Raw genomic sequence first — 72,089 nt, 5'->3', positions numbered from 1 at the left:
GATTGGAGTGCATGGGGAAGGGCCTACAGTTCAGGACACAGGAGGTTTTATTAATTTCTAAGGAGGAGGATACTCATGCTACTATGTCGAGTATAGAATTGAGTAGATGTCTAACGGAGTCAGTTTCCATTTGTCCATCACGGGTTGTTTTCATGGGCAAGGGGTCGTGTGAGATCCAGTTATTTAGAGCAGAAGCAGAAGCTTCAGAGTATCGGAGAATAATAGTGAATCCTATGCCACATTTTGAGCAAGCTTGGAGGCATTGGTTGTATTCAGTATTCGCTACTGAGAGGATATCTGCCAAGTGTTATGACAATGGGAAATGGACAGCAACCACGAAGATGGAATTGTGGGACAGTGGTTTAATACTCAATGGGACAAATTGTGAAATAGTAGGGGCTCGTTTCAGCATACCAGCAACAGTCACAGGAGCCACCAAGGTTACAGGTACTCATCTGACGTTGTAATGGTCAGATGCATCATTCAGCATCGCTTCAGGAGAAAATTTGATGTATATTAAATACACCTTCAATGCTACACTATTGCAAATCATAGCTAAACTAGTAGATTCATAGAACGGCAAATTTCAATGCAGCAATTATTAAAGCATGTGGAGGAGTACGATACCAGGGGGAAATGTAGCATAGTGACCATTGGTATTTCAACCAGTACTATTACTGTGTTGATTGTATTTAGCGGTGTGGTATATGTCTTATTAAAACGGAGGGTTCAGTATGTTAATGCAATACCACTCCATGAGATTCCTGTAGAATGGATTACCAGTAGGGCATGAGTCAGGGCAACCTGGATGTATATCGGGAAGTAGTAGAATATAGGATAGAACTAGAGTTAACGAATAGGGTAAATTCGGGGACGAATTTAATTTTTAGGAGGAGGCAGCGTTGCGGCCAAATGTAGTAAGCATTGCTTCACACAGTGGAGAATGACAAAACAGAGGAACGGCAGCGACCGAGGCATTGCGAAGTAGGCAGGCACAGGTAGCCTTGCTGACAGCAGCAGTCTACCAACAGTCTGATACAAGGACGCACACAGACCGAGAGCCGAGCGAAGCCTGGAGAGTGATCAGTATAGGGAAGTGAGGCCATCACTCTAATTTACGCTGCAATATACCACCAAGGGGAAAAAACGTCCTCCTGCCGGATATAAACAGTGGAAAGCAGGCAGCAACAGACATAAGGCATTAAGAAGCAGTTCGGATCTGAGGACTGACGTGGTCCATGTCCGAATGTTCAAATTTCGTAGGTGACGATTCCGGAAGTCTGTTCCAGGTCGCAGGAATCTTCCGTTCGCCGCCAGATGTCAACTTCAGCTCTGGAGGTCGGCCCGAGTTCGGTCGGCACCATGGCTGACTAACTACAGTGAGAACTTCCAGCCGGACCGGCCACAGCGCCGTCTCGGTCACAGGCGCCGCCAGGGACTGACGCCCAGACTTCACGGCAACCCAGCCCCATGGCACATGGTCCGTCCATGGCGGGGCCTTGCGGACATCGCGACTAAAGCCTTCCCAGCCGCCGCTGCAGCAAGCATCGGCAGCTGACCTCACTCGCCTCACGCGACGCGGCTCTCTGGGCGTGCGCATACTGGGGTGCCGAGCAGCGACGATTTCATCTCAACCACAGGGCATCCTGGTTTCAGCGGAGCACTGGTGGCCTAAAGCCGTCAGCACACGGACCGTGCTGTCGAACGTTAACGTTGAGCATGCCAAGTTCAACGTGCTGCTCAACGCTCAGGAACGATGCGACTTTTGCATACGGTACGTGGGACCACTGTGGTATACGCGATCGCAGCGCACTCCAGCGGCAGTTGAGGGATGTTTCTAGTTCGTAAATCACAGTATTTACTCAACAAGCGCACGTAAAATTCCCACGTTACCTCTATTTAATATGCACATTTCCTCCATCATCCATGAAAAGGAATGTACCATGTCCAATCAATAAGGACACAGACTTACAAAAAGTTCCATTACAAACAGTGCAGTACAAATTTGGAATACTTCTCCGCATAAGACAAACATTATTTCATCATTCCCACATTTTAGTAAAACCCCAAGGTCAGTCTTACTTGATCACCGTTCCTACCCAGTAGCAGATTCTTTGCAACATGTAAATTATGAAGCGTAAAAGAAAAAGGAGCAAAATATTTATATATAAGTAGCGCAAGCTGTCCTGTAGATCAAGCCAATCTAACAAAGTCATTCCTCAAAAAAAGGTGAACTTTTATTTACATAACATCAACTATTATAGTATTTACTTATATTAAACTAATAATAAAGTATCAGTACCTAACAAAAATGCTAATGTTAGGAAAAAAGATTTAGAAGTATCAAGACGCGAACCACCGCCCAACAAATATTTTGCTAAAGGTTAGTGACGCTACTCATTACGCTTTTTTTTAATTCATTTTGTTCGATATTGTTCATTGCGTTTGGTCTGGGCGGACGTCACAAGACATCCGTTCAAGTTCATCGTTGATTAAGTTCATCGTTGATTCTTTGACTCGGTTTTTTTTATTTACAGAGAGCACGCAGCCCTCTGACCGAAAACGCTGAGCTACCGTGTCGGCATAATAATTATATCTGAAACTTCCTGGCAGATTAAAACTGTGTGCCGGACCGAGACTCGAACTCGGGGCACGTGCTCTACAACTGAGCTACCCAAGCACTAAATTAACAGCACGACACTAAAACTTATTCATATTGGGTTATGTCTTTCTGAAAACCTTAATCGTAGACATGTTACCAATTGAAATTTAATTACAATAAATTGTACCAAGAATAATGCGTTTTGGGTGGATTTTCAGTGTGTCGCTGACTTCAAATAGCCTACTCTCTTCATACGCAAGTTACAATAATTCTTTTGTCACGAATAAGATATTTCTCATTATTTTATTGGAACGAATCGCACAGTTAACAACGGGTTTTCCAGTGATTCTCCATTTTCTGGTGCTTAGAAACGGCATATATACATACAGGCTTGAAATGAATGCCAATACGGCGCCTCACAACTCTGTACTGAAGAGAGACGGCGTGCGTGTGACGTAGATGGCGTTGTGCCATCTCATTGGTCAACGCTCAGACGCACGCTCAGAATATGTGACATGCCAGATGCCAGATATTGCTCTGCACGTTCGGAAAGACTCCCGAACGTGCTGTTCCACGCTACGACGTAAGAAACTCGGTACGCTCAACTCTCAGCGTTCGGATGCACGGTCCGTGTGCCGACGGCTTAAGGCTCCTGAGTGCGATCAGCGGCGCGCATTGTCGGAGAATCCACACAGCAGCAGCCAGGTGGAGGGATCTGCAGGGCTGGGCAGCGACGACGAGGGGGAAATTGTAAAGAAAATTCAATAAATAATTGTAAAACTCCACGCTGTCTCAGCCTTTGGCGCAGCCACTGTTTCCGCTGCTAAGAAGTGGTGCTGATGTCGTAACAGTATTAATATTCTGGAAGAGTGAGATGGTACTATGATAAAACTTTGGACTTGTCCTTAAGAATAACGACTTTCGTTTACCAAATATAATGTTGTATAACTGTTAATATTCTCCATGTGAAATAATAAACGTTTGAACGAGAGAAATTCTAGTTGTTTGTACTACCCTTTTCGCGTTTCGAAGTTCTTAATCTCACCTTACACGACGGAAGTTCAAACGAACGACGTTGTATGTAACACTAGGCTAGCAAGCTAGGCAGTGAGACTGGTGAGTACGCATGAGAAGTGTTCAAATTGTCTGAGCCCTAATAGCCATATTTCTTACCAATTTCTGCTGTTGTAGTCTTCAGTCCAAAGACTGATTTAAACAAGATTGCACATTAGTCTGTCCTGTGCAAATCTCTTCATCTCTCCATAACCACACCGTTTTTGATTTGCTTTACTATTTCATTTCAGCATTTCGACATTCTTAATTTCACCTTACATGACGAACGGTCGAACTAACGACACTGTAAATACTGGAGTGAAGACTTGTTCGCTCTCGAATTTATACCCCAAACACTTACCCTCACTGTCAAATCCGACATAAATTTCTTTTTTGCTCTCTTCGATTCTGTGACTCGCAATTAGCCATACGATGTATCTATCCAATAACCAGCATTCTTCTTTAGCGGCACATTTTAAAAGCCTCTATTACCATTTTCTCAGGAACCCTTATCTTTTATGCTTCACTTTTATATAAAACGGTATTACGTACAGTCATGCTCAAAAGTATCCGAACGACCTGAACAGCATTTCGCCTGATTCTCATGCAACCCACATAACGCAGCTGTCTAGCAGGTACTCTAATCGCTCCTTGGTACAGTCGTTTGACTATTGAAAATGGTTCCAACAAGTCACCACTAGAAAACACTGCTTTGTATCGCAATAACTCAAGATGTAAAGTAATACTAGGATACTACAAATATCAGGGAACACCTTATCACGGGTAAGACTGTTTTTAAGGCTTGTAAGCTCACATTTATTACTATAAATGACATACTTGAAATGTTACCACTCTCATTATTACGTCAGATAGGTAATGCACGTAGTAAGTTCATCGTATTCATGATTTACTCTTCAAACTAACATACTGTACATATTATTTAACACAAAACGACATTAAAAATTAAAGTTATTCACGAGAAGATAGTTGAGAATATGTATGAACTTCAAATGACACGACGAACTGTCCCGTTCTGCATATGGATTCAAAACCAGATCATGCAGACTAAGCAAGGATTTCGTGACTGACGGAAACTAACAGTCATTCCAGATTAGGCATGCATAGAGTAATATACCTCGATTTTAGACAGTATCAAGTAGCAAATACCAACTTTAAATTACATAACGCAAACATTTTAAACGGACGCGAATTCCTACCCAGAACCACTTGTCCCTGTTAACGAACTACGAGAGATGTCAAATATTGCTTCTTAACAAGAAACTTACTTTAAATGCCGTGAGGTAAATCTTTCTGTTGGACAGGGATTCGAACCCGGAACCTAATCCGATAGATGTCGAAGCACAATCAACTGTGACATATCGGATTTTCTCGGAAGTAGCTAGATGTCTTAACTGAAATTACGAGACGAAACATTAATTTTTTCCTTCCCACGACTCCAACCCGGAACCTATCGCTGTTCTATTCTAGAGAAAACGAACGTTAAATATGGGTTGGTTGCACCAGCAGCGACAAAATGGTTCAAATGGCTCTGAGCACTACGGGACTCAACTGCTGTGGTCATCAGTCCCCTAGAACTTAGAACTACTTAAACCTAACTAACCTAAGGACACAAAATTGTTAAGGCTTTCGTGGCCACTTGTTGACAAACTGCCTATTGGCTTCTGTCTCGGGTTCTTCGGCCGACGTTCATCTAATGATTTTTCTGACGTTTCGCCAGCACGAGTGGCTGGCATTGTCAAAGCTTCACCCTCCATTGCCGGTGGAGGCAATGGAGGGTGAAGCTTTGACAATGCCAGCCACTCGTGCTGGCGAAACGTCAGAAAAATCATTAGATGAACGTCGGCCGAAGAACCCGAGACAGAAGCCAATAGGCAGTTTGTAACCTAAGGACATCACACACATCCATGCCCGAGGCAAGATTCGAACCTGCGACCGTAGCAGTTGCACGGTTCCGGACTGCGCGCCTAGAACCACGAGACCACCGCGGCCGGCCAGCAGCGACATGTGAGCATGTTTGAACTAGAAATAATATGACGAAGAGTTCAGTGCTGACTGGGAATCTAACCCAACACACAAAGAGACGTCAGCTACCGAATTTTTCTCCACCAGCAGCTCGGAATAACATCTTGACCTTACAGCGATCTCGCAAATAGTGCTGTGTCTCACTGGGAGTAAAAACCGTCAAACATCGCTAGTGTTGACAACGAACGATGTTGAGGAATCTGCTGTTTTGAACAAACAACAAATTGTGGCCGAGCTGTATCGTCACAAAGGGATCAAATTCCGCGTTAAGGGTGGTCTGAGTTGCATTCCCAGTTCAGAACTAATTTTATCAACATACAGAAGATCAGATAAAAGAGGGAATAGGTGTCCTGTGAGCCTACACAGCGTTTGTTTCGTCACTAGAAATAAATAACTAGTATAAGAAAGGTTACTGGTGATAGAGTTTCTACATGTCGCCACTCCAGACTTTATTGTGGTTCAACCTAACGTCTACTTGGTAGAGAAGGAATATCACTTTTAATGTAAATTTCAGATCACAATGCCATTATATCTTCTTCACTAGGTGTAGCCAGAAGAGAATGGAATCTGTCTCTCCCTACCTAGAATTATTGACCGAAGCTGGAATCGAACACTGACCATAGACATATGAACCTATCTTCATCCCAACAGACCACCAAATCCTCTTCTCAGGGCCTCTTAGAATTCTGACACACAGGCCCCCTGTATCAATCTGCAGCATGTTCAGTAAATTCATTTACTTGATTGACCGAATCACCATGAACTAGCTGCCTCGGCCACCCAGTGCATACATTCGACTCTATTTTGTAAGCACCGAAATGAAATTACGTAACTGCCACCAACACAGAACTGCACAACAGTGTAGGATGCAGAAATTTAAATAGGAAGTGTTTCTTTCCACTTGCGCTACTCCATTGCGCTATCTGTTTGTTGAAAACATCGTGCAGTGCAAAAGAAAAGGTGTAACTGTTTGTCTCTCATAGTTCTAGACCCGGCCACATGCATTATCTCACAGCGCTGTGGAATACAGAAGTTCTGTAGGAATTGTTCTTGACTTCTGGAAGTGTTGCACCTACGTGTCAGCTAGTAGCGTAATGGTAAGTGTCGCGCAGGGTAGATAAGATGTCGCGAGTTCGAGTACATTCACTGCTATATTTTTTAAAATATAGTTATCAATCAAATAATGTTATCAATCTAATGGAACTTGTAACATAATTCCCTTCACTTCTCAACCCAAAATAGTCCCATGTGGGGAAAGGGCTAACTTCTGCGACATTTTGTACATTTCAGGTTTAATAGTCAGCCAGAGAGTAGATGGATCTCGAAACTTTTGTATTATGTATGGGTAGAGCGCATCGTGCCAAATTACATCGGAAAAGTATTTTCTACATTAGCTGTTGTCTGGTTGTTGCATTTTATTCTTCTTCAAACCTTCTTTGACAGCTTCAACTCAGAACAAGTTTTCTACATGAATGTAATCAATAGACCGCATGTGCATTTTTCAGACTGTTATAGATAACACCAGTTAATTCGCATATGTCGTTGATGATTTGTTTCACTCTCATGTTTACTATTGCTTTAACAACACTAAAGGAAACCTTACGAAAATTGTGAGCTGTATTATAAGAAATGTAATAAAACTACCCACAATAACCTTACGATGAAATTCCGTTGTAATGAAACTGAGTGTCTGTACACAAGGGTGTCTCTATCGACACGAATTGGTAAAATACTACTCACTTGGATTTTGATTGGGTCTGTGTTTAATTGGTATCCTGTGTCATACTCAAGAGGTATGCAAATGTGGCATTTCACAAATAAAGTTATGTATTCCTAGAAATCCAAAATTTGCTTGTCAGCAGCGGAACGAGGCGTTACCTGTTGTGCAGCATAGTAAGTTTTTCGCCATTGCACTATGAGCCGAAAGTATTTTCTTGCGATTTCCTTATCGATGTTTTATCTGACTGTTTGTAGCTCTATCACAGAAGGGATAAAATCACTACACTCAGTGTGACTGGAACTGCGAACAATAACAGACGTTTTTTCAGAGGTCAGCACGTTACCACAGAGCTAGCGAAGAAGTATGTGTCTTAGCTTCCTCTTACAAGACCAATAGTGTCTAGAACTCGTAAACCACTATTTGAAGGACAAGATTAGTTACGATTTCAACGTGCAACGACTTTCCTGGGTTGAAAACCGTAAATTTGCATTCTTTTGTTACACCTCAAGCGATAATAACTCAGATTACTAATTGGAAATGACAGGTAAAATCAAGTGAACTTTGAGGCTTAATTCCGTGCACACCAGGAAGTAACTCGTCGATCAAAGAGTTGCCAAACATACATTGCCTTGTTGCCAAATCTCAGTTACAATACCAGCAGGAAGAAGACGAACCGATGTGATCCTACAGCAGGCTGGAAAGTGACCATAGCTGGTGTCTCCAAGTCGCGGCTGCTACGGCCTGGAATACGTAATGCGTCTTATTTGCATTTCTGTAACTAGGTTTAGAGACTGGAGCGTAGTTACTAATAATACTCAGAACTGACTGATAACTAAGCATCATAAATCAGTAACTCTCATAGTTGTTTTTTTACTTCTTTCGTAAGTGTACTCAAAGCTCATTCACAGACGTTTTCGTGCCTCACCGGTAGTCGAATGTGTGTGTGTGTGTGTGTGTGTGTGTGTGTGTGTGTGTGTGTGTGTGTGTGTGTGTGTGACAGAGAGAGAGAGAGAGAGAGAGAGAGAAAGAGAAATCAAAAAGAAAGAGAGTAAAAATTTGTAAAGAAATTGAATCATGGTATGTAAAGACATCTTTCATTAAAATGACACGTTCCACATCGTTACGAAATATTGTGTTCATGATCTATGAAACAAGAATTAATCTAATGTAATCTAATCTAATCATATCATATTGATGACTAGCCATGAAGAGTCATGAATTACCGAAATTTTTGCCAATACCAGTAACCAAATCTAAACTTGAAAATAAAAGACGACAGTTGTTGTAATAAACCGGGACTTCTGTCAAGACCCTTTCGTCCCTGTTAACTAACCACGAAAGATGTCTGATATACCTCTATTCTGAAGTAACAAAGTGTGCATGCATTTAAAGATGAAGTGCATGATGTGAAGTTCTGTGACGGAATACGAACCCAACACGGTTCTTTCCCTGACTACGGTATCCTTTTCATGTTAATATCAAACATCAGCAATGCCTCGTAGATTACATTAAAACTAATGTAACTGATGAAGATGTTAGTTGATAACAAAAACGCGCTGCCTTTCTTCATTTTCGTGCCCCTAGAAATGGCTATCGAGTACTGCCAAAGCAAAAGGCAAAAGATCTTACTGCCTTCCGATACACGTCGCTTTCAGTTCTTCCATATGATTTGGTCGACATGACCTGTTTCAAGTTGTGTATGACAGACATTGTTTTAGAAAATCGATTGTTTTCCTTTGCAATAAACAGAAAGATTTTCATTCTAAGCTATCCAAGTACAAAATTTTCGCAATATTAGATCAAATTTAATATTCGCTTCTATACTGTAGGAAAGTATTTCACAGTTGCAAAACTCGCATCCGACATATTGACCTTACACTCACTCGCTGACCATAAATTCTAGCTCAGAGTAACACCAGATTAAGTAACCTAATGTAACGAAGACTGTTTGCCAGTGCTCTTTCTCACGCAATTCACTCATTGGGCTCCATAAGTACACTGTAACAGCTATTTCTGTGTGTATGCAATGCATACGGATTAGAATTTAGTGGTGCTCTCTCTCCCACTTCTGTATACAATATGCCTGACCTAAACGGGCCCTTTGTCATTACAGGCCCTGGGTAGTGCAACATCATACTGACAACAGTGACGTGCTTATACTGGCAACCTGAATGTTCGTTTTACTTGATTTTCTAATCATTTAAATAAAACATCATGACCTTCCAGTGGGAGACATTTCGTCCCTCTTTTCCTTCTGTGAAATTTGTCAGTAAGCTTTTTGCCTTCCAGCCAGCGAAATGCAGCAGTGTGTCGCCGGTAAACGATTCACAAACCACGATTTAGTGCCGTTAAGACGATTTCTTTAAACATTGTCGTAGCTGAAGGAATTTAGTTTCGTCTTAAATCGTCCCAAGCAGCAACGTTCATAGACATCTCAAATAGGAAAAACCTCGTTATCCAGGTACGAAGGTTGTAAAACAAACTTCCCACAGTTTGTGTCAGGTTCATCTTTTCGTCTGATAGCACTGCGTAAGTATTTTGACTATGAGGTTTCACAAGTAGTGTTCCTGTAGCTGTGGGAATCATTGGTTGAAAACGAGTTTAATACCAATGGGTACAGTACTGCTAAATATTCAAAATGATTATCATCGTAAGTCTGAGTTCAACCGCAAACTGAGGCGAATTTGTAATATTTAAGCTAGACTGTGTATCCTTGTCTTCCTTGAGTGGGCATTGGAAGGCGTTTACACACACGTAAACAATACTATGAATACTTCGAACGCTATAGTTAACGTTGCTGTCAGAAACTACTTTTGTTTTTTTTTTAATTCTTTTGGGTCTTCAGCGTGCAATATGTGTTGTAGATACAGCATAAAGTTGACCGCCGAGTCGTTCACGTAAGGTGGGCAATACAGTCGTGCTCCCCTCAGAATTCTATGTCCGGCAATATGCTCGATCTGGCAACATTATAGACTGCGGCACTTCCCAGAGGAAGTCTTGACTTCAGGCTTAGTAGATTATTCTTGACTTCGACCGTAGTCTTGAGGTAAAACGCGTGACTAGCTAATACGACGTCTAGTAACTAAAAGCACACTTCGACAAAGTTTTTTTCGCCTCTTTCCTCTCGGTTCTGAAGCCATGAGAATAATTCAAGCGAATCTACAATAGATTTCGCTTTCTGTCACACTGGTATTAATACTTTGGTCCAACAATGTTAAAGCGAAAGATTTCTTTGCCGACCATCTGCCTCTGAACACCGCATGCGTCTGAGTTCTCTGGGACCCGCTTACTGCCGAAAACGTCTGCTCCACTCCGCACTCTCGACCATGTAAAATGCTTTAATGTTGTTGAGTTGTGACCCATAAAATCTGTCTACGATTTGTGTTTCACTCTTGAAAGCAAAGGAGGCACAAAACCGTATTTATTTGATGATTATTTTATTACACTAGAATGCAATACATCAATGTGGCACAGAATTAATTTCATTGTTTCTCATCCAGTGCACTGCAATTAAAGTGTCACATTCTGTTCTTTTTCCTATCACAGGAGGTTCTTCAAATAATTTATTAATGTCATGGATTCATATGTGTTAGCCAAGCTACAGAGAGTAAATGCAATGTAATGTGTTTGGTTTCTTTCTTTGATTCTCTATGGTAAATGGATGTAAAAGATTGTGTCAATACCTATCAGAACCTGCTCTATAGCTACTCAGTCAAATTGCTTGTTTTGAGTTCTATACCTTAATTAATGGAGAAGTGAACACTGTTCACAAGTGATATTTAAAATATTCAATTGGATCTAAGGCGACAAAATTGCCCATATTTGAAGCTACCCAGAGAAAAAGTAAGTTGCTAGAGCCGCTGATAGCAAATGTCTGCAGGGAGTTCCTAATTGCTACTGTGGAAATTTAGCATAGAGGCCCTATAGTAATCAAGAAGTTCATTTCCTTCATACTTATCACCCTGGTATGTGAGTATTAAGTGAAGAACAATATTGAAATTCGTATCGATGATAGTCGATTCGAATTTCTTTAGAGACGCTGGTTTTGCGAAGCAGCTTGGCAGTCAGAAAGCCAAGATCTATGACCATTAACACAACTTACTGAGTCGAGCTACCAAGAGGATTTGATGTGTAAAGGTTTTCTTCGGATTTCGATATAGAATTTTTTCTGGAAATTCGCCGCTCCATAAAATATATAAGAAAAAAGAGCTCGCACACGCTGGCCCCTACCACAGTTAGAACTGACGACCGATTGAGCCGCTCTGGCACGAGACACGGGCAGTACCACCGGGCTACGGACACACTGCTGCCAGTACGCCACTCTCATCATGGTATTGGTCGCTCAGCCTCATAACGCATCGTGAAAGATAATAAAAGTTGTCACTTATGTGAAGAATAGCATTTTTTAGGCAAAAAACTGAATTTTCTGTCTCAGTGTCTTAGTTTACATGAGCATTATATAGCACGAGTCATTCAAATGGAAAGGGAGTATCAAGTGAATTTAGCGACTCAATTCAGTACCATACCCGGAAGTGATTGCACTGTCACAGTGTTGCCTAATGTTTGTGACGATGTTGCCAATTATTAGCTGTGCTAGGAACAACTCTGTAGCGGTATGCGAGGAGAATCCCGTGCTCGTGTCACACGAGGATACGGAGGGGAGGCGCGGGTTTGGTTAATATGGAGCGTTTTCTCCTACCAGTTGTGTCAAACACTCAGGTGCATAATCTTCCATCACGATTACGGTTTCCTACAAAATATATACAAGTAAAACAGTTCCCTTGTTACTTTGTGACAAAAGATTATTTCAGTACAATAAAAAGTCTTTGGAAATCACTTATGCCCATTTGTCACAAAAGTAAGATAACAAACACTTTGCACCTCGAAATCGATTGCACCCATGTGCAGTCTTGTGACGTTTAAATAAATCGTCTTAACGGCACTAAATCGTGGTTTGTGAATCATTTACCGGCCGTACTCTACCGCATTTCACTGGTTGGAAGGCAAAAAGCTTACTGACAGATTTCACAGAAGGAAAAGAGGGACGAAATGACTCCCACTGGAAGGTCATATTGTTTTATTTAAATGATCACAGAATCAGGTGAAACGAACGCTCAGGTTGTCGGTATAAGCACATAACTGTTGTCAGTATGATGTTGCACTACCCAGGGCCTGTAATGAAAAAGGGCCCGTTTAGGTCAGGCATATTGTATACAGAAGTGGAAGAGAGAGCACCACTAAATTCTAATCCATATGCATTGCATACACACAGAAATAGCTGTTACAGTGTACTTATGGAGCCCAATGAGTGAATTGCGTGAGAAAGAGCACTGGCAAACAGTCTTCGTTACATTAGGTTACTTAATCTGGTGTTACTCTGAGCTAGAATTTATGGTCAGCGAGTGAGTGTAAGGTCAATATGTCGGATGCGAGCTTTGCAACTGTGAAATACTTTCCTACATTATAGAATCGAATATAAAATCTGAACTAATATTGCGAAAATTTTGTACTTGGATAGCTTAGAATGAAAATCTTTCTGTTTATTGCAAAGGAAAAATAATTGATTCTCTAAAACAATGTCTGTCATACACAACTTGAAACAGGTCATGTCGACCAAATCATATGGAAGAACTGAAAGCGACGTATATCGGAAGGCAGTAAGATCTCTTGCCTTCTGCTTTGTCAGTACTCGATAGCCTTATCTAGGCGCAAGTACAGGGTGTTTCAAAAATGACCGGTATATTTGAAACGGCAATAAAAACTAAACGAGCAGCGATAGAAATACACCGTTTGTTGCAATATGCTTGGGACAACAGTACATTTTCAGGCAGACAGACTTTCGAAATTACAGTAGTTACAATTTTCAACAACAGATGGCGCTGCAAGTGATGTGAAAGATATAGAAGACAACGCAGTCTGTGGGTGCGCCATTCTGTACGTCGTCTTTCTGCTGTAAGCGTGTGCTGTTCACAACGTGCAAGTGTGCTTTAGACAACATGGTTTATTCCTTAGAACAGAGGATTTTTCTGGTGTTGGAATTCCACCGCCTAGAACACAGTGTTGTTGCAACAAGACGAAGTTTTCAACGGAGGTTTAATGTAACCAAAGGACCGAAAAGCGATAGAATAAAGGATCTGTTTGAAAAATTTCAACGGACTGGGAATGTGACGGATGAACGTGCTGGAAAGGTAGGGCGACCGCGTGCAGCAACCACAGAGGGCAACGCGCAGCTAGTGCAGCAGGTGATCCAACAGCGGCCTCGGGTTTCCGTTCGCCTCGTTGCAGCTGCGGTCCAAATGACGCCAACGTCCACGTATCGTCTCATGCGCCAGAGTTTACACCTCTATCCATACAAAATTCAAACGCAGCAACCCCTCAGCGCCGCTACCATTGCTGCACGAGAGACATTCGCTAACGATATAATGCACAGGATTGATGACGGCGATATGCATGTGGGCAGCATTTGGTTTGCTGACGAAGCTTATTTTTACCTGGACGGCTTCGTCAATAAACAGAACTGGCGCATATGGGGAACCGAAAAGCCCCATGTTGCAGTCCCATCGTCCCTGCATCCTCAAAAAGTACTGGTCTGGGCCGCCATTTCTTCCAAAGGAATCATTGGCCCATTTTTCAGATCCGAAACGATTACTGCATCACGCTATTTGAACATTCTTCGTGAATTTGTGGCGGTACAGACTGCCTTAGACGACACTGCGAACACCTCGTGGTTTATGCAAGATGGTGTCCGGCCACATCGCACGACCGACGTCTTTAATTTCCTGAATCAATATTTCGATGATCGTGTGATTGCTTTGGGCTATCCGAAACATACAGGAGGCGGCGTGGATTGGCCTCCCTATTCGCCAGACATGAACCCCTGTGACTTCTTTCTGTGAGGTCACTTTAAAGACCAGGTGTACCGCCAGAATCCAGAAACAAATGAACAGCTGAAGCAGTACATCTCATCTGCATGTGAAGCCATTCCGCCAGACACGTTGTCAAAGGTTTCGGGTAATTTCATTAAGAGACTACGCCACATTATTGCTACGCATGGTGGATATGTGGAAAATATCGTACTATAGAGTTTCCCAGACCGCAGCGCCATCTGTTGTTGAAAATTGTAACTACTGTAATTTCGAAAGTTTGTCTGCCTGAAATTGTGCTGTTGTCCCAAGCATATTGCAACAAATGGTGTATTTCTACCGCTGCTCGTTTAGTTTTTATTGCCGTTTCAAATATACCGGTCATTTTTGAAACACCCTGTAAATGAAGAAAGGCAACGCGTTTTTACTATCAAGTAACGTATTCATCAATTGCTTTAGTTTTAATGTAATCTACGAGTAATTACTGATGTTTGATATTAACATGAAAAGGATATCGTAGACAGGGAAAGAACCTGTTCCTGGGAATCTACTTCTATAGTGACCAAAAGGCATCAAATGATCTTCCAGTACCGTGTTCCAGCAGCGGTATGAAGAAAATGATAGTAATAACGACGGCAATAATCGAATTATCCGGTAACTTCACACTTCCCAGTGGATTTTCTCGAACTAAGAAATTTGCTGAATTTGTGAAAATTTCAAACTGGCTTCACGTCGAGGCTATGATGGCTAGAAGAGTCTTTACATGCTGCTGACATGAGAATAGCATAATCTCCGCTTCAGAAGCTTGCTTTTACTTAACCATTAAATAGAATCACGTTTTTTTCCACCGTGACTAATTTTGTAAGGTAAGCACATCATCTGTTACAGCACACTCCTGGGGCTGGGAATTGTGACCACAATGGTCTGGCGGAACGAACTGTCACAGGTGCAATGCTTGGGTTCAGGCATTTACTTTTAAGAGGCACAAACAGATTTACTTTACCACTGGTAACATTAAGAGAAAGACGTTATAGTCCAGAATCCGCATTAAGCATCACGTTCCTTGATTACCAACTGGGAAGAGCCGGTTTACGTTGGGAAATGACGTAGCGCAAGTCATGGTAAACAGAAATACAGTTGCCAGTAAACTTACTTACATTAGAAAATTTTATTTTATTTGATTAACCGATAGCTATATAAAGGAACAGGGCTCTTACTTTACTTGTACTTGATTGAACCAGAGACGTTGGAAAATTTGGTGCTGGACTGTGATTCGAATTCGTATCTCCCCTTTCGAGGATCTGAATCTCTCGGAATATTATAGTTCAATCATTTCGTCCCTTTTCTTAAGACTGCTATCTTATCTAGGTCTCCTCCAAAGGTAGGTATGTGGCTTCAAATCCTAATACAGTAAAAATATATTAATAATTTCATTTCAAGCCCTATCACGTGCACACTGGCCTGTTAGTGAAAATTAACATGCAATTTTAATTTCTGTTCATGTGTTGCCAACAATCACAATAGATGCCGTTATTTCTGGTCAAACACGCACACATCTTACTATTGGTGAGTAAACAACTGATACTTAAGCTATATTCGTGGATGCATGGTAGGTGTGCAATTCGATTGTCGCTTAGGCACAAAAGCTTGTATCCTTATTTTAGATTCAAACACCTAGCAGCAGGTAAGAAAAACCGATAGATAACATTTGATTTTACTGAGTTAACAATCCGATTACGTGCTGGGTTCCTATCTCCGTCAGAGAACTTCACATCATGCACTTCATCTTTAAATGCATGCACACTTTGTTACTTCAGAATAGAGGTATATCCGACATCTCTCGTGGTTAGTTAACAGGGACGAAAAGGTCTTGACAGAAATCCCGTTTTATTACAAAAACTGTAGTCTTTTATTTTCAAGTTTAGGTTTGGTTACTGGTATTGGCAAAAATTTCGGTAATTCATGACTCTTCATGGCTAGTCATCAATATCATACGATTAGATTAGATTACATTAGATTAATTCTGGATTTCAGTGATCATGAGTGCAATATTTCGTATTGATGCTGAACGTGTCATTTTAATGAAAGATTTCTTTACATACCATGATTCAATTTCAAATGGCTCTGAGCACTATGGGACTTCACTCCTTAGGTCATCAGTCCCCTAGAACTTAGAACTACTTAAACCTAACTAACCTAAGGACATCACACACATCCATGGCCGAGGCAGGATTCGAACCTGCGACCGTAACAGTCGCGCGGTTCCAGACTGTAGCGCCTAGAACCGCTCGGCCACTTCGGACGGCGGATTCAATTTCTTTACAATTTTTTTACTCTCTCTCTCTCTCTCTCTCTCTCTCTCTCTCTCTCTCTCTCTCTGTCTCTCTCTCTGTCACACACACACACACACACACACACACACACACAAACATATTCGACTACCAGTGAGGCACGAAAACGTCTGTGAATGAGTTTTGAGTACACTTACGAAAGAAGTATAGAAACAACTATGAGAGTTACTGATTTATGATGCTTAGTTTGCAGTCAGTTCTGAGTATTATTAGTAACTACTCACCAGTCCCCAAACCTAGTTACAGAAATGCGAATCAGACGCATTACTTATTCCAGGCCGTAGCACCCGCGACGTAGAGACACCAGCTATGGTCACTTTCCAGCCTGCTGTAGGATCACATCGGTTCGTCTTCTTCCTATTGGTATTGTAACTGAGATTTGGCAACAAGGCAATGTATGTTTGGCAACTCTGTGATCGACGAGTTACTTCCTGGTGTGCACGGAATTAAGCCTCAAAGTTCACTTGATTTAACCTGTCATTTCCAATTAATAATCTGAATTAATCTCGCTTGAGGTGTAACAAAAGAATATAAATTTACTGTTTTCAGCCAAGGAAAGTCATTGCAAGTGGTAGTCGTAACTAATCTCGTCCTTCAAATAGCGGTTTACGAGTTCTAGCCACTATTGGTCTTGTAAGAGGAAGCTAAGACACATACTTCTTCGCCAGCTCTATGGTAACGTGCTGACCTCTGAAAAAGCGTCTGTTATTGTTCGCAGTTTCAGTTTTACTGAGTGTAGCCATTTTATCCCTTCTGTGAAAGACCTATAAACAGTCAGATAAAACATCGATAAGGAAATCGCAAGAAAATACTTTCGGCTCATAGTGCAATGGTGAAAAACTTACTATGCTGCACAACAGGTAACACCTCGTTCCGCTGCTGACAAGCAAATTTTGGGTTTCTAGGAATACATAACTTTATTTATGAAATGCCACATTTGCATACCTCTTGAGTATGACACAGTATACCAATTAAACACAGACCCAATCAAAATCTAAGTGAGTAGTATTTTACCAATTCGTGTCGATAGAGGCACGCTTGTGTACAAATACTCAGTTTTATTAGAACGGAATTTCGTCGTAAGGTTATTGTGGGTAGTTTTATTACATTTCTTGTAATACAGCTCACAATTTTCGTAAGGTTTCCTTTAGTGTTGTTAAAACAATAGTAAACATGAGAGAGAAACAAATCATTATATGCGATTTATCTGGTGTTATGTATAACAGTCTGAAAAATGCACATACGGTTTATAGATTACATGCATGTAGAAAACTTGTTCTGAGTTGAAGCTGTCAAAGAAGGTTTGAAGAAGAATAAAATGCCACTACCAGACGATAGCTAATGTAGAAAATACTTTTCCGATGTAATTTGGCACCATGCGCTCTACCCATACATAATACAAAAGTTTCGAGATCCTTCTACTCTCTGGCTGTCTATTAAACCTAAAATGAACAAAAGGTCGCAGAAGTTAGCCTTTTCCCCACATGGGACTATTTTGGGTTGAGAAGTGAAGGGAATTAATGTTACAAGTTCCATTAGATTGATAACTTTAGCAGAGAGCAGAATTGCGTTTTAAAAAATATAGCAGTGAATGTACTCGAACTCGCGACATCTTATCTACCCTGCGCGACACTTACCATTACGTTACTAGCTGACACGTAAGTGCAACAGTTCCAGAAGTCAACAACAATTCCTACAGAATTTCTGTATTCCACAGCACTGTGAGATAATGCATGTGGCCGGGTCTAGAATTCTGAGAGACAAACTGTTACACCTTTTCTTTTGCACTGCACGATGTTTTCAAGGAGCAGATAGTGAAATAGAGTAGCTCAAGTGGAAAGGAACATTTCCTATTTAAATTTCTACATCCTACACTGTTGTGCAGTTCTGAGTAGGTGGCAGTTACGTGATTTTATTTCGGTGATTACAAAATAGAGTCGAATGTGTGCACTGGGTAGCCGAGGCAGCTAGTACATGGTAATTCGGTCAACCATGTAAATGAATTTACTGAACATGCTGCAGATTGATCCTGGGAGCCTGCGTGTCAGAATTCTAAGAGAGTGTGGCACAACGGCGTTAGATAGAGAAATGAGCCCCTGAGAAGAGGTTTTGGTGGTGTGTTGGGATGATTAAAGGTTCATATATCTATGGTCAGTGTTCGATTCCAGCTTCGGTCAATGATTTTAGGTAGGGAGAGACAGATTCCATTCTCTTCTGGCTACACCAAGTGAAGAAGATATAATGGCATTGTGATCTGAAGTTCACATTAAAAATAATATTCCTCCTCTACCAAGTAGACATTAGGTTGAGCCACAATCAAGTCTGCAGTGGCGACATGTAGAAACTCTATCACCAGTAACCTTTCTTATACTAGTTATTTATTTCTAGTGACGAAACAAACGCTATGTAAACTCACAATATACTTATTTCATCTTTCATATGAGCTTCTGTATATCGATAAAATTAATGTAACTCAGACCGCCCTTAACGCGGAATTTGATCCCTTCGTGACAATACAGCTCGGCCACAATTTGTTGTTTGTTCAAAACTGCAGATTCCTCAATTTCTCCGCATATTGCACCTGAATGGGATCGAATCCTGCCCCGGCCGAAAGATTTCATTATGTATTTTCAAGCTCCAGTATGATAACACCTATCTGATGGTGGATAATAATTTCGATTTTTAATGTATTTTCATTCGTTGTCAACACTAACGATATTTGACGTTTCTTACTTCCAGTAAGACACAGCACTATTTGCGAGATGGCTGTAAGTTCAAGATGTTATTCCGAGCTGCTGGTGGAGAAAAACTCGGTAGCTGACGTCTCTTTGTGTGTAGTCAACAACGATATGTGTGTGGCTCTATTCCCAGTCAGCACTGGACTCTTCGTCATATTATTTCTAGTTCAAACACGCCCACATGTCGCTGCTGGTGCAACAAAACCATATTTAACGTTCGTTTTCTCTAGAATAGAACAGCAGTAGGTTCCGGGTTAGAGTCCTGGGAACAAAAACATTAATGTTTCGTCTCGTCTTTTCAGTTAAAACATCTAGCTACTGCCGAGAAAATCCGATATGTCACAGTTGATTGTGTTCCGATATCTATCCGAATAGATTCTGGGTTTGAATCCCTGTCCAACACAAAGCTTTACCTCACGGCATTTAAAGTAAGTTACTTGTTAAGAAGCAATATTTAACATCTCTCGTAGTTCTTTAACAGGGACAAAATTTGCTGGGTAGGAATTCGCGTCCGTTAAAAATGTTTGCGTTATGTAATTTAAAGTTGATATTTGCTAACTGATACTGTCTAAAATCGAGGTATAACACCCTCTGTATGCCTAATCAGGAGTGACTGGTAGTTTCCCTCAGTTACGAAATCTTTGCTTAGTCTGCATTACCTGGTTTTGAATCCCTATGCGGAACTAGACGGTTCGTCGTGTCATTTGAAGTTCATATATATTCTCAAGTAGCTGCTCGTGAATAACTTTAACTTTTAATGTCACTTTGTGTTAATAATAAGTACGGTATGTTACTATGAAGACGAAATCATGAATACGACAAACTTACTACGTGCATAACCTATCGGTCGTAATAATGAGAGTGGTAACATTTCAGGTATGTCATTTATTGTAAAATACGTATGTGAGCTTACAAGCCTTAAGGACAGTCTTACCTGTGATAAGGTGTTCCCTGATATTTGTAGTATCCTAGTATTACTTTACATCTTGAGTTATTGCGATACGGAGCAGTGTTTTCTTGTGGTGACTTGTTGGAACCATTTTAAGTAGTTAAACGACTGTACGAAGGATCGAGTAGAGGACCTGCTAGACAGCTGAGTTATGTGGGTTGCATGCGAATCAGGTGAAATGCAATTCAGGTCGTTCGGATACTTTTGAGCACGACTGTACATACCAATTACGTACATACTAATACCTTCATGAAAGGATTTGTAACAGATAAATTTATATTTGCCATTAAGGAATTTATGTTTTTCACAAAGTCTTTCCCTCAGGTTTATATTATCTCTCCTTCGGCCTTCGCCAAAAATCTTCTGCTCAAACAGGCAAATTCATCTACTGTCGTTTCCTAATCAGATTTCCTAATCAATGCCTGGTTTAATTTGATTTAATTCTGTTACCTTTGTTTACTTTTGTTGTTAATCGATTTATACCTCATTAAGACATGTTACATTTCTTTTAGCTTTTCTTTCAAGTCCTTAGTCGTCTCAGATAGATTTAAAACTTTATCGGCAAACTTCGAAGTTGTTATTTCATTCCCCTGAAAAATGTGGCAGTTCTTCTTATTTATGGCCTGAAAGATAGTGTTTAGCTTATAGAAGTCTAACCTCCAGCTTTCTCGCGATCGTTTTACATGTAAGTTCCGTTCTGCTAACCTTTCTTCGGTGCTCTGGCTATAAAACAGGCCTAGCGTAAAATCCCAGATTATAGCAACGGATCCAGTACATAAAATCCTACTGCAGCCCTAAAATTGTAACTGGCTGCGAATTCTCGCCAGCTGCCTACAGTAATCAAAGTACCGCCACTCTAGGCGTATAATAAAGCAAACCACCCTTTTCAAAGAATTATTATCTCTCTCCCCCTGACACAATATTCAGCAAACAGAAAGAAAGCATTGCACCGCACTGTAAATCAGTGGTTTGGTCATCATATCGTTACTAATACCTGCACAATATACTCAGAAAGAAGAGATTAGTTTCATATATTCTGAAAATATGATGGCGCCTCGTATTATATATCTCTCTCCTTCCTGTAAATAAAATTCAAACAAGATTAAAATCTGTACTAATAACCCTGCCAGGTGCAATAAAAGACCAATGTCAGTCAGGAATGGATATAATGCAAAGACTGTCGTTATAAAATGTGTGGTGAAGTTTTGGCTAGGCGGCAGCTCCTTACCATTCCTTGCTTTTCGGACAATTGTCATTCTGCCTTTACCACTCATTCCAGCTCCCTGTCTGTCTCTGGTAGCTGAGTGGTCAGCGCGAGGAGTGTCATACCTAACGGCCCGGGTTCGATTCCCGGCTGGGTCTGAGGTTTTCTCCGCTTAGGGGTTGGGTGTTGTGTTGTCCTTATCATCATTTCATCCCGATCGACACGCAAGTCGCCAAAGTGGAGTCAACTCGAAAGACTTGCACCAGGCAAACGGTATATCCGACGGGAATCCCTAGCCACACGGCATTTTCATTTTATTCCATCTCCGTCTCGGAACTCAATCTCTGACGTTGAAATACTGCGTTGTGACTGCTTACTCAACGCAAAACAGATTAAAAAAAATACCCCCTTGCAGCCCTCAGTCTACCACTCAGGAAACATCTTAAATCCAATCTTTCAGTACAGATTGTTGATCTAATATTTTTGCGGTGGGGCGTGAGTGGGGTGGAAGGTGGTAAGCGTATGTACGGTGTATATAGTCGGACTGGTACAATTGTAGTTCTCATTTCAGAGTTTTCTATGGTTTCCTTAATTTCTCGCCCAGTGTACCGAATGGTTGGCGTGTTTGAATGTATACACGCCAGTCTCACTGATTTCTCAATAGCTGCTTCCATTTCATATACGAAGTACTTTTGTAGCAGTTGTACGTGAACTGTCGCTACCTATATTTACCCTCGCCGCCTTCATAATATAAATGAGTTTTTCCTCTTTAGTTTGTCGAAATGTTTCTCTAAGTAAACAGATGCTACATATTTAGGTTTCTCTTTATTAGTAAAACTTTGAAGATATGTCGCAAGGGCAGACTTGCCTCGCAAGTCTCTTCATGTCCCAGGATCACAATCAAACCTTCCACAAGAATCAGATTTTCACTCTGCAGCGGATTGTGCGCTGATATGAAACTTCCTGGCTGATTAAAACTGTGTGCCAGATCGAGACTCGAACTCAGGACCTTTACCTTTCTGGGCACGTGCTCTACCGGCTGAGCTATCCAAGCGCGACCCACATCCTATCTTCACAGATTTACTTTTGCCAGTACGTCGTCTGCTACGTTCCAAACTTCACAGAAGCTCTCCTGCCAATCTTGCAGAACTGGCACTCCTGGAAGGAAGGATATTGCGCAGACATGGCATAGTGACAGCCTGGAGAATGTTTGCAGAATGAGATTTTCACTGTGCAGCGGAGCGTGAGCTGATATCAAACTACCTGTCAGATAGCTCAGACGGTAGAGCACTTGCCCGCGAAAGGCAAAGGTCCGGAGTTCGAGTTTGGGTTCAGCACACAGTTTTAATCTGTCAGGAAGTTCCAAACGTTCCACGAGGTCGGCTTCTAGCAGTTTCGCCATTATTCTATAAGCAATTCGTAACACTATTTTGCAACCATGACTTTAACTTGGCATACAACATGGCTGAGAAACGTAACGGGACTGATTTTTTATCTACCAAAGTTTATTCTTCAAACAATAATATTGTCCATTCAAAGTAGTTCCCTTCGGCAGCTATATACCGGAGTAGTCCTTGTTCCCAGTCTTGATAGCAGCACTGAAAGTTTTCAATTGCTAGGGCATTTAACATGTAGGTCACATTCTTTCCATTGTTCTCCAGAGTCTCAAAACGACGTGCTTTTAAGACATTATCCAATTTCAGGAAAAGAAAAAGACTTAAATACTCAGATTAGGTGAATAGTTGGCCTGTGGAACAACAGGAATGCCTTTTGAGGTCAAAAATTCCATGGTGAAACAGGCGTCATGTAGCAGCATCCACTTGTCTGCAATGTCCAGTCTCACTCCATTCACTCTTTCCCTGAGCCTGAGATCACACGACTAAAACATTCGTGATCATTGCAATCCGCTCAAGAAGATAAACACACACCCTTTTTCGATTGTCCTTCAGCTCAGTTGTGTGGCTTTCCAGGTACCATTCTGGCACAAACTTCTCGCATGTGCAAAACTGCGGTCAAAATTTGAGGAACGGCGAAAGTGTTTAACAGGTCACTCATCATCCTTATTGTTGAATGTCGGTCTGATGTCACGAGAGCATGCACACGTTCGACGTTTTCGTCGTTTCTTGAAGTTGAGCGAGGTTTATCATCAACGTATTGTCGGCCTTCCAAAAATGATTTGTGCCAGCGAAAAACTTGTGTTCTTGGTAAGGAATTTTCCCCATAGGCCTGTTTCAACTTCCCAAAGTTCACACTCGCGGATTCCCCAAGTTTAACACAAAACTTGATGGCATAACGTTGATCTAAATTCCGCTGTTCCATTTCCTTAACACGAAACAGAATGACAATTTCACTGATGGCGCTCACAAACAACACGTGAGGACCGTACGGAATTGGACCTCGGACTGAGCACCTAGAAGAGATGAACACATAGCGATTCCAGATCGCTCCAGTGTTGTAAGTCACATTACTTTTCTCACATGTTTTGTAAGTAATTTGTACCTCGTGTAACATTACTAACATGTATTAACTCGCACGGTTTGTCATACATAACGAACCCTTCCTTATAACAAATCTGAAGCCGCTTCTACAAATCATTGCAATCGTTGATAATCACTAGACACCACACAGTATTAATATTCCACAGTGCCTCGTTTAGATACTACTTTTGCGTGAAGGTATGGGCGGTTTCCTCTACGTGACCGTGCGTCACGCTTCGCGACGAATAGCTATACAGCTTGCCGACACGGGAACTCCATCAGACCGCGTGTAGCAGTGCAGTGGCCATTATTCGTGATAAGACTGGACTGCCTTCTCGGGGAAGCCGGCTGGGGCGTGCAGCGGGCGGCGCAGGTGCGTGCGCTGGCCGTCTGTCCCCTCAGTAATGACGAGTAAACAGCCTCCCCTCCCCCACCCTAGGGAACGGGCACGGGGTAGGGGGCAGATCCCACCCTCCTGGTCGGCGATAAAGCGGTGGGTGTCCGAGCGCGCCGCCCTGATACACTAGAAATGGGTGTCCTTTGTTACGGAAACCTCACCTACCTGGCTATTTGAAACAATTAACTGGATTTCTTATCTCCTGCAGCCGGAGGAAGCGAAGCGTATGAAACGACATCCACAGTCATAAGGGAGATTGAATAGGGGAGCAGTGCGTGTCAGCCAACGAACCGTATCAGTATGTGGCACTCGGTGCGTGATAACACATCTGATTGGAACTAATCTAATCACAGATTTCCAAGCTCGATGCCGAGTTGATTTCACTTTTCCACTACGTATATTTTGACATAGGGATAGCGTTCCAGCTGGGACAATGGCTTTCCAGTAATAACGATTTTTTTGTCTCCAGTTTAACCTGCCTCTTAAAGCCGCCCAAAATACCGGTTTCTGAAATAACCCATTTTCAGTTTTCCTTATTGCTGTTATTTCCAGCAATAATCCTAGACTTCGAAGAAAGACTAAACACTTCCAAACGAAAGTGATAGGGTAGAAGATCTCGATCAATGCGAAGTGAAGGCTGTGGCAGAAATCGGTGTCAGTTTCTGTAGTAAAAACGGGAAAGATGAACGAGACGAGGACTTCGATGGCGAGAGCCAAAGCTCACAAGTTGATGACTTTCTTGCATCGTCACATTCGTATGGTATCAATTTTTCGCCCTCATGCAACCACAAAATTAAAAGTTCATTTATTATTTCAAGTTTACAGAGCATCAATAAAATTACAGATACACCGATCAAATTTGCCTTGACTTGCAAGGAACACTGTTGATGTGTCCTCCTTATAAGGTGCCGCAAATTCATTGTGCCTCCTCCCATTTTTAATCTTTTGCAGCTAATGGAGCATTTACTTCGTTGCTACCACATTTCGTAAAATAGTTCCACCCAAGGAATGGAGTGATTATGCAGGACGATTGCGAGAAACTACCATATATACCAAGTCGGGGCAGGGTTAGCACATTGCACGTACACACATATCGTCTGCTAGACCATGCCAAATGGCAACAGGCACATTATTCTGTTAGTAGTGCTGTACCGATTCTTATGTCATGTTCTTATTGCTGTTTTTAACTATTGGCGTTGTTAATAAAATAGCAATGGTCGTTTTTCCAATTTTCTGTAATGACCCAATATTTCAAAGCATTGGAAATTTTATGATTAAATCTTATTCGTTTGCGAAAGGAGTTTTGTTTAAAAACCAAAAACTTTAACGCTGCTGCTATGTCAAATTCATTACCTGCTTTCTTGCCTGGTTATTAGCAAAAAAGAAAAAGAAAAACTAGTGTGACCGAGAAGAAACAAATACCAATAAATACCGGTTATTCAGAATTAAACTACTCGTGTCAGTTTTAAACAATTGGTTTTTCGTATTTCGATCTAGACAGTGACCCAACTGTCTCGTTAGGTGTGAAACGCACAGTCACCTTCGTGATGCCCGCTCTATATTTCCACCAATCTGCCTGTCTATATGAAAAACTTTACTCCATAAGCCACCTTACCCTGTATGGCCTAGAGTACTTCTTGTACAAGAATCGTTTATCCTCCGGTCCCGTTCGATTCACGAAAGGGGCTTGGGAAGACTGTTCTTGGAGGGTACGCTCTCGAAGTTTGTACGGCAAACCTCTGGGTGACGCCTTTCTTGTTGCGTCTGTTCCTGGAGGGTTTTGAGCATATGTGTAACACTCTCGCGTCAAGCAAACGATCCTGTGACGAAAGGGGGCCGCTCTTCGTTGATCTTCTGTATCTCTTTGCATTGAATCATTTTTTTTTTTTCGTTCTTTTCTTATATGTATGCTATATGTAAACTGAAAGAGTTACAGACACCGCCAAACGTAAGTTAGAGAGTTGTTTTGTGGCAAGGATAATGTTTTGATACACTGTTAACTATCTGCGTGAAACAAAGTAAGAAATGCGCTCTTCAATTTCATAATTCATGTACCTTCACCCCTCTTGTTTCGGGAAGTGATAGCGTACGGACGTATGCTTGGATCCGTTCATCAAAAGTATTGTAAAAAAGTTTTTAGAAAAGGAATATTTATTCTTGTGGTTATAAGGTCAACTCCTATCTGTTCATCATTTCACTCGCCGCCGCGATCCTGCATCAACAGGTGAAGACAAGAATCATTTACGGGTTATCCGGAGGAGCCTTCCAGCATCTACATTGTCACAATCAAGACTGAACATAATGGAATTAATGTGAAGGTAATGACTCAGACTTGACAGGCACCTATTGAACTTGGTTTAAGTATACAAAAAATATTGTGCTTCATCTGTCAGATCAACAATTTCCATATGTGAGGCGATTATGGGCCGAAGTGGCCGTGCAGTTAAAGGCGCTGCAGTCTGGAACCGCAAGACCGCTACGGTCGCAGGTTCGAATCCTGCCTCGGGCATGGATGTTTGTGATGTCCTTAGGTTAGTTCGGTTTAACTAGTTCTAAGTTCTAGGGGACCTCAGCAGTTGAGTCCCATAGTGCTCAGAGCCATTTGAACCATTTTTTGAGGTGATTATGTGGTACCGCGCGATACTGGAAGCAGCAGTACGTATTGAAAATCGTGAATGTAATGATATTAAAGGTCTGTTGATATTGGTATCAGTTAAAGTTCAACCAAAATTGCGCACAGATTCATAAACCACCTTCAAAGTTTCTTTCCGACTGTTATTCCCAATCAGTTTTTCCAGTTATTCAAGCAATTATTAATCCATTTCCATATACACATAGCTATTATTTGCGAATGGCAAGGCGGGAGAATGATTGTCAGCATGTCTGTGTATTAAGTCTAATTTTTGAACTTTCCCGTTGTGGTCATTTCGGGAGATGTATGTAGGAGGAAGTAGTTTGTTGTCCAACTCATCCCAGAAAGTACTCTCCCAAAGAATTCCGTAGTAAATGTTTCGGTGATGCCAACGCTTCTCTTGTAGTTCCTCCACTGAATTTTGCTGAACACTTCTGTAACACTCTCGCCCAGACTGATGGATCCCGTAACGAAACGTGCCTCTCTACGTTGGGTCTTCTCTACCTCCTCAATCAGTCCTATTTGGTAGGGGACCTTGAAACACGTATGTAACATAGCAGCGATGGCGAGGCATTGTAGCATCTGTGACCAGAGAGTATGCGCTTGACCGCGCGAGTGTTGCGAGCGGTTCTCAGTCTGTCAGTCAGTCGTTGCGAGTCTGTAGCTCTGTCTAGTTGAGGGCAGTACTCTGTCAGTAGTCGTCGCGTGCAGTACGCCAGTAGTCGTCATGCAGAGCGGTCGGTCAGTGGTAGCAGTCCAGTGGGATTGCGTGATGTGGTCTGGCGACAACACTGGTCAAGATGCTGAATGAGGTATACTGTTAATTAAGATAATCATCGGATAATGTAAAGTTTAATTATTGTAACTAATTTTCAACAAGTGCCCCCAATAATAACTTTGATTTCAAAAGCAATTTTACATAAAATTTTCATTTAATTGAAGTAACTATTTCGTTCCACTTCCCTTAAACAAAAGTTTCAGTTTTCAATTAGATTACAAAAAAAAAAAAGGAATATTATTATTTTCAATGCAGTTCCTCCAAGCGGTGCGCAACAACAAGAGCAGAAATTTGACTAGGTGTTGCAGTGAGGTAAGAATTTAATTTTGATTTTTTTGCACAGGGCCAAAGACCGATATTTCGGTTTAATTGAATTATTATTATCACTGAGATTTTCTTATCACTGAATGGACCTTAATTTTTATGAAGAACTTATACTTGAGTCAGATTGCGATTCTCACTTTTATTATTATCACTGAGATTTTCTTATCACTGAATGGACCTTCATTTTTTTATGAGGAACTTATACTTGAGTCAGATTGCGATTCTCACTTTTATTGTCATTAAATTTAATTGCTAGGGAGGTTACGTTTGGCTCCTATTCATTTATTATTTCTGTCTTTAAAATTTCAGTGGAGATGAGTCAGATTGCGATTCTCACTTTTATTGTCATTAAATTTAATTGCAGGGAGGTTACGTTTGGCTCCCATTTCTATTAAGTATTGTCATTACATTCTTATAAATTTTTTGTGGGGAGGTTACACTTGGCGACACCCAGTCCAGGATCGAATTTCGTTGAGAATCTTTTGAGCAACAGTCAGATATCTGCTCTTATTTGCTTAGATATAATTAGGATTTAGCGCAACGCTTTTAATAATATTGTGACTTTCTTTCTACAGGTCAACGACAATTTGTTGCTTTGTTGTATTTGTGTGTTGCTTTTGCATTGTGCTTATTTTTTTGTGAATAATTGTGACTATTGCAAAAATGCCGCGAAAGACTGTGAATAGTGTATCGCGAGGTATTATGAATGAAATTACCGACGCCAACAACTTTACCGATAGGACATGTGACACGCAGTGTAATGATGACAATCCTGCGTTCACTAACAATCAGTGCATTCCAACCACTAGTGATGACTTTTACCTTCATAATGAACAAACGAACTCAATTGTCTCGTCTGTTAATTTGACGACAATTGATGACGCGGAGCGGTCTATAGTAATGAGCGCTGCCGAGCTTAACACACCCGATTTGGAAAATTTAAGTGACGAACAGACAAATTTGTCTAATGAAAAAGAACAGGATACACAAAGTACGACGGATTTATTTAATTCCGAAATAGTGAGTGACAGTGTAGGTCCGACTGATAATCCTTTTTGTAAGTTACGGAATGACCAAATGGTCACACAGAACGTGACAATTGCATGTACTCCATCACAGAGCACTGAGAATGCAACTGCTACTTTTGATTTGAATCAATTTATGGCAATAATGCTACAGTTTAAGAACGACCTTACTGTAAATTCCAAACAACAGAGTGAAGATCTCAAACAACAACTTAATGAACAGGTCAAACAACTTAGGGAATATAACAAACAAGATAACGAAAATCTCAAACAACAACTTAATGAACAGGTCAAACAACTTAGGGAAGATAACAAACACTTAAATGAGAAACTTGACAATAATGACGAAAATCTCAAACAAATTAATGAGCAGGTCAAACAACAGAGTGAAGATTTCAGACAACTTAGGGAAGATAACAAACAAGATAACGAAAAACTCAAACAATACTTAAATGAAAAATTAGACGACAATTCCAGACAGCTTAGTGAACAAATTAGAGCCGTTGCCGCGCAGTGTCATGACACTAAGGAACAGTTGCGCGTGGAAATTGAGGGTTCTTCACGAAAAAATAGCGAAGAAATTAAGTCTGTTGCGCAAGAATTAAGGGAAATGCAAACAGCCGCAACAGAAACACTCAGAGACGAAATTAGCGGAGTCGCTAAACAATGCTCTGAAAAAGCTACACAATTACGGGAAGAGTTTAAAGCAATGACGGTAGAACTTTCGCGCACAGTGGACGCAAGGATAGACGCGAAATTCGAACAGCAGAACACTCAGATGAACGAGCGCTTTAATCAGCACATACAAAACAGTGATACGCGTTTCCGCAAATTTATTCAAGATCAAAACAAAGTAAAACGACAAGTCATGGAAACAATCACTGCACAAAGACAAGAGGACAAACGTAAAATATTCGCGAAAGCGAAGACGTATGTAGACAATAATATTACTACAGTGTCCGACAAAATTAATACCATAGAACAATTGAACGCGGAATTAAGAGATGAAATTTCTGATCTTAAATCAAAAACAGATACACACACAGTAAATATTCAAACAGTGACAGATAGATTCGAACAATTAGATCTAACACAGGATTGCGATGTCATCAAAGCTGATGTTAAAAAACTGAGCGAAACTACGCGTAAGTTGCAAAAACAGATTAATGCGTCTGATTCTAAAACCGATGATCAGGTTAAAATGCTGTCTGAAAAATGTGATGAATTGGCCAGTCGTATTGATGTCATCGAAAATACTAATGACAATAAATCAGACGATGCTGCACCGGTTTCATTTATCCAAACACCTGAATTTCAAAATTTACAGCAGACAATTAATGAGATCGATTCGTCTAACAACACGTTACGTAGGAAGTTATCAAATTTACAACAAGAAGTAACAGAGATGAAAAACATTTCAGTTAATAACGCCACTTTATGAACATGTGTCAGACTCACGCAGCGCGTATAATTTGGGTAATCTACAGAGAGTACGGGACTTAGATTCCGATCAACCACAGTTCAATAGATTCTCTTACGATCCTGAACCTGTTCCATCACACAGAGATGATAATTTCGACTACAAACATTTTCTGTCAGTGAGAAAGTTTAAAGTTTTTAAAAACGATAGAACGCAGATTCACCCGCTGGATTGGATTCAACAATTTAGCTTTGCTCTTCCACCGACTTGGCCTGTAACACATAAACTTGAATTTATTTGGAAGGCGAACCGGCAACTCGTATGAGACCGATCGCGAGGCAATGCTACTCAGTAGAGGAATTTCAGAATGCTTTTCTATCAGCGTACTGGTCGAAGACGACACAGCGCGGAATTAAAGATCAGTTAATTAGTTTGCCGAATTACGAGAACTCAAATTTTCCCAGTGTGACGCAATTTTTTGAGCACATGGTACAACAAAACCAATACCTGAGTGAGCCGTACAGTGAATCCGCACTTATACAATTATGCATTTCCAAATTACCACGGTCATTACGAGTGTCACTTCTAACAGGTCAGCAAAAGGAAAATATTTCAGCATTCAGAGATCTTTTACAGCTCTTGGAAGTACAGCAATCTGATTATTCTTTTGTAAACAAAAACTTTTCTTATAATAACCAAGGTCAACAAAAATACAGCAGTTATGATCAGACACGTAATTTCAATAGGAAAGATAACAGACGCTTTAGGAACGGCAACTACCAAAATTCTAATAACAGCCAAAATTTTAATTATCAATATCGTCAAAATTTTCAGCAACAAGAACCACACTTTAGTAACAATAGAGGTATTTCACAACAACAACATCAAAAACCAGCCGGTTAGCATACCTAACCAACAATGGAATGCACAAGGTCAACCAGGCTTTAATGTTCCGCCGCGTGCGCATATAGTCCAAGATCCAACAAATAGTAACGTACGTCAGCAAGGAAACAACTACGTACAAAGAAGACAGTATTTCAATTCCTATCGTAATGCACCGTATAGGAATGACTATTACGACAGACGTAAAAATAATGAGGACAATTTTCAGCGTACATCTAACAACAGTCGGACATACCAACAGCAAAATTTTACACAAGAACCTATTCTCATGAATGAACCCGACAGTAGGTACCATCCAGAGCGTAACACGTCTGGAAGAAGTAATAGGACAGTTCAAATAGTAGAAATGCCACAGAATCCTCCTAATAATAATAACACGTCAGATAGAATCTGACTAGATACTGTACAGATCGCATCTTCCAATAATACAAGCAATACTTCAGACACGCAAAATGTTGTTCACGAAAATGTAATTACTTTTGACGATATCAGAGACACTCTCTTGCAGGAAAGACCAGTTATTCAGAAAACCATTTCACATCCTGTTATCGAAATTAAAATTGGTTCATCGAAATTCTCAGCAGTAATCGATTCCGGCTCACCTATATCAGTAATACATGAGGAGACTTTTAACGAGTGTAACAAAGAGAGTACCTATCCGACATTACCTTTAGGCAAAACAAAAGTGAAGGGAGCAGTATCGAGTAAAGGTGTAGACGTTAAATTACAGACGCATTTATCATTTTGTATTGGAGGTCATACTTTCCACTAAAATTTTTGGATTGTTCCTTTATTGACAACAGACGTTATCTTAGGTACGAATTTTCTGGTACAACACGACGCAGTCATTGATTTTCAGAATTCTTATTTAATGTTAAAGGATGAAAATGTACAATTGGCTTTAGAGTTTCAGCATTCATTGTCTGCGGAACAACAAACAATTAACCGCACAGAGGTCATTTCCGCAACACGTAACATAGACTGTAATCCCACATTGTTCACGGATACGTACGTACACAACTATAATACTCCAGACGAAGCTGACTACGACGTAATGCAATTGATTTCTGATAAGGTTAAAGAGAGCAGTGCAAATACAGACGACGAAAGAACGCAATTACACAAAATTCTTTTACAGCAAGCTCCAGTTTTTGACAACGTTCCTGGTACTATGTCCGGATTTATGTATGAATTTCAAGTCAAACAGCACGATACATTTAAAGCAAAGCATTATCCCATTCCACATAATCATAGAGAACAAGTTAAAAAAGAATTGCAGGATATGCTTGATCAAGGAATTATAGAACCGGCAGTTAGTCCGTACATAAACCCGCTGCATATTGTTAAGAAAAAAGATGGCTCACTTCGCCTCGTACTTGATTCACGTCACATTAATGACATTATTATTAATGAAACAGATCGACCACAGACATTAGAGGAACTTCTACAGAAATTTCATGGCACAGCTATTTATTCTACACTAGATTTGAAATCGGGATTTTGGCAAATTCAACTTCATCCGAATTGTAGAAAATATACAGCTTTTCTCTGTTTCGGCGACTGTTATCAATTTTGCAAATTACCATTCGGTTTAACTATTTCTTCTGCAGCTTTTATTCGCGGTTTGAACACAATACTTCCGACAGAACTTAAAGACAGAATTACGACGTATGTAGACGATATTCTTATCGCAGAAGCTAACTGGTCTGAACACAATATGATTCTTGAACAACTGTTGCAAACTTTTCATGCTCAAGGACTCACAGTTAATCTTAGTAAATCGCACTTTGGCAAAACTTCTATAAAATTTCTTGGACACGTGATTTCAGCAGAAGGCATTGCACCTGATCCGGAAAAACTTCAAGCTCTACGTGACATTACTGTTCCTACGACAAAGAAACAACTACGCAGTTTTTTGGGCTTAATTAACTTTTTTCGTAAATTTATTCATTATTCCGCTTTAGACACGCCTAGACTATACCAATTAACGGGTAAAAACACTATTTGGTCTTGGGATAAGCAAGCACATTCTGAATTTGTGAACCTGAAGCATGCTTTGTTGAATGCTCCACTTTTATCGCACCCCGATCTTACTAGAAATTTTTCCATTGCCACCGACAGTTCTAACACCGCTTTAGGCGTACATATTTTCCAGGAAATTGAAGAAGATGGTTCTACAGTAATCAAAAACATCGCATTTGCAAGTCGCATTCTGTCACCTGCTGAACGAAATTATTCCGTTACAGAATTGGAAACATTATGTGTTGTATGGGCTTTTACGAGATTTAGGCACTTTCTTTATTGCAGACATACCACCGTTTACACAGACCACAGAGCGATACAATTTTTACTTTCGGCTAAATTCACTCACGACAGATTAAGCAGATGGAAACTTTATTTGCAAGAATTTAATTTTACGATTGTTCACATTCCCGGCACACAAAATGTTATAGCAGACGCACTATCGCGTTCTCTCGGCAACAATCAGCAAGACGTAGCAACCAACTTCTGCAAAACAAATTTCAGTGTCATGTACATTCAGCAAGTCGCATTTGAAAACTTTATTTCATCGTCACTACAGGACATAGCGCAAGAGCAAAATAAAGACAATGTGTGGAAAGAAATTAAACACCTTTGGCAAGATAGGAAAAATGTTACGATTAGGAACCACTACACTGTACGCAACGACATTCTGTTTCGCCGCTCTCATCCTGACAGCAACAATTGGTTATTATGCATTCCTGACGAACTGGTTAACAAATTAATTTGGTACACTCATTTAAGTTACGCACATTACGGAGCACGAAAATGTTTTCTTATACTGAGACAGAACTCTTATTTTACTAACATGGAGAAACGTATACGACGAGTTTTAGCGTCTTGTAAAATTTGCCAGAAAGCTAAATCAGACACCACTTCACATATTCCTCCATTATATCCCATTATACCTGTTAAATTAAGACACATGGCCGCAGTAGATATTTTTGGTCCGATTCCGAGAACTAACAGAGGTTTTTGCTACATCTTTGTCGCTGTTGAGCTCACTTCAAAATTTGTTACTTTCACTCCGTTACGTAAAGCTACTGCTAAAACTGTTTCGAAAGCATTTGTAAAACATTTTCTATTTCATGTAGGGCATGTGATGAAAGTAATTTCTGACAATGGATCTCAATTTCGTAGTAGCGTATGGACACGCATGTTACGAGCTAGAAACATTTCTCCGATCTATATATCCAAGTACCACGCTTCTTCGAACCCCTGTGAACGGTTAATGAAAGAAATTGGTAAACTGTGCCGAATATACTGCCACAAAAGACATATTGATTGGGATACACACATACTCTCATTCCAAGACGTAATTAATTCCATTCCAAATGAATCCACTATGCTATCTCCGTCTATTATACTGAAAAACGTTGAACCACCAAACAAAATTAAAGAATTAGTAAACTTCCCTAAATGTCGTCGACTAAGACACCACGAAATAATTGACATTGCGCTGAACAACATCAAACGTGCCGCAGAGCGCCGGAGAAGACAGCAAAAACAGGTTTGTAGACGCCGCGACTTTCACGTTGGACAGAAAATATTAGTACGTACACACTATTTATCCAGTAAATTAAAAGGTAAGTGCAGTAAATTTGAACTTCTATACGCAGGTCCATATCGGATTCGCAGCATCCCTCACCCCAATGTTGTACACGTCGAAACTTTGAGAACCAGAAAATCGAAAGGCAACCACCATATCTCAAACATTAAACCGTTTATTGAATGAAGACACTTTATGATTCAACACACTATGATGCCATTTACTTATGCAATTATATTCACCTTACTAATTACTGATGATTATCGTATTTTTTCTTGGCAAGTGCCCGGCAAGGTAAGGTTAGCAGGTCGCTTTTCTTGTCGTTACACATCAGACCGTGCACATTTTCCACTTTTTTTGTGTATATGATTGTACTCCAGTTTTGTTTATATGCACTGTGAAATAGTTAAGATATAACACACACCAGTTGACTTTGACATTTTTTTTGCCTTATGATATCTCAACATCGTGACTGTTTTACATTTTTGCTGCTGCATTGTGATATTATCTGTGCATTTTGCCTCTGAACACTGTCAATGCCTTTGACATATTACGTTTTCTGTCATGTTATGCTGTATGGTTAATCATGTTACCATAAACCAGTCATTATTTAATGGGTATATGATTTAAATGTAGGACATTAATCTCTGTTCATCAATTTCAGTAAGAAATGATGCGTGTAAGAAATAAATTCAACAGAAATGGGAATTTCACCTACGGAATAAACGAAAGAAGATGCAATAACTTTATGAGGAAGAGTAAATGGATCAGGATTAACAAGCATTAACAAGAATATACTATACTCATCGTAGAATAGCAGTCTTAACTAATTATTTCTTTCAGAATACAAGGTGATTGATGCAGGCTGTCAGACTGAACTACACATCTTAATTTTAGTGATGAAATATGCTAGAGATAAGAAATAGTTGTATAATGAGTAATGAAGTGATATTTTTTGCAGATGATAATGAATACTGATGAATAATGATGAAGGATATGGTATTATGAATAATGAAGTTTTTATTTACAGGTGATGATAATAATGAAGTTATGATAATATGGATAATGAAGTGATTGATAATGAAGTTTTTTCTTTACAGATGAGGATAAGGTTGGAGTTTTATATTTATGCTATGTAGTTATTTAAGTATTTGTTGCAGTTTGTTTTGACAGCAAGTGTTATATTGCACAGTAGGATGACGGAAAGTTTTGGAAAGGACAGCTATGGAACACATTTTATACACATTTCACTACTTGTTAATTCGAAGTTCACTACTTTTCAGCATAGTGTGCGTTTCTTCTTTCAGGTCAATAATCCATTTTGTATTTTTTCCAGGAGATGCTTGTCATGATACTTACTAAAACTGTTACTTATTATACCTGTTCTAGTACTTGCATTTTTATTTTTTTTTACCCATTTGTGTTTACCATTTATAAATGTAATCACATATACTGCCTTGTTACATAACCTTGCGACAGCTGACTCATGACGAATGACGTTACCTATCCTCATTTGCAGCAATAGGTCAAAAGCAAAAAGTGTTATGCCTCAGCAATTAATTATCGATCCCAACGCAATGCATTGCTAACAACAAAAAAAAAAGTATTAACAGTCCCAAATAGTGATACCAGTTTGAGAAAATTCTGAATAATACTGATTAGCTCTGAATAGTATGTCACTTGAGTAATGACTTCTTAATGAGACAACAAAAATACACATATATATAAAATAATGCTTAGTAACTGGCTAGTAATTGCCACTGTTATTGTAATGAGACTACTTATAATCCCCATGATTATTAATGCTATGACTATAATTAACTGATTTTTAATAATGACTTCGTAATGATCTGAATAATACTGAATGAGGAACAATGCTTTATATTATTCGATACCTGATGGCCACTGAGTGCCAATAATTAGTGTCACTTAATGAATTGTTATTCATTATGCCATTAATTAGCTCTTGTTTTCAATGTTCATACTTTATAATTGGAAATGAATGTGACTGTTTAATAATGCTTTGTAATTAGGAAAAAGCTAATGATTATTACTATATTGAAATGACAAATGATTAATTAACTATGCTTTATAATTGGAAATGAATGTGACTGTTTCATAATGCTTTGTAATTAGAAAGCTAATGATTATTACTATTTAAAAGACAAATGATTAATTAATTATGCTATACTTTATAACTGGAAATGAATGCGATTGTTTCATAATGCTTTGTAATTAGAAGGCTAATGATTCTTACTATATTGAGATGACAAATGATTAATTAACTATGCTTTATAATTGGAAATGAATGTGACTGTTTAATAATGCTTTGTAATTAGGAGAAGGTTAATGATTAATACTATATTGAAATGACAAATGATTAATTAACTATGCCATACTTTGTAACTGGAAAAGAATGCGATTGTTTCATGATGCTTTGTAATTAGGAGAAGGTTAATGATTAATACAATATTGGAATGACAAATGATTAATTAACTATGCTATGCTTTGTAACTGGAAAAGAATGCGATTATTTAATAATGCTTTGTAACTAGGAAAAGAAGATTACTGATTCTCTGTAAAACAATTAATGAACATTTTTCTGTAATACTACATACATGGTACAGAAATGTTCAATAACTGGGCTATGAATGCCGCAAACTCCTACTGTAATTGACAATATTATGTGACTTAATGTCCTTCACCTTATGAGCTAACTACCCTGAATTACTGCGATGTCCATTTGTCCTGTTTATCCTAGTGATCATGGAGCACTATCTTTGGTTTTGCACTAATTCTACGTTGATGTGCCGTGTAAGAGCGTGGTGTTGACACGACATGCTGTCAACCACCGTGAGCGATGAAGACGTTATTATGGTCCCACTGTTTGGTGTACCTAATGTACTGCCAAAATGAAAACATGAAACTTTAATACGACAGTTCAGTGTCTTGGCTACACTGATAAATTCTGAGGGGAAAAGAACTTCAAGTTGTGTCACTTGGTGTTGTACTTCTGTGGAAAGATATGGACTTTCAGAACAGCTGTGTGCAATCTAAAGTGCTACAACCATGATGCAATCCTTCCCTTTCCTATCCTAATTCTTGTCACATAGTGAAAATCATTTTTTGCTAACATTATTTATGTTCATGGGTTATACATTTTTTTTCGATTCGCTAAACTCCAGTGCGAGTACACTTATGTCACTGGTCGACATGATTTTTTGCTATTATGTTTATTTATTGCCAAAATGCTAAAGACATTTTTTGATTTGTTCTGAAGTACAGTATATGTGCACTTTTGTCTTTTATATTGTATATACATTTTTTATTTTCTAAACTACAGTGCATGTGCACTTCTGTTAGGTGTTAATATGTTTTCTACTGAACTTCAGTGCCTGTACACTTTTCTCATTTTTCAATATGATTACTACTATTCTGTATATTCAATACTTTAATGCGAATGCACTTATGTCATTTGTTACTAATTGTACATACATTTCATCAATTACTGATATGTTCTCAACTGCAGTGCATGTGCACTCATGTCACTTGTCAACATAATATTTTGCCAGTCTGTTTATTTGTTCTGAATATGGTAAAGAATTTTTTTTCAGTGCCTGTGCACTTTGTTATCTGTCAAATAATCTGTATATACATTTTTCTGATTTGCTACTGTGTTTTGTACTCACATTTTGTCTTTGTCTGATATATTTTGTACTTAGTGCGTGTGCACAACATTTAAATATTCTGTAAGTTGTAGAATTTTGTTAATTAAAGAAAAATTTTGCCGCGCTTGGCAAGTCCAAATGACTCACCATCGCTGCCAAATTTTTGCACCGCCAGTAGAGGGTTATGAAACACGTATGTAACATAGCAGCGATGGCGAGGCATTGTAGCATCTGTGACCAGAGAGTATGCGCTTGTCCGCGCGAGTGTTGCGAGCGGTTCTCAGTCTGTCAGTCAGTCGTTGCGAGTCTGTAGCTCTGTCTAGTTGAGGGCAGTACTCTGTCAGTAGTCGTCGCGTGCAGTACGCCAGTAGTCGTCATGCAGAGCGGTCGGTCAGTGGTAACAGTCCAGTGGGATTGCGTGATGTGGTCTGGCGACAACACTGGTCAAGATGCTGAATGAGGTATACTGTTAATTAAGATAATCATCGGATAATGTAAAGTTTAATTATTGTAACTAATTTTCAACAAGTGCCCCCAATAATAACTTTGATTTCAAATGCAATTTTACATAAAATTTTCATTTAATTGAAGTAACTATTTCGTTCCACTTCCCTTAAACAAAAGTTTCAGTTTTCAATTAGATTACAAAAAAAAAAGGAATATTATTATTTGCAATGCAGTTCCTCCAAGCGGTGCGCAACAACAAGAGCAGAAATTTGACTAGGTGTTGCAATGAGGTAAGAATTTAATTTTGATTTTTTTGCACAGGGCCAAAGACCGATATTTCGGTTTAATTGAATTATTATTATCACTGAGATTTTCTTATCACTGAATGGACCTTAATTTTTATGAAGAACTTATACTTGAGTCAGATTGCGATTCTCACTTTTATTATTATCACTGAGATTTTCTTATCACTGAATGGACCTTAATTTTTTTATGAAGAACTTATACTTGAGTCAGATTGCGATTCTCACTTTTATTGTCATTAAATTTAATTGCTAGGGAGGTTACGTTTGGCTCCTATTCATTTATTATTTCTGTCTTTAAAATTTCAGTTGAGATGAGTCAGATTGCGATTCTCACTTTTATTGTCATTAAATTTAATTGCAGGGAGGTTACGTTTGGCTCCCATTTCTATTAAGTATTGTCATTACATTCTTATAAATTTTTTGTGGGGAGGTTACAACCTTCACTGATGAAAAATACTGATTCACATTTCATTACCCATGGGGCATTAATTTATTCCGATGAGAGTTGACTCCTTCTTATGGGTTCAACATAAATCGCTGGATAGTTGAGAAGAAATGGTCACATCGCAGTATGAATCTCAGACTGGCATCCGCTATTTGCTTTATATGGTCAACCTACTTCAGGGCTGTTCTACATAGACACTTTTAGATATTTTATTTCCTGTTTCCAGCAATTGATAATCAACAGTGTAGTTGTAATATAGTGGATTTCTTTTCCTATGGCCATGTGCACAATATTTTATATTTATTTATGTTCAGGGTTAATTGGCAGTCCATTACTCTTCATCAGTCCTGAGAAGCCCTTTCTGGTAGTTTTTTCTTTCTTCTGGTATTCTTAACTTCTAATACACAATGGCATCATCTCCAAACAGCCTTAAAGGGCTGCTGACGCTTTTTACTAGACCATTTATATATATTGTGGAAAGTCTCTTCGCAATTCCAGTGGGTACTTCCAAAATTACGCTTGTTTCGTGGCTTTTAATGCCCAAACTGTCACACAACCTATTTTAGCAGTGTAATATGGTTCAAATGGCTCTGAGCACTATGCGACTTAACTTCTGAGGTCATCAGTCGCCTAGAACTTAGAACTAACTAAACCTAACGAACCTAAGGACATCACACACATCCATGCCCGAGGCAGGATTCGAACCTGCGACCGTAGCGGTCGCTCGGTTCCAAACTGTAGCGCCTAGAACCGCACGGTCACTCCGGCCGGCAGTGTAATATGCAGATCCCAAATGTCTGTGTAGTAAATTCGCAATCGCTGCATGAAAACGGCAGATAATATTCAGTACATCCAATGAATGTTCTGCTAATTACTTCTTTTTCTGCTTTTGCTTCTTTACAGAGAGGAGGACCTATTATTTTCTGCAGGCTTCGGGACTTTCTTTAGCCGACTCATGCCAGGGTAGATAATTTAGAAATACCCAAGTGACATCAACTTGTTTGGCACTCTAAGCCATCTCTGCACAGGTCACGTCACAGGAAATAGCAGCCTCCCATGCCCACTAAGCAGAGTCGTAGGAGAGGGCGGACTGCGTTCCATTAAAAAAAGAGCTTTGTGCGAGATGTTAAAAGGGATCCTTTTTGGCTAGATAACATTTGAAAGCTAATTCAAGAACACTGAGCCTCAGACTATGTCGCCAGATGTTGGACGCTGCGATGCAGTGCAGGCATGTTGGTTTAAATCTGAGTAAGTGGGTCTATAATTGGCTCACAGTAATTATTTTGGTAGAAAGCATGCTTTCTCACAAGTGCCAACGTGCAGGGCTTTTGATTGGCCATGGTTAGAAATCCGTCATGCTGTGGAGAAATTTTCTGTCTCCCATCCCACGCCATACCAATATTGGTTAACTATGATAAAACCTGTGAGAGTAGGAATTGTTAAACTTCTTTATAAAATTATAATATTCTGTAGTTGGCTGCTGAGATTCCTTCAAGGGCAGAACAAGTTAAGTTTCGAAGAGTAAGGGTAGAATATATTTGCTGCAGGAAGGCTGAGGAGTACGCTTGCTTCAGGGATTCCTTCAAGAATGCACTTCATCTTCATCAGCAGCTGAAAATAGAGAGAGAAGTTTCCATCTTAGAGCTAAATTGTGAGGTTAACCTGGACTCAGAGTTTCCAGCCACTCCTGTGGCCACCTTCCACATTTACTCCATTTACAGGTGAGGGGGACACAAAACTATTTAATTTAAATCAGGATTTCACAGCTCAGGTTTAAGACTCACAGCCAGCTGGTTCCATCCATCATGCACTCTGACGAAAATATTAGTATTCGGTCTTGCTTTTACGGAGATATTTCATTAGATCAGTAAGCATTTTTGCGTTCGTTGATTGTGTCTGTAATATAGTCTCGTGTTATGTTTTCGTATGCTTCCACACTTGTACCAAGGCTATGGTTTGCATTTGAAATCCTCTGTCCTGTTATTAATCGTTATATGTCTGATGAAGCAGCTAAATTATTTTGTTTGGTGTCTTATGGCAGTACACGAAACTGTTACAGTGACCGTTAGTTTCGTTTTGTAGTTTGAGGAATCCACTCATTAATATATCCATGTGATATGTGGTACACATATTTTCATGCCTAACTGGGCCATATCTAACGATTTTCTTCTAAGATGTCATCCATTGGGTGAAAAATTTGTTTCTCTTAAACTCTTAAAGCTACGTGATCTAATGAGGAGATTACATTCCCTGTAGATCACCGGAAATCTTACTTATCGCATTTTAGAGGTATGGTAAACAGCTCATCCGGCATCCTATACGCTTACATTTGGCGATTTTGTTCATTTGAAAGCGATGTGTTTAGTTCTGTCTACAAGGAAGTCTTGCATCCAGTCGTAAATATGGTGCGTTAGAGGGTAAGCTCGTATTTGTCTCATTAATCGACAGTATTAGACAGTGTCAAATGCCTTCCTGAAGTCGAGGGGCAAGGCACTTGAGTACTGATGTCTTCAGCACAGTGGATTTCATGGAGGAGTAGAATGAGCTGAGTTTCGCAAAATCTCTGTTAGCGGAAACCAGGTAGATTGGTTGGTTTGGAGAGTAAAGGGACTAAACGGCAGGGTAATCAGTCCCTCAAAATTCAGGCTGATTTTTTTAGACGAGGTTTTCATTTTCCGAAAATTACAGAATATGTGAACATAAATCATGTTCCGTATTTCTACAAGCATTGATATCAAAGATATAGTCTTATAATTAAGTGCATATGTCCTACGACGCTTCTTGAAAATGGGAAAACGAGTGAAGATAGAACAGCCAGATGGTACGTATCGAGATGGCAGCGACAACCCGGTCACGAGTGGATTCCAGCAGTTCAACAGGATTCAGACGACACGCCTCTGGTACCCCGATGTGTCCCTAGCTTTGAGCAGTAGCCAGGAGCCTGCTGACCATTGCCAATGCAGCTTCCAGCTGTTTACAGACATTGGCCAAATACCCTTGTGTCAGTACACAACAAGCACAATCCCTATCCAACTCGTACTTTGTAGATGACTCTAAAAAGTATCAAAAAATACAACAAAGCAGTATGGAGTAACTGAGATAGAACAGGCTGGCACCTGAAAAAGAGAAAATTGTGAGACTGTGAGGCTACTGAAGTTGGAATGAACGGAAAATATAAACGAATAGTATAAACAAACACTAATATCTGCTCCGTAGAGTTTCACTACAGCTTGATATCACAAGATCTGCAAGCTCATAAAGAGAATTAAATTTCTCTGCTGACAGCGACGTATCAATGTTTATTTGATCTTACAGACTAGGCTTAGCAATTTTATACTAATACGCAATCTCTAAACGTGAAGCAGTACAGAAACTTTGTGCCAGATCTGACGTCAGAGAACACTGCTGGCACTGGCACAACAGTTTTGCTGCACGCTGTTCTGCACACATTGCCAAACATCAGACTCCGCTGCAGCGACACCAACATGTTCCCACCTTGACCCAATGACGTCATCTATTTTGATTACAGTGTGTATAGGATTCTCAATACTGGATCATGTATAAACCAAAAAATGGTTGGTCACGAAGAATCACATTTTTATTTTTTAGTGTTGGTGGTCGTGCCCTGATACGCCGTCATTCAGGCGAACGACGCTCGAAAAAGCACCGCTGCAACGGCGTAGACCAGTGTTATGCTGTGGGAGACATTCACCTAGGCTCTCATCGGATGTGGCAGTAGCTGAAGACACCTTACCAAGTATATAGGCACGCATAAAATGTTCAAACTCGATTTTATTGAGAACGGTTGAGAGTTGTGTCTTCCTGTTTACTTACGTCGAAGTCCTATCTGTGTCCTACCCAGCTGTTAATATGAATCAAATCGGTGAGTGGAAGTTCGCATGGGTCCCTTGTGAGTCACATTTTGTTGTAGTTGTGGTTTGTAGTTTCAAGGGAATTATATGACATAATGCTTACAAGTTCCCATATTAATTAAACTGAACAGGACTGACATGTTCGTAATTCTAGAAACACAGAAAATTGCTATGATAATTAAAAAAGTAATAAGATCTTAATGCATATCAAACAAAACTTTTTAACTGTGACTTATTAATCTGGACTCTTATTTTGTCCAGGCCATATGTTTCAAAGAAGATGATGTTTCCTTTTCGAAAATTTCAATAATATATGTCAATCAATTCCATATGTTTCAAAGAAGATGATGTTTGCTTTTCGATAATTTCAATAATATATATTAATCAATTTATCGTCGTTTGGTGTCAAGGTAACTCGATCACCTGTTTTGTTGTAGACAGCCGAACTACAACACAAAAACGGTTTATAAAGCTTAGCTAAATCCTAGTGGTGTAGAGCCTTCGTTTTACATTTTGTGATGTTTGATCATCAAAGCTGTCTCCAGCACCTCCTGTTATCTGATTATGGCTAAAAGACTGTTCTGACGACCAGTGTATTTTAGCACTCTTAAGAAAGATCGAAGAAACAGAAACTCAAAGCAAAAATTTGAATTGCATGTAGATACCTGTTTGAGTAAATGTGCGTGAAACGATTGTTTTTTGGGAAATAGTATATTTCAATCGAGCTTATACTGTACTAGAAAGTATATTTTGTGTCACAACAGCACAGACTTCTAAAACATGTAAATTTAGGTTGCAAAATCTAAGGGCTTTCAGTTTAGAGCAGTCAATCGTATGTTTACTCATGAAGTTCGATTTAAAAAATCTGAACATTCGTGAGTATTATAGCGCACAGTCGTCTGAAAATTGTTTGCAGGTTACGCCATTTAGGCTGAAAATCAATAATGCTCGTACTACAGACTGTTCCGTTAAAGCATTTCGTTAGCGTGTTTATTAATCTTCAAAGCCTAGCGGCTGTCAAAGGCTGCTTACAGTTTCGGTCTTCGCTGTCATGTGGGCCATAACACTCTGCCTCGTGCTACCGTTGTTTACGGTGCCGTCACCGAGGTAAGAATAACTATAGACAAACACTACTCGTAGTGCTGGCGCGCATCAGCCCAGCGAGAGAAGTAACCGACCAGAAACCAACTCGTACCGTCCACACTATGGATGTCTCTCATTGATCAGTGCATTACGCAAGTTACGTGAAATTCCTCCAGTACGATGACTAATGCAGCTTCCAGGTACATTACAACATTGTTCCCGGATGGGGTTAGAACTCGGAATCTTTGCCTGTCGCGGAAATTGCAATTACCGACTCAAATAGCCAGCACGATTGATGTCCCGTTCTCACAGCTTTGCATACGTCACTTTCTCTCCTTCACTTTCCGAATTTCTCAGTTGTTAACGGGACTAACACTCCTGGAAGAGAGAATGTGACGGAGTATTGGTTTACCTACTACCTAGGGCACTGTTTACAGATTCAGCCTGTCGTTCCACATAATGGTTAGAACTGAAGAATCGTTCACTGTCATAAATTCTTGCATTAACATCTAGTTGTAGGTTTTGCTTTCATGTATGTTTCTATAATTCTTCATACACGTATTCCATCTTATCATCGGAAGATAAGCACACATGTGCATACATTTCAGTGATGTCCATTAAATATCATATATATTTCATGGTCTACAATTTTATTTAAATTTTGTTGTTTACTATGAATTGCACATACTCACGCGGATAGTAGCTGGCAGTGCTCCATAGCCTGAAGTCATTGCCTGAGCCCACCAGTCCGAATATTATTTCATCTGTACAAGAATACCGACACCACAGGGCGTCGTAACTGGCTGTGGCCCAACAGTGCTACTTGTGGTTCCAGTGATGTTTTAAAGCATATCGTTTCCATTTAATCTCTTTTAAGGTGAAATATTGAACTCATTACTCATCTCTCATTTAATGTACAACGGAAAATCAGAAGGTTATATGCATTCCTCCGTAGAGTAATTTAAACTAGGAAATTAAAATGTCGCAAATAACCCAGTACCTCATTTACAATATACGGCTAGAAACAAGAATTAGTGACTTTGTACGTTATATCTGCAACAATCCTCTATTTCAACATGTCAGTATCCGCCGTTACGCCTCTTTCGGCCTGATAAGTCACGTGACTACCACACGGAATCTCTATTAACTGGCTCGTCAGTGCACAAGAATACTGTATAAGCAATGAAGCAGCTGCCATCACATTGTAACAGATGCACATGGCCTCAGTTACCTAGTGCTTTACATGCGCCCATTCATAAAATTAAAAAAACAATCGTAAATTGTTTCTGTGTTGCTCCCTTCCGCCTCTGAACACGTTATCCTGCGGTCTAAGCGCAATTAAATATTCTAGTGCCCTTCATAAGCTGAAGCACGTCCGTATGTCACCCTGAACATTACCCAAAATATTAACTTATCTAATCACTTCCTCATCCCCCTTCCCCCATCCCCCATCCCCGTCAAAATGTAAAGACAACTGCTTCCACTTTGTCCCGTTTACGGTTCTTCCTCTTTTCGTTTCCCAATCAGTCACGTCACTTTCTTATCCCATCTATTCATTAATTGCATTCAAACACTTTTTCTTCCTTTCTCTCGTCTATCGCTGTCTCATGTCCATTTCTGGTGGCTTTTATACTCTAAATCCATAAGGGGCAGTCAAATGAAAACGAAACACAAGGAAAAAGTAAGTATTTATTATTTCAAACGCAACCGCCATAACTGTTAATACACTCCTGGAAATGGAAAAAAGAACACATTGACACCGGTGTGTCAGACCCACCATACTTGCTCCGGACACTGCGAGAGGGCTGTACAAGCAATGATCACACGCACGGCACAGCGGACACACCAGGAACCGCGGTGTTGGCCGTCGAATGGCGCTAGCTGCGCAGCATTTGTGCACCGCCGCCGTCAGTGTCAGCCAGTTTGCCGTGGCATACGGAGCTCCATCGCAGTCTTTAACACTGGTAGCACGCCGCGACAGCGTGGACGTGAACCGTATGTGCAGTTGACGGACTTTGAGCGAGGGCGTATAGTGGGCATGCGGGAGGCCGGGTGGACGTACCGCCGAATTGCTCAACACGTGGGGCGTGAGGTCTCCACAGTACATCGATGTTGTCGCCAGTGGTCGGCGGAAGGTGCACGTGCCCGTCGACCTGGGACCGGACCGCAGCGACGCACGGATGCACGCCAAGACCGTAGGATCCTACGCAGTGCCGTAGGGGACCGCACCGCCACTTCCCAGCAAATTAGGGACACTGTTGCTCCTGGGGTATCGGCGAGGACCATTCGCAACCGTCTCCATGAAGCTGGGCTACGGTCCGGCACACCGTTAGGCCGTCTTCCGCTCACGCCACAACATCGTGCAGCCCGCCTCCAGTGGTGTCGCGACAGGCGTGAATGGAGGGACGAATGGAGACGTGTCGTCTTCAGCGATGAGAGTCGCTTCTGCCTTGGTGCCAATGATGGTCGTATGCGTGTTTGGCGCCGTGCAGGTGAGCGCCACAATCAGGACTGCATACGACCGAGGCACACAGGGCCAACACCCGGCATCATGGTGTGGGGAGCGATCTCCTACACTGGCCGTACACCACTGGTGATCGTCGAGGGGACACTGAATAGTGCATGGTACATCCAAACCGTCATCGAACCCATCGTTCTACCTTTCCTAGACCGGCAAGGGAACTTGCTGTTCCAATAGGACAATGCACGTCCGCATGTATCCCGTGCCACCCAACGTGCTCTAGAAGGTGTAAGTCAACTACCCTGGCCAGCAAGATCTCCGGATCTGTCCCCCATTGAGCATGTTTGGGACTGGATGAAGCGTCGTCTCACGCGGTCTGCACGTCCAGCACGAACGCTGGTTCAACTGAGGCGCCAGGTGGAAATGGCATGGCAAGCCGTTCCACAGGACTACATCCAGCATCTCTACGATCGTCTCCATGGGAGAATAGCAGCCTGCATTGCTGCGAAAGGTGGATATACACTGTACTAGTGCCGACATTGTGCATGCTCTGTTGCCTGTGTCTATGTGCCTGTGGTTCTGTCAGTCTGATCATGTGATGTATCTGACCCCAGGAATGTGTCAATAAAGTTTCCCCTTCCTGGGACAATGAATTCACGGTGTTCTTATTTCAATTTCCAGGAGTGTACATTTATCCCACTACGAAACAAGTCTGTCTGTGCCTTCATGGAGAAAACATTTGTGGTTGCCTGCGATACCCTGATTGTACCCAGGCGTGCATCTAATTGTCCGAAGTTAATCGACAGCCTTGAATGTCTCCTTTCAGGGTTCAAAAAATATGGAAATCTTATCGGGAGAGATCAAGACTGTCTGGAGGTTTTGTGTTGGTTTACCAGCGAAATTTCTGCAGCGTAATCGAAACAACAGGCCCGTTAACTCCGGGAAAGTAATTATGACCTTTTTGTTTGACTGAAGGGACAGCTGCTCATTGACCTTCTGGAACACGGTTCCACAACTACTGCATATTGGTACGTGGACACTTCACAAAAACTGGAGCGCGCCAGCAAGTCCAAATATACAGGAATGTTGATTGACGGTATATTCTGCTGCAGGATAATGCCCACCCACGTGCTGCCATCGTTTATTGGATCAGAGTGCTGACGTTTGTAAATTACACGTAATTAATAACATATATATTATAGTGAACGTACGTGATACGTGGCATGACTGATTAGATGTAAGAGATGACCGGATGGTCCTGAGCTTGCAAGGTTAAATAAATCATGACTCTCTATTTCTCGTGAAAAGGCCAGCCAAACATTCAAGTGCTTGAAAGTAATTAAAAAGATTCAAAAGTTGTCAAGCCACCTTTGCAACATGTTTCCCCTTTGCACTAAATATTCACGAAATTTCTCAGAACTAAACACGAGTCGAATGTACTCCATTACGTGACTTACTGATTTAAGAAATGGTTCCTCAGTAACACAAAAATAATAATTAGAACAGGAATGGCTTTTGTATTTCTCATAGGAGTAGGTGTGTCTCTTAAAAGAAAACAAGCCGACAAGAAAGAAAGAAAAAACGTAGGAAGAAAGAAAGAAAATGAAAACAGCGATTATGGCATTTTGGCATTATCTGAAAGCTCGTGCTGCCCGTTCTGCGAATACAAGTAATTTAGAGCACAGCATTAACGTTTCGTGACTCTCGAAACGATATCGATCTTTTAAATTTATATTTTCTTTTAGCTCAGAATGTGTACGAATACCTGCTGCATTCCAGAGGCCGTCGACACTCTGCAGGTATTGCCTCCATTCATTTTCCAGCGTAAACAACGTTTCCCTTTTTTGCCGTGCCTCGGCTCTCGCGTGCAGTGTTCGACGGAACGGAACCTGCGTGAGGGTTAAGCGGTTTCGGGACGCCCGCCAGGAATATTAGATGCCTATCTGATTTTTATAACTCATTATGAGAGCCCTCGGGACTGATAACACCCTAAGTAATTCTCACGAACTTTATTCAGTTTTACTAATTTTTATACTGATGTCTCTCTTTAGCAACAGTGGAAGCTAATGTCAGGAAGAGAGCTTCTGATCTCAATACGCAGAACCGAAAACATTTTCAAATTACTTAACAGCTAATTTATATAGCTCTTGTTAAGCTGCCTACTGTCTCTGGTTTTTGTTGTTGTTGTCACAATCTTCGGTCCGAACACTAGTTTGAATCGCCGGCCGAAGTGGCCGTGCGGTTCTAGGCGCTGCAGTCTGGAACCGCGAGACCGCTATGGTCGCAGGTTGGAATCCTGCCTCGGGCACGGATGTGTGCGATGTCCTTAGGTTAGTTAGGTTTAAGTAGTTCTACGTCTAGGGGACTGATGACCTCAGATGTTAAGTCTCATAGTGCTTGGAGCCATTTGAGCCATCATCAACGCCTCACTTACTTGTTAGTTTGAAAGAGATCGTGCAATAAAGCTGCATGTTCATTCTGAAATACTGCAGTAAGACTTGGCAGGAATGTAGCCACTGTACATGATGGTTGGCAGCGGCGGTCCGATAAAGTTCGCTCGCAAAAAGACGGGACTCCGGGCGACCACATGTAACTACCGAACCGAAGACGGTCGTGATCAGCTTGTGGCTCTGGCGCATCATAGTGCACCTGCATGAGAAATCTGAGCAGCAGGTGGCACGCCAGAGACACAACGAACTTTTACAAATCGATTACTTCAAGGATAGCTCCTAGCAGGACGCCCAGCAGCGTGCATTACGCTGATCCAAACTCACAAGGGGAGGCCGCCAATTGCGAAATTCAGATTCGATTCATACTGCGCATAATAAAAGCTCATGGCCAGGGGTGTAATGTGGCAAAGCACCAGGATGCTCTTCTCAGCCGTTGTCGAGAAAATCGACAGTTACAAGAAACCGTTGCAGTGAAATACTCTCTACGATTAATAATTCTAGACAGCGTCGTGGCGCAGCGGTAAGCGCTATGGTTCGTGATTTGAAGGTCGCCGGATCGAATCTCGCGCTATGTAATTTTTTTGTAGTATATGTTTTTTATATTTCAAATATATATATATATATATATATATATATATATAATTCCCGGCAATCAGTTGCAACAATTATGCATATAATAAGTTGTTGAAAGTCGTTTGTCGTGGAAAAACTGGCGACTTTGAACATCATTATGTTTCCCGCAAACAAAGTTGTATTTCACAAATGTTATTAATTGTCTTCATAATGTTAACCACGCATAGTTAATGGAAGACGTAGAAACAATATTCCGAAACGAATACGTATAGCGTAAGTCAAACGTTCGAAATAGAATAGAGACCCCACGAACACAAATTTGCTGTGGCAGGTATGAAATATAAACTCCGTTACTCACTCGTTACACTTGAATGACAGATGTTGAATGGGTCGAAACGAGCCGCCGCATAACAGCGTAGTTGCCTGCTAACTTGGAAAGAAGGTAGATGCGGTCCCTAGCGCAACTTATAACATTGTCGAAAATCAGTGCGGACGGGAGAGCTTTGGTACACCCTGTTAAAGAAAAACGGAAAAATGGAGGCGGTACAATTGGAGAGCGATCCGCCTTCACCAACATGCATAAGCAATTCATTAATACTTTATATATATATACAGTAATATATGTTGAAATATAACTAATAAGACGTAAATTAACTTTCGCTCCCGCCCGCTGGCACTGTGAAATATTCTAAGTCCGAATCAAGGTCACGGACTTTTATTATTATTAGTTTTTGAATTACAAAAAATAATAAAAAAAAATGCATGGCGCGAGATTCGATCCGGCGACCTTCGGATTACAAACCCGAGCGCTTACCGCTGCGCCACGACGCTGTAGAATATTACTAATCGTCGAGAGTATTTCACCGCAACGGTTTCTTTTAACTGTCGATTTTCTCGACAACGGCTGAGAAGTGCATCTTGGTGCTTTGCCACATTACACCTCTGGCCATGAGCTTTTATTATGCGCAGTATGAATCGAATCTGAATTTCACAATTGGCGGCCTCCCCTGGTCAGTGGTGTCAACGGGAAGCTCATTGGGGAGGTGTGGAGATGTGTTGTATTTTCTGACGAAAGCTAGTTCTGTCTCGTTGCCAGTGATGGGCGTGTGTTGGTTGAAAGGAGGCCAGCTGAGGGCCGGCAATCAGCCCGTCTGCGTGCTAGACACACTGGACCTGCCTCTGGAGTTACGGTTTGGGACGCTATTTCCTATGACAGCAGCAGCATCCCAGGTATCCTAACCTGAAAATTTGTACGTCAATCTGGTGATTCGACCTGTTATTGCGCCATCCATTAACTGCATTCCAGGAGGTGTTTTCTAACATACAACGCTCGCTCGCATACTGCCATTGTAACCCAACATGCTCTACACAATGTCAATATGTCATCTTGGCTTGCTCCATCACTAGATCTGTTTCCAGTCAAGTACATATAGGGCATCATCGGACAACAACTCCAGCGTTACCCTCAAACAACCTTAATCGACCCTGTAGTGACCGACCACGTGCTACAAGCATGTAGCTCCATCCTAGGCAACTCACATCCCGTACCTGAACAACAAAATACATGCACGTTGCATTCAGCATTCTGGCGGTTACACTGATTACCAATGAACCAGCATTTCACATTTGCAGTGACTTACCTTGCGCCTTCATTTACCTGTGATCTTGCAGTGTTAATCATTTAAATGTACCTAGAAAATTATATTCCCTAAATTTTATTACTGCACATTAAATATTTTTTGGTCCTACATTTTTCTCCCTTCAGTGTATCTAAACCCTCTTCTTGTATTCAAACGTTGGTCTCCCTCTACAACTTTTAACCCCCACACTTCTTTCACTTACAATAGTGACAATTCCGTGATACATCAGGATATATTTAATCAACCGATCGTTTAATAAAGTAGCGCCACTGATTTCTTTTCTTCCAGTTTGATTAAGTGCATCCTCAGTACCCATTCGTTTATTCATCTAATCTTCAGCTACCTTATGTAGCACCTTATTTCGAAAGCCTGTATGCTCTTCTTTTGTGACATGCTTGTCATCCACGTTTCACGATCGTACGATGCAACTACACTCCATAGAAATACTTTCAGGAAAGTTTTCGTACCGGCCGCTGTGGCCGAGCAGTTCTAGGCGCTTCAGTCTGGAACCGCGCGACCGCTACAATCGCAGGTTCCAATCCTGCCTCGGGCATGGATGTGTGTGATGTCCTTAGGTTAGTTAGGTTTAAGTAGTTCAAAGTCTAGAGGACTGATGACCTCAGATGTTTAGTCCCACAGTGCTCAGAGCCATTTGAACCATTTGAAAGTTTTCGTAACTATTAAATTTATAATGAATGTTAGCAAATTTCTCTGTTTCATAACCTATTTTACAGATATTGCCAGTCTCCGTTTTACATTCTCTCTTCTTTGCCAATCGTTAGTTATTTGCAAAGCCCATCGACTACTTTTAGATTCTCAATTGCTACTTTGTCAGCTTCAACTGATTTAGTTCAGTTAAATTCCAGGAGTGTTGTTTTACTGTTGTTGAAGTTTATATATGACTGAATGAACATATTTTAAGTATGTACATTTTACCTACTTTCAAATTGCATTTTTTTAAAATCCTGCTTTAATGATTGTGTTTTCCGTCACTATAAAAAGCACTTCATTTTTACCCTATGCCATGCGATGTGCCTTTCGATTTGTCTGTATGTGTATTAGGTTGTTGCGTAAGTTTGTAGTGTTTTTGTTTTGTATGATGGTATTCCAGTTGCTACGGATTTATTGATCCATTGTCATTTTTTATTTGTAGTACACAGTTGCTATTTTAGTTACATGTTGTCATTTTGTCATCTGTAGGTGGTGTGTGGAGCTGTGGAAGTTAGAAAATGGAGTTTCAAGAGTATAAATCCGAATATTTTGACATATTCTTCTGTTTTAGTTCAGAAGAGGGGTGATAGCAGAGAAGGCAGCCAGAAACATTTGCGCTACGTGTGGGGAATAATGCCATTGGACACAGCATGGCAAGCAAATGCTTTTCTCGTTTTAAGAAGTATCACTTTGACATTAGTGACCCTCCACTTCAGAAAGTCGTTAGGGGAATGATGAAGATCGTTTAAACACATTAATACATAATGATCCACGCCAGTGTACGCCAGAACCGGAAAATGTGATCATTCCAACATTGTGCGAGTTTTGTGTGTAATGTAGGAATTAAAAAGTCGGGTGTAGAAGTATACCGTACGCTCTCAGGCAAATTCACAAAAATCGGCAGGAGCATCTCTACTTGCTCATTATCAATTAGCACATGAACAACACGTACCATTCGCACCCTATACCGTTACTGGTGACGAAGACTGGTGGCTTTATGCTAACAAAAGAAAAAGAAGGGAATGGTGAAGCCCGAGCGAAGCAGCAACACGCCCTACAAAGACATGCGCGCAACCGAAAAAGATAATGAAAAGATAATGGTACGCATTTTGTAGAACACTGATGATGTGATGTACTACGAATTGCTTTCCCAAAGGGTAACCATCACTGCTGGCATTTGTTGTTAACAGCTGAGACGTCTCGCAGAAGCAGTCCTTTGACAACGTCCTGAAAGACGGCGTGAAGTGATATTTACTCCACGATAACGCTCTCCAGCATTCTGCTAGACTGACGGAAAACATTTGTAAGATGTCAGGCAAATCTAACACCTTCCATGAAAACCCTGACATGATAAGCAAATCCAGTAGTATGTCACATAGCTCCGAATAAATCATGACATTAAATTAACCAAAGTAATATGAGTAACGAGTGAGCAAATGGAATACCACACACTAACACAAGAATGCCTAAATGCATGTCATACCTTCCTACAGTGAGACAGACGCAGTTCCGAGGGGAGAAACGAGAACAGGAGCCGAGAGCAGAACCGTGTTAAGCTGGAAGGCCCTACGATAAGGGACGGACGGACACGCACGTCGACAGCTAACTGCTAGGACCACATCACCCGCAAGTTTTTAGCGTGAGACTTTTTCGCGTCTCTGTTACGTTAGGACCACCCCCCAGCCCATGTAAAAAGCTAGAGCCCTCCAGAAGAACAGTATAGATCTTACGATAACACAAAAAGGGCCACACCAACCGCAAGTTTTTAGCGTGAGACTTTTTCGCGTCTCTGTTACGTTAGGACCACCCCCCAGCGCATTGTAAAAGCTAGAGCCCTCCAGAAGAACATTATAGATCTTAAGATAACGCTAAAAGGACCACACCAGCTGCAAGTTTTAGCGTGAGACTTTTTCGCGTCTCTGTTACGTTGCAAACTTTAAAAAAATTGCCCCACCACGAAAAGTATAACGTTTCTCATTGGATAGACAGAATTTTTGTAGGCGGAGCTTAAGGTTAACATTGAGACCCTGATTGGTCAGATGAAAACACAGCCAGATAGTTTTTTTAAACCAACTTCGGTAAATAGTAGTAAGGATAAGTTAGGAGAGAGTTGCTTCCGAGAGGGCGAGCTGGATGGAGCTGCGCCGGCCGCCGCCCCCTGAAGAACACTGACAAGGTAATGAACGCACGCGATGTCGCATTTTTGAGCGCATAAGGCTTCACTCAGAACTGCAGAAGTCTCATCTGTTACACCTCCTTTACGTAATACTAGTGTCGATCGTCAATTAAAGATCATGGTGTTCACATTTGTCACTTGAAGTAAAAATCTGAAACTCGATGATTTTTCTGTTATATAGTTATTGAGAAGCCACATCAGCCACTGTAATATACGACAAGTTAGATAAGTAGTTAAAGATAATTGAGGGTCACTGTAGACCATTTTGATAGTTTTCTCTCTTGTGAAACTTAATTTAAACCTAGATTATAGATGTGATATGGCATAGGTCATCCTTCGATCCATTGTAGAACTTGGAAACCCTTTCAGGGAATATTCGTTCACAATTTTGTTGAACGCAGTTGGTTTTTACCATCCTGTATTAAAACATTTCCTTTTATCAATAGTGCAATTTATAAACGATGTTTTGTGAGTAGAATAAAATTTCCAATGGTAAACTTAACTGCTTTTTCGACGTTATTTTACCAGGTAACTAAAAATATGAAAGCCTTGCACCCCTTCCACTAAATTTAGTTAGTATTAAGATTCTTTTACAGGGTGTGCATTGGAGCTGACGCTGAAATCATTAAGTATTTGGTTATATTATCGCTAGTCTCACTGAACTCTTCCGAATTCCATATGTCACGTGTGGTCTGGCGTCTCCTTACCAGCAACAGGTCCCAGGTTCAAACTAGTCAATTCCCTAAAAAACACGCTCAGAGCGTCGTTGCGCGAAAGTGGTAGGGAGACACGATATAGAACAAACAGACACCACGCAGACTGTTTAGACACTATACCGGAATCGGGTTGGTAAATCATTCCGCACCCTCCTTATTCACCTGACCTTGCGCCTTCAGATTTTCAACTTTTCCACTCTCTGTCGAGCAACCTACAAGGAACTTTCTTTCCGGCTGAAAATGTGCTCCGAACATTGCTCGACGAGTTCTTCCCCCTCAAAACCACTTGGTTTCTACATCCAGTGAATCCAGAAGTTATGCTAGCTTTCGCGGACTCTTGTAAACAGTGATGGAGGATATATTATTGATGACTAAATTATTTATGTTTATCTGTTGTGGTAATTAAACTCATGAAAAAATGCCTGCTTAATATAAAGAGCGGTCAAATGAAAGAGAAAAATAGGGAAAAAATTAAGTAAATTGTTTTTTATTTCAAAAGTAATCGACATAGCTGTTAATATATTTATCCCACTATGCTACAAGACTCTCAGTTGCTCCACAAAGAAATTTGCGGTAGGCCTAGTGCCATAGTGGCCGAAACGTCGGTCTATTTTATATACAGACAATGTGGTCAACAGCCCAGAAGAATTTTACTGACAGTGACAATGGCCGCGGAAGCCAACGTTTACACTCATGGAAAAATGTTTGCAGTTGTCTACGGAATCATGTATGTAGACTGGCGAGCACCTCTTCAACTGAAGCGAATGGAAGGCCGCGAATGTTCTTCTTCATGATACCAAATATATGGAAATCGTTTGGGGAGAAATTGGAACTGTATGGAGGATAAATGAGGGTTTCCTAATGACACTTCTGTAGTAGAAACGAAATACGCGCCCACATGTTGCCGAGGTTGTTTCGACTACGCTGCCTACACAAACGATTTGTTTCTGTGAACACAGCATATGAGTTTTTTTATTTTCATGTAAGCGGAAGACAGTTTCTTTGCTCGTCACATGGCTGGTGCTCATATGGCGTGTGGAACTGCAAATATATACCAACATACGTAATTTGCTTCAACTACTGGGAACTATATTGCAGCATGCCATGAATTTTTATTTTATTGTGGGCTTCCGACATTATCCATTCACCAAGCTTCCGTTTCATTATTTATTACATATTACGAGATACGGCGAGTGACATTGATCGCACGCACATACCTAAACCCAAGGCCTATATAGAAAATTTGTGGTGGTTTGTAAAGGAGAATTAATTTGTGAGTCGTTCAGCTGCTAAAAGTGATATTTGGGTTATAAAATGACATCATGCGTTGCGACTGGATTCGTGAGTTACTGTCAGAAACGGCACACAAAGTCATCGACTAAAATCTTGGGTTCCCTTAGGAAGTATTCCAGGCCCTCTGCGGTTTCTGATCTACATAAACGATATAGGAGACAGTCTGAGCAGCCCTCGATTGTTTACAGATGATGCTGTCATTTACCCTCTTGTAAAGTCACCCGATAACGAAAAAATATGCAAATGATTAGCGCATGGTATCTCCATGGTACGAAAAGCGGCAGTTGTCTCTAAATAGAGAAAAGTGTGAAGTCATCCACGTGAGTACTAAAAGGAATCCGCTAAATTTCGGTTACACAGCAAATTACATACATCTAAAGGCTGTAAATTCAACTAAGTGCATCGTGATTGCAATCACGAATATTGTAAACTGAAACGATCCCATAAATAAAGTAGTGGGTAAAGCACACCGGTCCTTGACAGAACACTTAGAAAACGCAACAGGTCTACTAAAGAGACTGCTTACACCTCGCTTTCTTCCCCTCTTCTGAAGTATTACTGCACGTGTGGGATCCGCATCAGATAAGAGTGACGGAGGTCATCGAAAAGGTTCAAATGAGGGCAGCAAGTTTTGTATTATCACGGAACAGGGGCGAGAGTGTCACGGATGTGATGCGCGAGTTAGGGTGGCAATCATTAAAACCAGGGTGCTTTCCGCTGCGGCAGTATCTTCTCACGAAATTCGAATCACGAGTTATGCCTTGTAAATTACAGATTTCAGCGACCAGTCGTCATTTTTAAATTTTATTGGCAGATCTAGATTCCAGCTAGAAGCTAGCCACTCTCAATGCACTATTATTTATACTCAATGCATGTAATGCCTGTTGGTCGGGCTTCATCCACAGTTCATTGAATATGGTTCATTGTATCCAATGAACTGTGGATGAAGCCCGACCAACAGGCATTACATGCATTGAGCATAAATAATAGTGCATTGAGAATGGCTAGCTTCTAGCTGAAATCTAGATCTGCCAATAAAATTTAAAAAGGACGACTGTTCGCTGAAATCTGTAATTTACAAGTCAATATAACAGTCACTGAGTGCAACAGCTTACCCAATTGAAGGCAACCTCAGGAATTTTGTTCCTCCGATTGCGAAAATACTCTCTTGTCGCCTACCTTCATAACGAGAAATGATCATCAAGATAAAAAAAAGAGAAATTAGAAGTCGCAATGAAAGATTTACACTGATCAGCCAGAACATTCTGACCACCTACTTAATAACCGGTACGTCCCCCTGTGGGACGGCTAAAGCGGCGACCCGTCGGGGCATGGAAGCAGTGAGGCCTTGGTAGGTCGCTGGAGGAAGTTGGCACTACATCTACACACGTGAGTCACCTAATTTTCGTATATTCCGGGGAGAGGAGGGGGCGGGGCGATGACCTCTGACGCTCCGTGCAATCGCATCCCAATTGTGTTAGTCTGGGTTCAGATCTGGCAAGGTGGAATGGGGGGCCGGGGGCGGGGACAGGGGCAACACGTAAATTGGAACTTGCGATTGTGTTCCCCGAATGACTCTACCACACACGTGGCCTTATCTTGTTGAGAAGTGCCACAGCTATCGGAAAACATGATGACCATGCTCTTCAACCAGTTTACCGTACTCCTTGGCCATCATGGAGCCTTCCACGAGATCATGCTCTTTAACCAGTGTACCGTACTTCTTAGCCATCATAGTGCTCCACTTCACCCACGGATGCCCACGTGAATGTTCCCCACAACATAATGGAGCCGCCGACAGTTTCTCTCTGAGCCGCAGTACAGATGTTAAGGAGCTGTTCCCCTGGAAGATGACGGATTGGCGCCGTCTCATCGATATGATAAAGAAAGTATCGGGATTCATCAGACCATCTAACGCTCTGCCACTGCACCAACGTCCACTGCCGACGGTCACATGCCCATTTCAGTCGTAGTTGTCTAGGTCGTGTGTCATCATTGACACATGCGTGGGTCATCGGCTGCGGAGGCCCCTTCGTTTAGGTGTGTTTGGTGCACTGTGTGTTCAAACACACTTGTACTCTGCCGACTCCACAACGCTTGGAGGTGGTTTCACATTTGGTTCGTCACGTGCCATCAAAATTTGTTCTAGGTCAACCCCAGATAAATCGCGTTCTTTCCCCATTCTATACACGGACAGCACGCTCACTGATACTACAGCCACCGTGCATGTGTCTGACTAGCAGTCATTCCTCGCCAAGTGACATTACCATTACCTGGAGCGGTTATATCCATAGTAGGTCGGTGGTTATAATGTTCTGGCTGATCAGTACATGCGCTCGTTTCTCCCGTGCTCTATTCGTGAGTGGAACCGTCGAGAAACAACGTGAATGTGGTTTGATGAACACTCTGCCAGGCACTTATTTGTGAGCTGTAGAGTAATCATGTAGATGTAGATAGCTGAATGCGAGGGAGACAATAGTTGTCAATCCTCCATCCTGCGGTTCGGAGCCCTTTTATGACATGTTCATAATTTATATTCTCTCAGCTTTAATGGTACCTGCTCCAGCGGTTTGTCTCAACTACACCGTTGTTTCCGCGCGCCTCTGCTCGGGCAGGTGGTACAGCTAGCAGGGCGTTTAGGGACGGTCGCCGTGTGGGGGCGTTGTTGTCGGAGCAGGTGGTCCGCGGCTGGTGGCTCGTGGCAGGCTGCCAGTGCTGACGTGACGCTGGCTCGCCGCTCGTGGCGTGATCCTGCCGGCAGTCCGCCAGCAACCTGCGGCCGCCGTGTCTAAGCAACCACACCTTTATGGCTTTATCTGATCGCTCGTAAAAGGCTAGCTGCAGCCAACTCAACGCGTGAGCTGTTGTAAGACCGACCACTTACTTTTGTGTTATTACATATTCTTCTCACAGATCTACAATTTAATGACGTTAATGTACAGGATATATCAAAAAGGACTTTACAAATTTGCTATGATGTAGAAATTTGTTCAGATAACTTACAGCATCAACACTGGTGTCATTTTGTAGAAAGCAACATCATTTCCATAAAACTGTCAACTGTCATTTTGGTTCGATGTAACGCGGCACAAATCGCGCAGGTAATCAATTTCTCCTAATGGTATTTAGTCTGGGGAGCGAGGTGGCCATACGATTGGCCCTTCACGACGAATCCACCGACCTGGGAAGTGATTATCGAGGACATGAGGTGGTGTACCTTCTTGCTGGTAGTAAACCCTCCCATCTCAGTAGTCTTCATCGATCTGTGGAATTAAAAAGTTGTCAAGCAACAGTTGTTGCAGATTTCGTTTTCCTGAGTGGGCATAATATTTTGGAAAACCCACCAGTGACTTTGAGGTTATTTGGATGGTTCGACAATAGCAAAGGCAGTCCGGTCTGTTGCAGGCTTAAGGGGTGGAAGAATGGTGGACATCATGTCCAAGTCAAGTAACTTCTTTTTATGTCCTTATCTCTCGCTCTTCCCCTTCACCCCCCCTTCCCCCCCCCCCTCCAGGCGTTGTTTACGCAACGACCACTCATAGCCGGCCGGTGTGGCCGTGCGGTCTAGGCGCTTCAGTCTGGAACCGCGTGACCGCTCCGGTCGCAGGTTCGAATCCTGCCTCGGGCATCGATGTGTGTGATGTCCTTAGGTTAGTTAGGTTTAAGTAGTTCTAAGTTCTAGGGGACTGATGACCACTGATGTTAAGTCCCATGGTGCTCAGAGCCATTTGAACCATTTTTGACCACTCATAATTAATAGCAGCTGTTTAAAAGCCATTCGGTTAAAAATTGATCATTGAATTGCGCAAACTGTTGCTCCCTGTATATTGACTGTTAATTGTTTTGAAAATTATGTATGTTGCTGTATACTGAATGACGATTCATAATCAACAACAGCTGTTTAAAAATCATTAGCTTAGAATCTGATTAATGAATTTTATCTAACTGTATCCTGCCTATTCAGTGCCTGTTAAGTGTTTCTAAAATTCTGTATGTTCGTGTCTACTGAATAACAGTGGGTTCTTAATTAACAGCAGTCGCTAAAAATCATTTGCTTGAAAGCTGATCGGTGAACTTCGGTCAACTGTAGCTGCGTGTTCAGTGTCTGATAATAGTTTTTGAAATACTACATTTTGCTGTCTACTGAATTACAGAGCCTTCACAATTAATAGCAGATAATTCAAAACCGTTTGCTTAAACTCTGATCAGTAAACTTTGGTTAGCTGTAGCTATCTATTTAGTGACTGTTAACTGTTCTTAAACTTCTATACATTTTCTGTCTACTAAGTGACAGTGGTTTCATAAATAATGGCATCTATTTACCTGTCATTTAGTTCAGAAAAAACTGCCCAGTGAATTTTCCTGAGTGTAGTTAAATGTTTTTGAAATTCTGTAGTTAGTGGTAGCTGTTTAGAAGTCATTTTTCTAAAGTCTGATCAGTCAATGTTGTGTCGATTGTTTTTAAAACACATTTTACTTTAATAAAGACCGGTTATTTATTAAATATTATGAATGCTGAAGCGGTTTTGTGGGGACCCTGTCTTCCATTACGGTGACGGTATCCCAAATCTTCCCGAATTTCTAGCTGCTGTTCGTATTGTCGTTAAGAGTTGTGGATTCAACAGAGTATCATCACAACTGTAGTGATAATCCATTACTACACTGATGGAAAAAAACGGAACACCAAAAAGTAATTAGTGTAGAATAACGAAATTTATGGAATACATTTGTATAGGTAACACTGCAAGATCACACAGGATAATGTAAGTGAGAGTTAGGCTATTGAAAGTGTGACCGCGCGACTGCTACGGTCGCAGGTTCGAATCCTGCCTCGGGCATGGATGTGTCTGATGTCCTTAGGTTAGTTAGGTTTCAGTAGTTCTAAGTTCTAGGGGACTGATGACCACAGATGTTAATTCCTATAGTGCTCAGAGCCATTTGAACCATTTGTAACACGCTGGTACAGTGTGTTAAATTCAAGCATGCAAATATGCGTGCATTGTGTTGTACAGGAGCCGGATGTTAGTTTTGGGATGGAGTTCCATGCCCTTCGCACTTGGTCCATCAATACAAAAACGATTAGGCGGACGTTCGAGTCCTCGCTCGGGCATGGGTGTGTGTGTTTGTCCTTAGGATAATTTAGGGTAAGTAGTGTGTAAGCTTAGGGACTGATGACTTTAGTAGTTAAGTCCCATAAGATTTCACACACATTTGAACATTTGAACAAAAACGATTAATGATGTTCGTGGATTACGCTGGATTTGTTGATTGACGATATCCCAAACGCGTTTGCATTGAGGCAGAGCAAGTGATCGAGCAGTCCCAGGCAACTTGTCGACACTCATGCTAGGTTACAACAGTGGTGTGTGAGCGAGCGTTATCCTGTTGGGTAAGACCCCCGGGAACGCTGTATATGAATGGCAGCACAATAGACCGAATCACCAGAGTGGTGAAAAAATTTGCAATCAGGGTGCCTGGGATAATCATGAGAGTGCTCTTGCTGTCATACGAACTCGCATTCCACACCATAAGTGATAGAGACAGGTTGGTTTCAGGCCCTCAAGTGGTCTCCTCGTAACCAACACACGGCCATTACCAGCACCGTGGCAGAAACAGCATTCTCCAAAACCACAACAGCCTTCCACCCCGCCCACCGAAATGAGTTCTCTCTTGGCGCCCCTGATGTCTCAATTGGCTGTGACTTGGCGTCAGTGGATTGTACGCTACATGGCATCATGCTCGAAGCTGTCCTTAAAGTAACCGATTTGTAACAGTTCGTTGTCACTGTGGTTCCAACAGCTGCTGAAATCGCTGACGAAGATGCAGGCCGATGCACCGGAACCTTAGGCTGAACACGATGGTCTTCCCTCTCGGTAGTGCCACGTGGCTGTCCGGAGTCCAGTCTTCTTAGACGGTACATTTTCGATAGTACAGCTGTCAACTATCAAGTGCAGTGGCTACGTTTCTGACAAGTCATCTTGCAATATCGTAGAAAGAACATCCAGCTTACTGAAACTCTATTGCACGAGCTCAAACGCAGTGAGGTGTTGATAACGGGCCGGCCGATGTGGCGGAGCGGTTCTAGGCGCTTCAGTTTGGAACCGAGCAACCGCTCCGGTCGCAGGTTCGAATCCTGCATCGGGCATTGATGTGTGTGATGTTCTTAGGTTAGTTAGGTTTAAGTAATTCTAAGTTCTAGGGGACTGATGACCTCAGAAGTTAAGTCCCATAGTGCTCAGAGCCATTTTGTAAGTAGGCTGTTTAGGTTTTTTGATTGGTAACGTCACCTAGCGCTCTGTATGAAAATCACTGGCTGTGCTGCGTGAAGTCTGTGGCTCGTTTGCATTGTTGGAATTTGCTATTGTAGTATGGCTGCTGGCCGTCTCTACAAGGACTGCAGTGGGTCTCCACCTTCGATGACCTACCAATACCATACTCCCTACCAGGACTAAAGTACATCTGCTCTGTGATGACCTACCTACCAATATTCTTGAACTTCGACTGACTCTGCTGTGGGTTTGCTCTGTTGTGGCCCATTACCTGTCTGCATGTCAAGAGTCAGCACTGTCTTTCCGTTGGAAGGACAACACTACTTCTTCAAGACTGCATGGAAATCCACTACTTCCGTGTGCCTTTTCTTTTACTGCTCAGACTTTGAAAAAAATAAAATAAAAATAAACACTGCAATTTCACTGTGATGAATGATCACGAAATGGACTGTCTTTATGGACTGTGAGAAAATTTTAGCTTTTGACCAACATTGTATCAATAAGTGCGTACATTTGATATCTTTGTTATTGTAATTATAAATTTTTTTTTTTCAAATCTGTATTGGCCACTGCCCAAATGAATTTGTCAAATTTTTTGTGGGGAGCGTGGGGGCTATGTAAGTAGGCTGTTTAGGTTTTTATGTTGGTAACGTCACCTAGCGCTCTGTATGAAAATCACTGTCTGTGTTGTGTGCAGTCTGTGGCTGGTTTGCATTGTTGGAATTTGCTATTGTAGTGTTGGGCAGTTGGCTGTTAACAGCGCGTAGTGTTGCGCAGTTGGAGGTGAGCCGCCAACAGTGGTGGATGTGGGGAGAGAGCTGGCGGAGTTTTGAGAGCGGATGATCTGGTTGGTTGTTTTTGGGGAAGGAGACCAGACGGCGAGGTCGTCGGTCTCATCGGATTAGGGAAGGATGGGGAAGAAAGTCAGCCGTGCCCTTTTAGAGGAACCATCCCGGCATTTGACTGGAGTGATTCAGGGAAATCACGGAAAACCTAAATCAGGGTGGCCGGACGCGGGATTGAACCGTCGTCCTCCCGAATGATCTGGACGTGTATCCATCAGAGACAGTAAATTTGTAAGACTGGATGCCATGAACTGATATATATATATATATATATATATATATATATATAATGACTTTTGAACACTATTAAGGTAAATAAATTGTTTGTTCTCTATCAAAATCTTTCATTTGCTAAGTATGCCTATCAGTAGTTAAAGCCTTCAGTAGTTAGAATCTTTTATTCAGCTGGCAGTATTGGCGCACGCTGTATTGCAGTAGTTCGAGTGACGAAGATTTTTGTGAGGTAAGTGATTCATGAAAGGTATAGGTTATTGTTAGTCAGGGCCATTCTTTTGTAGGGATTATTGTAAATCAGATTGCGTTGCGCTAAAAATATTGTGTGTCAGTTTAAGCACAGTCATTTATAATTTTTCTAAAGGGACGTTTCATAATTTGAACCACTTGTTGATTACGGCATCTTTGTTACTTTAAAAGGCATTCTTTACTAACATCAACTCACGACTTTCGATCTCAAAGGGAACTATCGGTCACGACCACAAAAGCGTGTATTTAAAGCAAACTGTATTTGCGTCCTCATGTGGCGTACAAGGGCCAGTTTTATGCGGGTGGCGTGATATTTGGATAAAAATCACCTTTCAGAAGAAGGAACACGCCTAACCACTTTCGTTTGTCGCACAACGGTTGTAATTCTTTCCCATCAGTGTATTTTTCAGGTGGAAGATGTGAAACGGGAATCAAGAGGGCCATCCAGCCCAAGTGACTGATTCTGTCACCAGCTATAAATTGTAATAAATGTTATGATAGTGATAGTGCTAGGTGCTGTTGCTGGATTTCAAGAATGTGTATTACTATTTCCTTTCCTCAATTATTAGTGTCCAACGGATAGCTACCCTCCAGATCATTTAGCCTTGCGTGACTTGTAACTTATGAAAGTCACACAGATGCGAGAACTCACATTTAGCGTTAAGAGTACACGGCTACTCAGAAGCATTATAACGAGAGCCTGGCCCTTTGACTTTCCGGTGTCGCAGTCCATTTGGGCGACTGAGGCCAAGGAGAACTTGAAAAGCCGAACACGCCACATTGTGGTTTAATGACCCGCCGGCAGCCGGCGATACAATGAACTGGCCGGCGAGGATTTGTGGGGTGGGCGCCGGGTAGCGACTGCCCGCGGCATAACAAACACGCCCCCGCAAGCGCTGGCCGGGGATGGCGGCGGTCCCTGCTCACGCACGAGATCTCGGTGGGGGGCCGGGCTGGGGTGGGGGACGGGGGGCGGGAGGGTCTGCTTGCGGCGCCGCCTCGCTAAGGCTGACCGCGATAAACAGGCGCATTAGCGGCTTATCCGCCTCACATCGCGCAGGCCACGTCCAGCCGCCGCCCGTCACGAACTCCATCTGGAAAACTGAGCGACCGAGACCGTTGGAAGCACGGCGACCAACGGGTAAACAAAGGGCCGGCGTTTACGTACTTCGTGATCGTGATTTTCCCCGTGTTCCTCAATGTAACACCACTCACTAGAACCGGTTTGCATAGTAATCAAGATTAGTTCGGCGAATTATGAAAATAGAAATGAGGCCTGCAGTATTATTTTTTAAGTTGGGTTGGGTTGTTTGGTTGCTTTGGGGAAGGAGAACAGGCAGCCAGGTAATCGGTCTCATCGGATTAGGGAAGGACGGGGAAGGAAGTCGGCCGTGCCCTTTCAAAGGAACCATACCGGAATTTGCCTGGAGCGATTTAGGGAAATAACGGAAAACCTAAATCAGGATGGCCTGACGCGGGATTGAACCATCGTTCTTCCCGAATGCGAGTCCAGTGTGCTAGCCATTGCGCCACCTCGCTCGGTTTTTAAATTGGCATTTGGCCTCTCATGACAGCGTAAATAACTAATTTTCGTTTAACTGCTTGCTTTATCAATAATTTTTTTATAAAATCAAAGTACTGTTGCTTCTGAGGTTCTGCCCATTTTGCTCGTCTCATCATATGAGTATAGGTTTAAGAGTATAAATTTAAGTGTAAGGAAGTCGTTTCTGGAAGTATTTGTATGGAGTGTAGCCATGTATGGAAGTGAAACATGGACGATAAATAGTTTGGACAAGAAGAGAATAGAAGCTTTCGAAATGTGGTGCTACAGAAAAATGCTGAAGATTAGATGGGTAGATCACATAACTAATGAGGAGGTATTGAATAGAATTGGGGAGAAGAGGAGTTTGTGGCACAACTTGACAAGAAGAAGGGACCGGTTAGTAGGACATGTTCTGAGGCATCAAGGGATCACAAATTTAGCATTGGAGGGCAGCGTGGAGGGTAAAAATCGTAGAGGGAGACCAAGAGATGAATATACTAAGCAGATTCAGAAGGATGTAGGTTCCAGTCGGTACTGGGAGATGAAGAAGCTTGCACAGGATAGGGTAGCATGGAGAGCTGCATCAAAGCAGACTCAGGACTGAAGACTACAACAACAACAACATCATATGATTTTCTCTAGCAGTGAGAATCTGAAAGCGCCTTTCAAAAAGTACCGTTGTTCAGAAATCCATATTCTTCAATCGTCATCTCTTTCAGATCATTTCTGACGTGTTGAAAACTTCACTTTCTGAGTCCTGTTCTCAACCATGTGAACCATATGACTGTAAGACATTATTCCACGTTTTCTCATCGCTACACTTACATGTTCAGTTTTCGGTTTTCACATCTTCATTGGTCCTGTTCTTGAATTTGCAGTTACTTTTTAAAGTCTCTGTGTTTTCCTTGGGATTTTTCTGTGATGTGTTCCTTTATAATGCAACCAATATTTTCATTGATATTACACTATTATGCACATGACCCATATTTTACTACTAGGTTACCAATCACCCCATACCTTGAAAATTTTCTCCTTTGTTTCCCATTTCATCTTCATTTGAAACTGTTCTACTGGGAGTTTTTTATTTGCATTTCTAAAATCTGTACGTACTATGAATATCTCAGACGCTAAGCGACAATCGTGAATCGCTTATTATTTGCGCACAGTCTTTGGTCAGAGTAGCTGTGACGGTGAGAGATGTGCTTGTTTTCGTCATCGCTGCTGGGCAGCGAGGAGCGCGGGAGTTCTATCGTGAGAGTAGCAGTGAGACATACGCCGTGTAGGGGACTCCTGGGAATGAAGCAGTAAAGTTATGTGCATTTGTGTTTAAGGAAAATGATTTGTATTTAAATATTGTGAAGCAAACGAGAAGGATTTGGTTAGTGATTTGGAATGAAAGGAATGTGAAGAGGAATGAAGGTAATATGTTTATTAATTGGCAGAGCAGTTCCATAGTTAGCAATAATTTTTGAATGAGACATCCATTAAAGACTGAGTAATTTTCACTGTAATATATTTTTCATATTTATTAATGATTTGTCCAACGTTAGTGAGAGTAAGAACTTATTATCAATATAGCCCTTTGTTAATGTTAATGAGTGTTGTAACATGAAGTTCATACAAGTAATAATATATCAGATACTTTAAAAAACAGTTTGCCAAAGGAATATTTCACCAAAGAGCATTGTTCACATCCTTGATCCAAGTCATTTTTATTTGAAGGAGTATCTCACTCAATGATAAGTAAAATAGTCTACTTGCTGTCTGGAGCACTGCACTAGGCTCTCAGCTATGGTAGCAGCAAGCACAGCGTTTACAAGCAATTTCATTATGAGGTAAGATACTTTCATTTCAGGATGAGTTTGCTACGAGAATTATCAACGCACAGGCATCATTTCATGAACACCAGCTCAGGTCATTAAAGCACAGGGACGACTTTGTTTAATCAAAAAAATTAATAGTAAATTTCAACATTTAGTCAGTTTGCACATTTTTTTAGAAAGATTATAAAGCAGGGCGAAATTCATGCAGTATTCCCGCAGGCATATATCTCCGTTGTTGAAAATTCAGCCACCCAAAACTTAACAGCACCCCCTACCACTTCCCCACTCCTACCTTCCATATGCTTCCTAAAGTCCATAAACCCAACCACTCAGGACGCCCAGTTGTGGCCGGCTACTGTGCCCCCCACTGACAGAATCTCTGCTATCGTAGACTAACACCTTGAACCTATTACCCAGAACCTACCCTCCTATATAAAAGATACCAACCATTTCCTCCACCGATTCTCCACAGTCCTGTCCCTTTACTGAATGGTGGCCTGCTCGTCACTATTAATACCACCTCACTTTACCCTAACATTCCTAATGCTCATGGCATTGCCACTATTGAATACTACCTTTCCCAATGCTTGACAGATTCCAAATGAACAACCGCCTTCCTAGTCGCCATGACCAACTATATCCTCACCTACAATTACTTCTCCTTTGAAGGCATTACCTACAAACAATTCCAAGGTACAGCTATGGGCATCAGCATGGCATCATCCTATGCGAACCTATTCATTGGCCATCTAGAGGAAACCTTCCTATACACCCAGAATCGTAAACCCCTCACCTGCTTCCGATTCGCTGATGACATCTTTGCGATCTGGGTCGAGGACACGTTATCCATATTCCTCCAGAACCTCAACAAATTCTCCCCCATTTGGTTTACCTGGTCCTACTCAACCCAACAAGCCACCTTTCTAGACATTGACCTCCACCTCAAAGATGGCTACATCAGTACCTATGTCCGTATCAAACCTTACAACCACCAGCAATACCTCCACTTCGACAGATGCCACCCATTCCATACCAGGAAGTCCCTTTCATACAGGCTAGCCACCTGTGGTCGTCATATCTGCAGTGACGAGCAGTCCCTCTCGAAATATATCGAGGGTCTCACTGAAGCCTTCACAGACCGTAATTGTGCCAGCCTGTGTGGCCGAGCGGTTCTAGGCGCTACAGTCCGGAACCGCGCGACCGCTACGGTCGCAGTTTCGAATCCTGCCTCGGGCATGGATGTGTGTGATGTCCTTAGGTTAGTTAGGTTTAAGTAGTTCTAAGGTCTAGGGGACTGATGACCACAGCAGTTAAGTCGCATAGTGCTAAGAGCCATTTGAACCACTTTTTGACAGTAATTTTCCTCCCAACATTGTACAAAAACAAATCTCTCGTGCCTTATCATTCTACTCTCTCACCACCTGCCAAAGTCCCACTGTCCAGCCACAGTATTTCGTCTACCTGTCGTCGTACCCTAAAATAAATGACCTGCCCACTATCCTTCCCACCTCTCCCACAGTGGTATTCCGCCGCCACCGAACCTACACAGTATACTCGTCCATCCCTAAACAAACGCTGCTCCCTACCCCTTACTTCATGGCTCATACTCCTGTAATAGACCAAGATGCAAGATTAGTCCCATACATCCTCCCCCCATCATCTACTCCAGTCTGGCCACAAACATCACCTTTCCCATCAAAGGATGGGCTACATGTGAAACAAGTCTTGTGATCTACAAGCTAATCTGCAACCAATGTGCTGTATTCTGTGTGGGCATGACAACCAACAAGCTGTCTGTCCACATGAATCGCCACCGACAGACTGTGACCAAGGAACCAGTTGACCACCTGGTTGCTGAGCACGCTGCCAAACATGATATCCTTCATTTCCATGACTGCTTTACAGCCTGTGCCACATGTAACCTTCAGACCAACACCAGCTATTATGAACTGCGCAGATGGGAACTTTCCCTGCAATATATACTACGTAACCGTAACTTTCCTGACCTCCATCTTTGTTAGTCATTTTCCTCACCAATCTAGCCTCCCTCTTCCCATTCCAGCACTATGCCCCCCTCATTTCACCACCGCACCCGTTTTACTTCTTTTCCGCCACACCTTGAATCCCCACCTCTCCCCTGCCAACCGTCTAATCGCCCGACTGCACATAGATGTACTATCATCTCTCCACCCCGTCCCTGCGCTCTCCCCAGCAACAGTGCACTGTCTGCCATCACTACCCTACCATCCCTCCCCCTCCTCGCCCCAGTCTCCTCCTTACTTCCACCCAGACGCCTCTCCCATCACGCACTGGTGCTGCTGCTCGCAATGTGACTACAGTTCCTTGAGGCTGCAGTCATGCGTGTGTGAGTTACATTTACGTGAGTGAGTGTGTGTGTGGGTGTGTGTGTGTGTGTGTGTCGTCTATTTTTGACGAAGGCCAAAAGCTTTATTTGTGACAGACTTCTCGTTGTGCCTATCTGCAACTGAGAATCTTCGCTATATGGTGAGTGGCAACTTTCCTTTTACTAATATTGGTACAAAGCTAAACAACACAAAGTTAAAACCAACCTGGGTTCAATAAATCATGCAAAATAATTTTTAAAGGAAACTTCCACACTTAAAAGGAAAAAAGTTCTGTGGCCTATTACCTGTCTCTATATTCACCTATTCTTCGACAGGACTGTCAAGGAATGTTAATGCACTACTGGCCATTAAAATTGCTACACCAAGAAGATGACGTGCTACAGACGCGAAATTTAACCAACAGGAAGAAGATGCTGTGATATGCAAATGATTAGCTTTTCAGAGCATCCACACAAGGTTGGTGCCGGTGGTGACACCTACAAAGTGCTCACAGGAGGAAAGTTTCCAACCGATTTCTCATACAGAAGCAGCACTTGACCGGCGTTGCCTGGTGAAACGTTGCTGTGATGCCTCGTGTAAGGAGGAGAAATGCGTACCATCACGTTCCCGACTTTGATAAAGGTCGGATTGTAGCCTATCGCGACTGCGGTTTATCGTATCGCGACATTGCTGCTGGCGTTCGTCGAGATCCAATGACAATTAGCAGAATATGGAATCAGTGGGTTCAGGAGGGTAATACGGAACGCAGTGCTGGATCCCAACGGCCTCGTATCACTAATAGTCGAGATGACAGGCATCTTATCCGCATGGCTGTAACGGATCGTGCAGCCACGTCTCGATCCCAGAGTCAACACATGGGGACGTTTGCAAGACAACAACCATCTGCGCGAACAGTTCGACCACGTTTGCAGCAGCATGGACTATCAGCTCGGAGACCATGGCTGCGGTTACCCTTGACCCTGCATCAAGACAGGAGCGCTTGCGATGGTGTACACAACGACGAACCTAGGTGCACTAATGGCAAAACGTCATTTTTTCGGATGAATCCAGGTTCTGTTTACAGCATCATGATGTCCGCATCCGTGATGGCGACATCGCGGTGAACGTACATGGGAAGCGTGTATTCGTCATCGCCATACTGGCGTATCACCCGATGTGTTCGAATGGGGTGCCATTGGTTACATGTCTCGGTCACCTCTTGTTCGCATTTACGGCACTCTGAACAGTGGACGTCACATTTCTGATGTGTTACGACCCGTGGCTCTACCCTTCATTAGATCCCTGCGAAACCCTACAATTCAGCAGGATAATGCACGACCGCATGTTGCAGGTCCTGTACGGGCCTTTCTGGATATAGCAAATGTTCGACTGCTGCCCTGGCCAGCACATTCTCCAGATCTCTCACCAACTGAAAACGTCTAGTCAATGGTGGCCGAGCAACTGGCTCGTCACAATACGGCAGTCACTACTCTTGATGAACTGTGGTATCGTGTTGAAACTGCATGGGCAGCTGTACCTGTACACGCCATCCAAGCTCTGTTTGACTCAATGCCGAGGCGTATCAAGGCCGTTATTACGGCCAGAGGTGGTTGTTCTGCGTAGTGATTTCTCAGGATCTATGCACCCAAATAGCGTGAAAATGTAATCACATGTCAGTTCTAGTATAATGTATTTGTCCAATGAATATCCGTTTATCATCTGCATTTCTTCTTGGTGTAGCAATTTTAATGGCCAGTAGTGTGTAAAAGGGCAAATGATATTGAAGCAAGAAGTGTGATAAAAGTTTATTAAAAGATGGAAACTTCTTAAGGGGTAACGCACAGGAATGGTGCTGGAGAGACAAACTCCATGT

The sequence above is a fragment of the Schistocerca serialis genome, chromosome 6 (assembly GCF_023864345.2).
Source record: "Schistocerca serialis cubense isolate TAMUIC-IGC-003099 chromosome 6, iqSchSeri2.2, whole genome shotgun sequence".
Classification (NCBI taxonomy): domain Eukaryota; kingdom Metazoa; phylum Arthropoda; class Insecta; order Orthoptera; family Acrididae; genus Schistocerca; species Schistocerca serialis.
The sequence above is the reverse complement of the archived record's forward strand: the minus strand, read 5'-3'. Positions refer to the sequence as shown.